Source organism: Giraffa tippelskirchi, chromosome 11 (assembly GCF_054371585.1).
Source record: "Giraffa tippelskirchi isolate mGirTip1 chromosome 11, T2T-mGirTip1v1.2.pri, whole genome shotgun sequence".
Taxonomy (NCBI): domain Eukaryota; kingdom Metazoa; phylum Chordata; class Mammalia; order Artiodactyla; family Giraffidae; genus Giraffa; species Giraffa tippelskirchi.
Window position 1 is genome coordinate 92,209,073 of NC_137285.1, and position 70,313 is coordinate 92,279,385.

The following is a 70,313-nucleotide window of genomic DNA, read 5'->3' on the forward strand; positions in this document are numbered from 1 at the left end:
CCATGTGTATGTCCTCTTTGGAGAAATGTCTATTCAGGTCTTCTGCCCATTTTGGAGTGGATTGTTTTGATGCTGTTAAGCATCATGGGCTGCTTGTGAATTTTAGAGACTAACCCCTTATCAGTCACTTCATTTGCAAATCCTTTCTCCCAGCCTGTGGGCTGTCTTTTCATTTTGCTTACTGTTTTCTTTGTTGTGCAAAAGTTTTTGAGTCTAAGTAGGTCCTATTTATTTTTATTTCCATTATTCCTGGAGATGGATCAAAAAAAGATGTTGCTGTGATTTATGTCAGAGTGCAGAACATATACTTTTTGAGCGCAGAGTCCTTGCCTTAGTTTCACTTACATCGCCAAGTCCTAGTACAGTATCTGCACAAAGCAGACCCCCAAGAAATGTTTGTAAAATGTTGTTGAAATCCATTTCCCTATAAAATAATTCAGATTAAGATTTGTAATTCTCATGATCTAACAAAGCATTAGTTTTTAGTGTATTTAGGGAAGATTCAGTAATTTTCAAAAACATTAAATTGAAGATCTCAGAAATACAATTCTTTACAAGTTACTTGAAATAGTTTTACAATAGGGTTCCCCATGACACTAATAAGGTACTAAATGTTCTTTATCCCTTCTATGTTCTCCTCTGACTCTTTCTCAGTGGAGTCAGTTGGTGATTATGGCTATTTAAAAAAAAAAAAATTTCTCTAAAAGTAGATACCGAGTACAGTTGAAGCATGCTGATTGGAAATTAAAAAAAAAAAAATAACCTGTCACAAATGTGATTTTTTCCAAGATGAGAAAGCAGCATTCACAAGAGTTCAAGAAGCTGTTGTAATCAATTAGGGGGCACTTCTCTATTTCTGCTGAAATGTTAGTTAATTGCTTAAGTTCCTGATTCTGTCAGTGATTTTAAACTTCATGGTTTCGCTCCCCATTTGCCAAAGGATGCTGCATTTCACATGGGAACAAAGGTTTCTCTGGAGGACAGTGGTGTTGGATGGCAGATTTTACACTGTCCCTTCATTCTCCGGACACATGTTCCTCCTTTATCCTACTTTGTCATCTCACCGAATCTTCCCTCTCCTATTTTTCTATCTTCTCACTTTCTCTTCAAGCACTTTGTACTCATTTACCCCAACGTCTTTCTTTTTTTCTCTTCCCTCCTCACACATATTCACCACCTGTTCTGCTTTATAATGCATTTCTTTTAACTCTTTCATTATTGAGTCCTCATTTCCTGTCACACCTGCTCCTACCCCCCACTGGCCATCATCATTTTTCAGTACTTAAATGAGCACATCAGTGTGCATCTATTGGAGAAGGGAAACTAAGGACTGTGCCTTGGACAGTCCGAGTTCCTCTTTTCCCCTTTTAATAATTTGAGCATCAGCAGTTAAGAAGAGAGACATACCTCTGCCCACCATCACATTCCTAGACTTTAGTCCACCTCTTTTATTTTTAATTTTCTGGCCATGATGCACAGCCTGTGGGATCTTAGGTTTCCTGACCAGGAATCAAAGCCAGCCCTTGGCAGTGAATGTGCAAAATCCTAACCACTGGATGGCCAGGGAACTCCCATTATTCCACCTCTTTTAAAAATGGTATTATTTAATTTAGTGCACAGAAGCTAGAGACAGTACAGAGGACATCTGAGCACTTAGCAAAATAAACTGGAATGAGAGAAAAGAGTATGCTACTTACACCCTTGGAGAGGGGTCACTGGGTTAAACTGAAGAAGCCTGGCAAGAAAGAGCAGAGGGCAAGCTGAATGAGACCTTGTGTGGTTCAGAAAAGGCAAAGTCATCACATTTCAGTTACCTTTTTAGAACCAGTGAGCTTACAGAAACGCCTTGACCAAGAAACACCCAATGTATCATTGTTGAATTCACTAGTGCCTGGGGAATATACATTATAAAAAGAGAGTCATTTTTCATCTCATTACTTTAATCACTTTGTCAAAATAATCTGAACTTGGGTACATAAATATTCAATTTGTTATTAGAATGTGCACCTTAAAAGTCCCTGAGAAACATTCAAAAATGACTAAAATATATTCAATGCAATTATTTACCATACTAATTGCCAAGGACTTGGCTCCCTTCTCTAATACTTAAGGCATGTGATGTATCATACATGTATATACACACAACATCAGAAAAACTAAGGTTATGGCATCCAGTCCCATCACTTCATGGCAAAGAGAAGGGGAAAAAGTGGAAGCAGTGACAGATTTTATTTTCTTGGGCTCCAGAATCACTGTGGATAGGGACTGCAGCCATGAAATTAAAAGACACTTGCTCCTTGGAAGGAAAGATATGAAAAACCTAGACAGCATATTAAAAAGCAGAGACATCACTTTACTGACAAAGGTCCATATAGTCAAAGCTATGGTTTCTCCAGCAGTCACATACAGATGTGAGAGCTGGACCATAAAGAAGGCTGAACACTGAAGAATCGATGCTTTTGAATTGTACTCCTGAAGAAGATTCTTGAGAGTCCCTTGGACTGCAAGGAGATCAAACGAGTCAATCCTAAAGGAAATCAACCCTGAATATTTTCATTGGGATGACTGGTGCTGAAGCTGAAGCTCCAATACTTTGGCCACCTGATGCGAAGAACTGACTTATTGGAAAAGACCCTGATGTTGAGAAAGACTGAAGGCAAAAGGAGAACGGGGCAGTGGAGGATCTATAGACATTGAATTTGACAAACTCCAGGAGATAGTGGGAGACAGGGGAGCTTGATGAGCTGCAGTCCAAGGGGTTGCAAAGAGTCAGACATGACTTAGCGACTGAACAACAACAATATATTCACATATATAATGCATAATATTTATAATTACATATTCTATATAAATATATTTATATTAATGCCACATCAGAGTCTCCCTCTCTGGTGCCTGTTTTTTTGGGGTTTTTTTGCCAGTTTACTGATGCTGTGTAGTAAGTCATTTCCAGACCGGAAGGCACTTAGGGAGGTAAATTAGTTCTTTAAGCCCTAGGGTGCCAGTTAGTAGAATAAGGGCAATGGAACTAGAAGGTCCCAAGAGATGATGTTGTCCAACCCCTTCATTTCTCAGTTCAAGTGACAAAGGCTCAAAGGGGTTGTGACTTGCACAAGCATGTCTGGTTCTGCCACTGTTACTGTGAAGTGAAACTGGAAGTGTTAGTAGCTCAGCTGTGTCCAACTCTTTGTGACACCATGGACTGTAGCCTGCCAGGCTCTTCTGTCCATAGAATTCTCTAGGCAACAATACTGGAGTGGGTTGCCATGTCCTCCTCCAGGGGATCTTCTCTACCCAGGGATCGAACTCGGGTCTCCTGCATTGCAGGCAGATTCTTTACCATGTGAGCCACCAGGGAAGCCCCAACTATTACTGTAATCTTAGACAAGTCCTTAACTACGTCTGGACTTCCACTCTCTCCTCTGTAAAATGGACAGGTGATCATCACAGCTAACATCTTTCAGGTGCTTCCTGTGTTTCTGACACTGTCCTGAGTACTTTAAGTGTCTTTTCTAATTCTCCCAACACCTTCATAAATTATATATAATTACCTTCAATTAGAGATGAGACTATCAAAACACAGAAAGCTTAAATAATTTGCCCCCAATAAGACATTTGAGAAATGTTGCAAATCTGGCTTAGTAATCTAGGAGTAACTACCTCCAAGAGTCTCAGGTTCCAATTCTTAAATCTCTTCTAAGAAAACTCCATCAGGAAGCCTCTCAGATTCCTCATAGCTCTGAAAGTCTAGAGTAGAGTTAATAAACTATGGCACCGCCTTTGTTTACAGATAGGCAGCGCTACCTTTGCACCACGGATGACAAGAGATTAGTAGCGGCAATAGAGATTGTATGGTCAGTAAAACCTGAAATATTGACTCTCTGGTTCTTCACAGAATGAAAGTGTGCTGACACCTGCTCTAGAGCTTTGAAAACTTAAGAGTACGCTGAAACTGTACAGCATTTTACAATGTACAAAGCACCTTGGCAAACGTCATCACATTTAATCCTTGTTTTGCAAGGGGCATTCACGCACTATAAAGGAGGAAGCTAATTTAAGTAACCTGCCTAATCAGGGTCACAGAGGCAGACAGTGGCAGAACCACAAACCCAGGTTTGGACTCCAAATTGCGAGCTCTTTCCATGAAGCTACCCTGTCTCCTCTAAATTACTGCTAAGGAAGGGTTTGGAAACTGGAAAAGACCTGTGAATACTGAAGGCGAGTCAGACTGTCTTCCTGTTGTCAATATCATTCCAGGCGCATTCGTAATTAAAATCATCACGCACCAAAAATAGTAAGTTAAATTTGTAATAAATTTGAAAGTTTAAGAAAGCCATTTTGAAATATGTGATGTATTTCTATGTATTTTTGTACTAATGTATATGAAATTTTAAACTACTCAACTTAGAATGACTTGAAAAATGAAATTACATACAATGAGCAATTGCCCATTTCTCTTGCTGTTTGACGAGATTAGCCTTAAAATACATTGTTTTTTTCCTTACCTAGAATTTGCCCATGAATAAAACTGCAATTATACCTTCCTCATGCTTAGCAATAAAAAAATACATGGTTAGTTTTAAACAGACTTAATACTAAAGACAGTATTAGTAAAATAATACTTAATATAACAACAAAAACTTAATATAACTTCACAAAAGAAATTAAAAAAAAAATTTTTTTCAAAGAAAGCATAGGTGTTTCTTCCTACCCTGCAAATTCAAGCTCAATCTAAATAGCAATGATGCATCTTGAATAGCTAGTATGGCTAGCTTTAGAGATTCATTTGAAATACATGATATAAGGTCACTTGCTTTTTATTTCAGATATATTCTGTAACATATCTTGAGATTTAATTTTATAATCCATATAAGTGGATATGGAGACACCCTGAAATCACTCCAAGAAGGGGAAAAAACTCTATTTTTCTGTCACCAATTGAATCACCACTATGTGTTAGGCACCTTTTTACTTTATTCTCTGAACAGCTCATAAGCTGCTGTGAAGCCATTTTGCTGCTCCATTTTACAGATGAGAAAACTGAGGCCCAGGGTTATTACTAATTTGCCTGAGGTCACATGGCTGGAATTCAAATCTAAGCCAGATTACCTTCAAAATCCAAACTATCCCCCAACTGTCCCATGTGGATTTCCAATAATCCCAAAATCAGTAGCCAATAAGTCATAAATAGTTAAACAGTAGAAGTTTTCCTTCTTTATTGAATGACTCTACTTGATATTGTAATTCTGCCTGTACTATAATATTTTAATGAGAAAATTTTATCTAGGGATTTCAATTTCTCTTTTTAAGGAAAAGGAAGAACTGAAGCACCTAGATTTTAGTGAGCTTTTCAAGTCTGCAACAAATGCTTACAGATAAAAGTTACTTTATGAATCAGCTCATTGTACTAATCAAATGCAAAATTACTGTTTACAGCAGAATTCTGTATAAACCGAATTAATGTTGGACCTCACCCACAATAATTAGTCCCTGAGGGTGCTTATTATAATAAATCAAGGAGGAAAAAAGATCCCATTATTTTAGGCTTTAAATCAACTGGCTTTCTAATAACTGATTTATGGTACTATTAAGAATGTCACTTTACTCCTAATTTATTCCTCTTCAAATTAGGAGTTTGGGATTAACAGATACACCCTACTATACGTAAAACAGATAAACAACAAGGAACTACTGTATATCACAGAGAACTATATTCAATATCTTGTAATAAGCTATAATGGAAAAGAATCTGAAAAAGAATATATATTATCTATAATATATGTTACAGAGAATGTAGGGCTTCCCAGGTGGCGTTAGTGGTAAAGAACTGGCCTGCCAATGCAGGAGACATAAGAGACTCGGGTTCAATCTGTGGATCAGAAAGATCCCCTGGAGAAGGGAATGTCTGCTGACTCCAGTATTCTTGTCTAGAGAAACCCATGGACAGAGGAGCCTGTAGGACTACAGTCCATAGGGTCACAAACAGTTGGACACGACTGAAGCTACTTAGCATGCATAGATAATATATATATTATATATATATATATAATTCAATCACTTTGGTGTACACCTGAAACTAACACAACATTGTAAATCAACAATATGTTAATTTTAAAAAAAGAATGTTACTTTAACAAATAAGTTCTGCCAATTGCTTTTTGACAAAGGTAGATTTCAGGAGCCTTAAAGATAGGGACCTTGCCTTACATATTTTTGTCTTTCTCACACTCAGGGTTTTACACAGTGCAGGCACATGGTGACACTTAACATGCTGTTCATTTGACAGTTTTTAGTCAATGCATATATTTCCAAAGTTAGTCCCACAGCACAGTCTCAAGGGCCATAGAAATGTTTTTATCTAGATGGTAAAGAATCTGCCTGCAATGCAGGAGACCTGGGTTTGAATCCTGGGTCAGAAAGATCCCCTGGAGAAGGGAATAGCAACCCACTCCAGTATTCTTGCCTGGAGAATCCCATGGACAGAAGAGCCTGGCAGGCTACAGTCCATAGGGTCACAAAGAGTCAGACAGGACGGAGCAACTAAGCACATACGCGAACACATGAACAGACCAGAAGGGGAACCTGGTGGCCCCAGGGAGAATTGCACATTTTTGTAACAAAAGATAAAGTTTTACTGCAGGCACTGATTCAGTTCTATTCCCTAGCAACCAAACATTTAACTTCAAACTGACAAGAGTCAAAAACTGCCATTAACAGCTGCCAGGAGACTTTTTTTCTTTTGCATGATTCCATAATACAGTGCAATTTCACTCGCTGTTCTGCAGAGAGGTAATGCCAGCACCCCTGGAGGACTGACTTTCCGGGTTTAAATTTCAGCTCCAGTAAAGACACAAAAATAAATAATTCTGTGGAAAGTGACACTATGGCTTCCTTTTCTATGTAAACACAGGCTGGATTTCTGGGATGAAGGGAGAAGAAGGTTGCTTCTGCTTTATTTTCACATCTGTAATTATGCTTTTTAAAAAACTCCAGCTTATAGAAAAACAGACACAGAAGAAATCAGGAGATGATTATTCACATTGTAAAGGGATTCTCCACAGGGTTCCATTAAACACTGCACTCTCTTATAACAGTGGATTTGATTAAAAAGCGGCCTTTCAGGAATACATTTGTATAAAGTGAGGTACACCAAATATTCACTCTCACTCTTCTCCAAGGACAATCCAGCATCTTGTTTGCATTCATAAAGCAGGGGAACAAACAACAGTAGTTGTTACTGGAGTCAATGGAGTCTTGGACGGCCCTCCTCACCCTTCTTAAGCGATGAGGCTTTGAGGAATCCAGGTACAAAAGAGTAAGACCCACTGGTGGCCACAGTCCCTTGCTATCCTGCAACAAGGCTCTTTCTAAAACCAGGGTTTTGCAGCATTTGGCCCAGGGACATGTGAGTGGAGGAGTTTGTGAAATCTGGACTCAGCACAGGTCACAAAGATAGCCTGTGGCAGATGAAGAAATTCAGAGCCACGGACCATGGTTTCTTGTAGGTAAGCTGTTTCCTCACCTTACAAGGAGAAGAAAAGGTCCCCTTCTTCACCCCTGAGCTCGGATGTCCTCGGACAACCGTGAGTTATGCAAAAACCATGAGCACCCAGGGTCCTTCCTTCCCAGTCTTTGTGTTGAATGATATTAACTGGTAAATCAACTTGTTCCCATAGATTAAAAACAGGTATTTGGGAAATGCAGTCCCACGACTCGGCGGTCAAGGAGAGGCACCGCAGAGCATCTAGACTTGGCCTCCAGGGTCAGACCCGGGGGACAGTGACCTCACTGTTGAAACCAGCCAGCCAAGTTGGGGACGCTCTTGTGTTGGTCCCCAGCCTTCTGCACAGCCTGGCAGGCCAGGCACCAGGGCTCGTCCCAGAAGGAGGTGACGTGCACGGCATGGCTCCGGCGCCATCTGAAGTAGCCACGATAGACAGCCGGGTTGCGGTCCAGGAACTGCAGGTGGGCGGCCAGGGAGGAGGCAGAAGGGAAGTCGTCCACGTGGATGAAGGCATTGGAGGGCACGAAGCGCTCGTAATTGGTACGGTTGGGGCCCAGCACAACCGGCACGGCCCCGGCCAGGAAGGCGTTGCGCCACAGCTTCTCGGTGATATAATCCAGGTGCTGCGAGTTCTCGAAGGCCAGGTAGAACTTGTAGCGGGCCACAGTCTGCACGAGCTCCGCGTTGGGCAGAGGCTGCCCGGGCCCGGCCTTGCCGAACACGTCCACGGTCACATACTGACTCAGCTGGCGGTAGTAGCGCACGCGCGCCTGGCGCTCGTCCCAGTTGCTCACCACCCAGGCCACCAGCCCCTGCTTCCGGGCCAGTGGGGGGACCAGACCCGGCGGCTGCTCGCTGGGATGGGTCCTGGGGTAGAGGTAGCCGTAAGGCACGAAGATGTCCGAGTCGGCCCTGTAGGACAGCGTCCAGTTGAAGATGTTACCGGCCAGACCCTGCAACCCCGGGGAGTGGGAGGGCGACTCGAAGTTCATCCACACCCAGCGCTGGCCCGGGGGCCGGGGGCCCAAGGCGGCCGGGGTTTCGGCTTCAGCCGCTTGCCCCTCGTCGTCCATCACCAGCCTTTTCTGCTCCTCCGCCGGGGGCATCTGGACGCCCCAGGGCGGGGGCCAGTCCGGAGGTCCCTTCACCAGGTCTCGGTGGTGGAAGAGCACCGCCTGGGCCTCTCCGTAGGCCGCGCGATCCGTGTGCAGGACACAGCCGCTGATGTTGAAGCGCCGCTGGCAGTCGGGGGGCGGCCGGCGGGGGTTGTGTCGGCCCCTGAAGGGCTCCCACCACAGCAGCACGTTCACCGGCCGCGGCGGACCAGGGGAGGCCCAGGGCAGAGGCGGCAGCTGCTTCCAGCAAACGTAGATGGCCAGGGCGGTGCACAGCAGGCTGGCGGCCAGCAGCGCCAAGTGGGCGCCGCGGAGCCCCAGGCCTCCGCGCCGGGTGCCCCGCCGGCCCCAGCGCGCGCGCATAGCGAGCGCGGGCAGAGCCGCCGCCGCCGCCCGCCTCGCGGCCGCGAACGTGGAGCGCCGGCGCCCGCTCTCATGCTGCCGCGGCGGCTCCAGCCTTCTTAGGCGCTCGCCCCCCGCCCTGGAGCGTGAAAGGGCGGTCCCGGGATCTGAGGACCCGCCGGTCCCGTTCTCCTCCCCGCCGCTCCCCTCCCGGCGAGGTTCCAGGGCGAGGGGGGCGGACCCGACGGTCCAACCTGGCGCCGCTGGGTCCCTCCCCTCCCCCGCGCCCCCGGCCCGGCCAGGCCCCGGGCGCCTCCTGCGGCTCCTCCGTCCACTCCTGTGTCCCTCCAGGGTTTCTGGATTCCCCGGCCGCGCCCCACCCGCGGCTCCGGATGCCTCTCTCCGCACACCCCAAGCCTCGGCCCGGAATATTCCCTCCCAGCTACGCCCCGGCCCTCAATCTCGGAGACCCAGACGCTTGCTTTCCAGGGTGAGGGCCGGGTTCACCCCCTGGCGCGGGCAGGCGGCGTGAGACCCTCCGGAAACCGCGGCGGCGGGGGCGGCGTGAGAGGAAGCGGGCACCGGAGAAAGGCCGCCCGGGGGTGGGGCCGGGGAACCGCTTCCTTCCTCTCGTGGCGTCCAGGGCCGGTGACGCCTGCGGGAGGGAGGGAGTCCGGGAGTCCGAGAGTGCGAGGTGCGGAGCGGACGGAGGCGCAGCCTTGACCTCATGACCTGCCGCCGACTCCGCCGGTCCTGCACTCGGCCTCCTCGGCGGGGCCCACAGAGGTGGTGCATTTTGTGAAACCAAGTTTTCCAGGAAAGCCTGCTGTCAAAAGGACCTTCGCTTTGCCTATCGCTCCAGCAGAGGAGAGAGAATTGTTTCTCAGCAATCGAATTGTTCTGTTTCTTCCCTCCGCCACTGAATGAACGCTTCTGCCTGCTGGCTCAAAGCTTTCTTTGTACCAGGGCTAGGAGAACTCATAAACCAAACGTAAAAATGTGGCCCTTGAGGCCATTGTCCTCAGAGAAATTCCTGCCCATTCAATGAGATGGATGAATGAACACCACCATTTTTTTTCTTCTAAGCAGTTAAGAAACGGCTTAGTATCTGCACTTAGGAATAGGAAGATCATGCAAAACACAGGACTATAAAATGATGACTAAGGTAAATATCTTAGCATCCAAGTTTAGGATATAAAGGATAAGTATCACAGTGGTACCTTCCGGTTGATCAACGAAGCAACCAAGGCATCTACCTTCACAGTGACTTAAGGAGTTTTTTCCCTATGGCTTGATTTTGAATTTCTGGATTTTGACCTTCATTTATGTAACCAAACTTTTCTCCAGCAAATTACTAAATAGGGCATGGGCGGGCTGGTGAGAGAGGTCTTTGTTTTGCATAGAAGGGTGGGGAGGACCTGGAGGGGAGTTTTAACTCCAGGCTGTTTTGAGCCATGTAACTTTCCTTCATGGGCTGCTGACCTGAGAAGAGCAGGCAGTTTTGAGAAAATTTTTAGAGCCCACCGGTGCATGGGTGGTATCCCAGCCCATTGCCAGGTAAGTTACAAGATGTAAGGGAAGAAATAGACTCGCTGGGAAGGGGCCAACCTGACAGGTGTTTTTGATGTTATGCCGTTTGGATTTATTGTGAAGAACTTTTTCATTGAAAACCAAGTACAGATTGTAAAAGCTTCCATAAAAATGGTTTCAGGTGGCACTTCCTGCCTGCCTACACTGACAGTTTGGAAGCTGAATGAACAGCTCTGGCTATACCCATCAACCTAGTGATACTTTCTCCTACACCAAAACTTTTGATAATGTTTTTCTTTCCATAGAATCACTTTTCAAGCTATTAATAGTTAAGCAAATAGGCTTTGAAATTGGTGATTCTCCAGTTTATTTTTAATTAGAAAGAAAAAACTATAAATGAATGAATAGCTTTCTTTCAATCAAAGGAAGGAAAGGACATGTTGAGTTTTCTTTTTATCGATTCAGAAATCTATACCTTTATGCCCATCCTCCCTCCCCCACTTTAGTAAAATGAGACATCATAGATAGAGCCTAACATTGTGTTTGGCATTTGGTAAATGTTAATCTGCTTGCTTATTTATTCAGTTTTCCCTTGTTGTTGTTCAGTCACTCAGTCATGTCTGACTCTTTGCAACCCCATGGACTTGCAGCACTCCAGGCTTCCCTGTCCTTCACTGTCTCCCTGAGTTTGCTCAAAACTCATGTCCATTGGGTTGGTGATGCCATCCAACCATCTCATCATCTGTCACCCCCTTTTCCCCCTGCCCTCAATCTTTCACAGCATTAGGGTCTTTTCTAATGAGTCGGCTCTTTGCGTCAAGTGGCCTAAGTATTGAAGCTTCAGCTTCAGCATCAGTCCTTTCAGTGAATATTCAGAGTTGATTTCCTTTAGACTGACTGGTTTGATCTTGCTGTCTAAGGGATTCTCAGGAGTCTCTCCAGCATCACAGGTCGAAAGCATCAGTTCTTCAGAGCTCAGCCTTCTCTATGGTCCGACTCTCACATCCCGACATGACTGCTGGAAAAACCATAGCTTTGACTAGACGAACCTTTTTAGGCAAAGTGATGTCTAGGTTTTTAAAATACTCTGTCTAGGTTTGTCATTGCTTTGCTTCCAAGGAGCAAGTATTTGACCCCTGGAGAAGGAAATGGCAACCCACTCCAGTATTCTTGCCTGGAAAATCCCTATGGACAGAGAAGCCTGCTGGACTACAGTCCATGGGGTCGCAGAGTTGGACATGATTTAGCAACTGAAAAACAACAACATAACCGATTAACAATGTTGTGATAGTTTCAGGTGAACAGCAAGGGACTCAACCATACATATACATGTGTCCATTCTCCCCCAAACTCCCTTCTCATTCAGGCTGCCACATAACATTGAGCAGAGTTCCATGTGCTATACAGAAGGACCTTGTTGGTTATCCATTTTAAATATAGCTGTGTGTACATGTCCGTCAAGATTAGTATTTTTAAAAGCTCACTTGTGAAAGGAGGTGAGTATACACAAGAGGACATGAGATGGGCTTCTGGTGTGCTGGCCATGTTTATTGATGTGGGCACTGGTTAATGGGTGTGTTTGGTTGAGGAAATTCATCAGACTGTGTGCTTACATATGTAATTTTATGTATGTATAGTATGTCAATAAAATGTTGTTAAGAAACAAATCTTTCTGTCATCCGTGAAGAATGAACTGGGTATTGTGCTTAGTTGCTCAGTCGTGTCTGACCGTTTGGACTATAGCCCCCCAGGCTCCTCTGTCCATGGCAATTCTCCAGACAAGAATACTGGAGTGGGTTGCCATGCCCTCCTCCAGGGGATCTTCCCAACCCAAGGATCAAACCCAGGTCTCCCGCATTGCAGGCAGATTCTTTCCATCTGAGTCACCAGGGAAGTTGGGTATTAGGGACCAGGATGAAAGTAGAAGTATCTAGTTCAGTTAGAAAGCTCTTGCTATAATTCAGATGTGAAACAGGAGAGCCTGAACTAAGATAGTAGCTGTGAGAATGAGATTAAATTAAAATGAGATTAATTAAATGAGATTAAATTAAATTTAATGAGATTAAAATTAAAGGAGAATCAGTTCAGAGATATGTAGCAGGCCAGTCTCTTTCTCCAGGAAACCCTCTTGGACATCCATATGCATACATCTGGGGTAGGTCACATTCCTCTCCTGTGTGTGCCCGTATATACATCTTTCAGAACATGATTGGGCACTGATCATGGCTGTTTCTGTCAAACTCTATCCCTAGTACAGACCCAGGCATCTAGTTGTATTCATCATCTCAATGAATACTTATTAAATGAATGAATGCTCTTACTGTATTATTAAAATGTTCTGTTAATATCATTGATGCCCAGCTAGAAAGTGGGCAAGTATCAGGAGAAGCTGGCTATTTGAATGACTTGCTGTGACTTTAAGAAGTTCCTTAGGCTTTCAGTGGTAAACGCTATACATATATTAGTCAGGACCCTGAGGACAGTCATCAGAAACTCCATCAAATTAGGCTGGGTCTCACTGGCACACCTGGACCAGGCGCTTAAGCTTGAAGAATCACTGTGGTCAGGGCACGCGGACTCCCTTCAGACCCTCTTCTGGGTCTAGGGGGTAGAATCAATCCCATATAAAGATTGTGGACTAACAATGGGGGAAAGGTAATTCCCCAAAGGAAAAAAGTGAAAAAGAAGGGACACTGGGCAGAGACCAAAATCATGCGTCTACCAGCCTGTGCAATACTAAATAATTTCTAAATCACTTTAGAACTTGAAACATTCTATGATTCCTTTAAACTTTGTAGCAATAAGCAAATGCTTCTTTTGTATGTATTTAAAGACCTCCTAGTTTCCACAAAATATTACACAAGAAGAACTGGATTTCGGTCGTAAGCATGATGACAATATCAGGTATCAATGAGGAGTTTGACTAAAGGTTTAGAGGAGAGCTCCGAAATTCAAGGCTCACTTAATGAAGATGATTGAGGGATCCATGCACAATGGGACCAAGGGTGGCGTATCCAGTTCCAAAATTTGATATAGGGACTGGATTCTCTGGGGGCAAGCACCAGGCCAACTGTGGTTCCTAAAAATTTAACTCATGCTTTGTTCTGCTCCATGGAAAGAGTTCATTTTAAGCCTCTCCTACTGCTCCTCAGGACTTCCCAAGTGGTTCAGTGGTAAAGAATCTGCCTGCCAAAGCAGGAGATGTAAGAAACATGAGTTGCATCCCTGGGTGTGGAAGATCCCCTGGAGTAGGAAATGGCAACACACTCCAGTATTCTTTTTTTTTTGAACTTTTTATTTTGTATTGGGGTATAGCTGGTTAACAATGTTGTGATCATTTCAGATGAACAGTGAAGGGACTCAGCCATAAATATATATTATCGATTCTTCCCCAACCCCCACTGCCATCAAGGCTGCCATATAACATTGAATAGAGTTCCATGTGCTGTACGTGGATCTTTGTTGGTTATTCATTTTAAATACACCAGTCACACTCCAGTATTCTTGCCTGGAAAATTCCATAGACAGAGGAGCTTGGCAGGCTACACTCACAAAGAGTCAGACATGACTAAGTGAGCACACACACGCTGCTCCTTCCCAGAGACAGATGCTATTTTCCAGAGATGCCTAACAATGTGTTGACTGCCCCAGGTCTGCCCACCAGCACCAACTTCACGGTCAGCCTGGGGTCCGTGAGAACCAGACTGTCCTCAAATGGGTTGCTATTTTTGATTAGATCTGAGGTTTCTGCAACTGAACATTGACCTGCTAAGTATACTTCAATTATTTTTTCCCATGAAGACAGAAAAGGGCAAAGTTCCTCCCAGGATGACATATTTACTAGGAAATGGGGAGCAACCAGTGAGCAGGTATAACTGGAAAAGCTGACTCGCACGCAGAAAGGTGATTATTTCTTTTGTCAGATATGATTTTTTTCCTGTGCATAATTGGGCTGATGATTATGGAATTACTTAGTTAATAACTTAAGGATTGTGTAAGTTCCATAATAATCCACAAGTTATTGTTCATTGCCCTATTAAATCCTTGATAGAAAAATAAAACTAGCACCAACTTTTAAGGTTGTTTGTCTTTATCTCAGTGCAAAATTTTACTGCCCCTGAAAGATTGTGATGAATAGTCAATATGAGAATGTATTACACTTACTTTAGGATTTTAACTCTTATGCACTCAAGTTCTTTCTGCATTCTTACTTGACTGAACAGGTAATGCAAGAATTTTGGATGTTCAGGAAAAGGGACATTGTGAAATTCTGGTTTACAGTCAGAAATATTTGTATCATATTTAAAATGTTTGTAGGGCTTACATCTGCATTCTCCTTGTTAAACTACTCTTTCTTAGAGTGTATCTGCAGTCACGTGTACAAGTTATGGAATACAAGACTTACACAAAAGAGAATTATTTTGGCCTTCTGAGGTGACCCACAATCTGTCTGCGGAATGTGTTTCTCTCTAAATAAACCCACTTCTTACCTCCCAAGAAAAGAAATAGAAAATTACCTTGACATTGCAATGAACATGTTAATATCACACAGTGCAGTGCCTGGCACATGCAAGGTGTATAATACATGTTTGTTAAGTAAGCGAATAGATGAGTGAATGAGTGAACACCACTTTTAATTTTTTTTTTTTTTTTGGCCACATCACTCAGTATGTGGGATCTTAGTTCTCTGACCAGGGATTGAACTCACACCCCCTGAGGTAGAAATGCAGAGTCTTAATCACTGAACCACCAGGGAAATCCCCACTTTTAATTTTACATTTCATGAAGCACTTATGAAGCAGTTCACTTTGTTCATTCATGAAGAGTATGGAAAAGACTTTGGACTGAAAAATAATGACTAAGATAAATAATACAGCACAAGTGTAGGGTAAAAACGTGGAGCATCATATTGGCCTCCCCAAGTCCTCTTCATGTTCACCAGCACTATCTTCATATCTCACCTGAAGTCTATTTGGGTCCTCCGTCAAATGAGTTAGCACAAATCCTGTACAGTCTCAGGAACGCAAACAGGTCTGATCTGGGTTTACTATGATACCGGCTCCACATCAGAACTTACGTGTGGCCATACTCAAGGCAATCAGATCCTAACTCAAGACAAGACCCGAACTCAGGGAGGCAGCCCAACTCTTTACGTTTGCAGGAAGGTATCGTGAATCCCCTCACCTTTCCCCTGTCCTGACCCCATTTCTCACACAGACCCAGGGCACACCTCACTATAGAAAACGGAGAGGAGATGCCTTTTCCACAGAAGTCAGGGAAGTCCGCCTTGACCAGCAAATTTCCCTCACGCAACCATTGAGAACACAAAAGTAGTCAGATCAGATTCCATCACGCTTGTTCCTGTGATTCTTCTTCTAAAAGAGTCTGAGGTACTTGAAATATTAAGAAATACTTGCTGGATTAGAGTCAGCAAAACTAGTAACATATGAATGATTTTGAAAACATACAGGAGTGGAAGGATAAATGCATGTTGCTCATGCATGGCAAGGGAAAATTATTGCCAAAGAAGTGGGGCAGCCACATTTTATAGTTCCATGACCAGCTTACTGTGGTCAAACAAACCAAAGCCCAGAAACCCTGCACAATTCATGCAGTGAAATCACAATAAAAATGCTGGTTATATTATTTTCAATCACTCCAAAAAGAACCTTTGAGTCTGAATTTACCCATAGCAATGTTTCTGTATGCTCAGTCATGTCTAGCTCTTTGTGACCCCATGGACTAGAGACTGCCAGGCTCCTTTGTCCGTGGAATTTTCTAGGCAAGAATACTGCAGCGGGTTGCCATTTCCTACTCCAGGGGATCTTCCGGACCCAGGGACCAAACCTGCATCTCTTGCGTCTCCTCCATTGGCAGGCGGATTCTTCACAACTGCACCATCTGGGAAGCCATAGCAATGTTTAACCGAATTCAACAAACATTTGCTCTCAGGAGAAAGAGAATCTACAGGTGAATAAACACTGCCCCAACTGTCTGATTGCATTGCCGGAACTACTTCTGGCCTCGCAGCACCACACAACTCTGCAAAAAAAAGGAAACTTCTTTTCACGAGTCACTCACTGTTCAAAGACAATTTCCAGGAGCATCTAAGACAGTAGGAGGAGAGCAGACCCTCTTAAAGTCAGAGAAGAGAAATTCGATGTGACTGAAGACTGGAGATGCTGTCTGATCACCGTTCACAGAGCCAGCTCTTCATCACTGCAAAGCTGCTTTCCTCTTCGGTTCCCTCCAAGCTCTCAAAGACCACAGTTTGAGAAAGAACTTTAGGAACTGTTGTTAGAAGATTTTGGTATGATGACCTCAGGATTGTCTGTGTTCCTTTAAAAGATAAAATGCTGTGATTTTTCTTTATTTTGATATATTTTGACATTATCAGCTTGCAGAGCTATTCCTAAAGTGTTTTCCAAGCCATATAGTGCTGAGAATCATTCTGTATTGATATTGGGTTGGTCAAAAACTGAACAAACTTTTTGGCCAACTCCATATTTGCAGGGCTACATTAGGATCAGAACTTGTTTGGGTTTAAAAATTTGCAAAAGCTATAACTTCATGTAGTAATACTTCTTGGATGTCAAGTGTATGCCAAGCACGTGAGGTATATCTGAACAAACAAACAAACGAGCATTTCTGCCCCCCGTGGAACATGCTAACTATCACATTCAACCCATACTGTGAATTGTAGCTTTAGAGATATTTCCGACTTGAAGAATCCAAAAGTAGACTTCAGAAGCTGTGATGTGGGGTGAAAAAACGTGCCCCTTTGCTGGCTAGCCCTAATTTGCATAGGGCAGGCTCATCGAGGAGGAGACAAAAACGTATAGAAAGAGGGAGCCAAGACCCATCGAGGCCTCTCCGTTGGCTCTGCCCGCCCTCACACCGGGAGGTTGTACGATTCTTTGTTTGCCAAATAAAACTCTTGAGCTGTAACCAAACTGTAAAAAAAAAAAAAAAAAGCTGTGATGCGTTAGGCCTTTAGTAACCCTGTGCATTTGCCTCTTGAAGCAGCATTTCCTTGATCACCTTGTCACTTTGTCCTTTGTCACTTTGAATTAATCAAGTGTCACCATCAGAGTGGAAAGTTCTTTTAGACACCCATCTCGGCAACTCTTTCATATCCAATTATAATTAGGTAAGCAAGATTTTTTCATACTGTCAAATTTTTCAGGTTAAAGGGAAGCTAGGGTTTGTGAGGGGCGGGGTGTAGACATGGGTCTCTCCACCCAAAGTTTCTACTCTCTCACCTTTAGTTATCAAGATGTGGAATTATAAACTGGAAGGAAGCTATTTAGCCCATAGGTGTGCTCCAAGGAAGCACTATAATTAAGACAGATAAAACCAAAGGCAGTTGTACTACTAAGGATTCTTTTGGGTGCAATTACAGTGACCTACCAGAGGCAGCTTTTGACAAAAAAGAAAAGGGTAGGGGACAAAATTTACTATTATGTAAGAAGTAGGTCTCATAGTGACCCTTTTTTTTTTTTACTTTTTAAAGAGTTGAAGAGTTTTATTAAAGATAGTAAGAAAGCTAGTGTAATTAAAGAGTCACTCAGCAGAAATTTCCTTAAATGATCAAAGATTTAACCCATCTGTGAGGCCAAAGGCCCCTCCACTGAGGGACAGTGTCCAGTGATGCTCTGCAAGTCGACTGGCTCCCAGATTCTCACCTGACACTCATTGATAGCTAAGGCCTTGGTGTCCTGCACCCAAAGCTAGTCTGTGACAGAGGGCTCGCTTGAACAAACGTTACTCTCCTGCGAGAGGGGTTTCAAAGTCCGAAAGGGGACTGTGGGGCAGAGAACGCTGTCAGAATTCTACATCTGCTTCTTTCCCTCCACCCCGCCACCCCCATCAGCTCTTTCTGTGTTTCTCCCATTCGCTGGGCAGAACATAATCCTCCATAGCTCCATGGTTCTCCAACAGCAGTGTCTGACAAGCAACTTTGATTTTCAATTTTAAGTCTTTGGCAGCAAGAATCTGACTGGACTATCTTGGGTGTGGTGTTCACCTAGTGAAATCAGCTGTGGTCTGGCATAGGGTCCAGAGGTGTGGTGGTCAGTGGGTGGGCTGGGGAAGGGAGTAGGGATGGTAGTTCTCAGAGAAATGAACACCTTTGTGAGCTGAACAGTTCTGAAGAGGTGTCTGACTCTTGTTTTTCTTTTTATTTTAAACAGATGACCAAGGAAGAAACTTTCTCAGTCTATTATTTCCATAAACAAATGCTTCCTTATGTCTACTATAAAACATCTTATTATGAAAAACTTTAAACATATACAAGCATAGGAAGAAAAGGGTGATGAGCTCCTCAGTTCCCTTCGTCAAGATTCAGCAATTATTGATTACCCACATATGCTCCACCTAACCACTTTCCCTTTATTTCAAGGAAATCCCATTTATCATATCATTTCACTCCTTGATGACTGTGCCACCTACAAAGTCTACTTACTCAAAAGGGATGACATGAATCTAATCAAGCCACAGGTAACTTAACACCAGGTGGCCCTCTGTGTCCCACTGTTGTACTTGTGTCATGTTAAGATTAATTACAGATTCTGCTGGTGCCCAGCCTTCCCTCCCAGTGAGGAATCTCCCGTCAACACTTGTCTAATGGTTTCATCCACGGATGAGCAGAGCCAGTCAATACTTTGTGGATTATAAAGTGGTGGTTTTACTGATCTGTCATTCTTTCCACATTTATTAACTGAAATTCTGTAAAGAGGATTTCTCTTAATCTACTCTTAGCTACCTAAATTACCAAATTGTTCAGAAAAGGTAAGATAATAGATGATTCTTTCTTTTCAGTTACTACCTTAGTAAATAAGAATTAATGCCTTTGCCATCTTGATTGGTATTTAGTGAAGCTGGGTTTTGTTTCTGTTGTTGCTGTTTGCCTTCATTCTCTCTCATTTTAAAAAATATCCATTTGAACTCATGGCTCTTTATATATTCAGTGAGTGGCATTTATTTTGTGCTCAAATTTTCCCATCTTTGGCCAGAGGACTGCTTTATGGTGACTCCTAAGTGCTCTGGATGTGACCTATTGATTTTGGAAACTTCCCTGTTTTCTGGTACAACAAGATGTTCTAAATTCATCCTGGAGATTTCCTGCCTTGGGTCTTGAATCAGACATTTTTCCAAGGAGCCCTAGTTTCGTTTTTAATATAAGTGTTTTTGAAAATCAACTTTATTGAGGTACTAGGAGTTAGGTTTTCAACATAAAATTTTTGTGGAGACACAATCCAACTTATATTCAAACCAGGGAGTTTTTTTAAAATGCTATGAACAATATAATTTAACTTATCAGGTTTTCCTTTCAATGTTGGCTACCAGGATCATACTTGATAAACTTTAAATTAGAATTTAAATGAAAGAATATAGTGAAGTAAAGATCAGGATCAGGAAGAAAAACACATAGCTTTTAATGATCCATGCACACTTACAGTAGGGAGACTAAAAATCTCATTGTACAAGAAACTGAAGTGATAAATTTTTTTTTTTGAAATTTGCCAGAGCATAAAGGCTACATTGGGAAGGAAGAAAGGAAGGCAGACAGACAGTCAGAGAGAAAAAAACAAAAGAAGGAAAGAAAGGTGATAAAGAAGAAAGGAAAAAGGGAGTATGACAGGGGTGGAAATGAGAGAAACAGAGAGAGACGGACTCTTTGGCCAAATTGGGAAGTGGGGTGAAGCCCTATGATTCAAGTGACCCAGCACCCACGGCAGCTGTCCTTGGCTTGAACCCAGGAAGCACGGGAATTCCAGACCCAGGAGCAGATAAGATGAAGGAGGAAAGTGGGACAGATCCAAGCATCTTTAGGAAAAAAGCAGTCTTCTTTTGTCCTCTCCTCGAAAAGAATGCTTCTGTCGCTTTTCGTCAAGAATAAAAAGAGTCATTGGTTTAAGATTGCTGTAGATTTTTATCATTTGAAAGAATGTCCCTGTAACCCTGGCTTTCAAGGAGGTTTCATTTAAAAGTGCTTTTTAAATTAAAAAAAAAATAACAAGAGGCATCCTATTATATAGTAATTTTAAAAATCATCCTCTACATTATTTGTTATTATAAATAATCCTGGCATGAAAAACCCTGTACATGAAACCAGTTTGGAAGATGTGCAGTGGGGCAGTGAAGAACAGAATTTAACCCCAAAATGACCAAGGCCCCAAAGGGGAAAAGGGAGAGGGGTCCTAGCAAGGACACAGTGCTGTGACATCAGTCCCGAGGGGGATGGCTGCCGTGTGCGCGAGCGCTTGGCCCGAAAGGGAGAGGCTGCTGGGGAGCCCCCGGCCCAGACCGCAAAGCTGAGGATGAACTGGGGGGAGCTTGTCTGAGGGCAGGAGCAGAGCAGACTTGGGGAAGGACATTTCTAAAGTCGCCCTGAAAGCCCAAGTGCAAAGAGGACATCATTTTTAATCAAAGGGGACATCATTTCTAAAAACAGGTGACTCAGTGGTAAAGAATCTGCCTGGCAACGCAGGAGACTTAGGAAATGTGGGTTTGATCTCTGGGTGGGGAAGATCCCCTGCAGGAGGAAATGGCAACCCACTCCAGTATTCTTGCCTGGAGAATCCCATGGACAGAGGAGTCTGACCGGCTACAGTCCATGGGGTTCCAACAGTCCATGGGGTTCCAAAGAGTTGGACATGACTGAGCGGCATGTGTGAATAAAAGTCAGTCACCTGCAGAGTCCCACTTGGGGTCTGTGAGCTAACAGCAAGGCTTGTATCTGCTCTACAGGTAGAACCAATGGAAACCGAGCTATCTTTCTTGTAGTGAAACACGATTTCGACTTCTGGCATTAAGAGCAGCCCTGCTGCTGCCTAGATGGAACTACCAGCCAGCTCCCTTTGGGACAGCATCATCCCAGGTCCCTTTTGGCCGTGGCCATGTGGAAAGGTAAATGAGCCCAGAAATCTTCGCTGAGTATTATTGTCTGCTGTTATATCTCTACTTGAGTACCTAATAATCATTTTTCTATTACCGTAGGAAAACAGTTTTCAAAGTTCTTTTCTAATCTTTCCTTATACAACATGTTTACTAATCAGAAATAAAAGAATGCTGCCTATTTTGTCATGAAAGCTCAAATCTATTCAGCCAATATTTACAGAGAATAGTCTAATCATCTGGCATTTATGTCATCTTGTGAATTAGGGCAAGTTTTGGGATTTGGGGCAAATTTCTTAAATACTCAGTCTTGGCTATCTTGTCATATGTATATGTGATTTGTAGCATGAGATCAGCAATGTATTTATTGTTAAATAGGATCTTACTATTCAAGAAAACAAGATTTGCCCCAATGCCTGGAGCCTAGTAAATAATGAATAAAAGGTAACTGACAAAATGATGATGCCAGTGATGATAAACAGGAATAAAGTCACATCTATCATTCATTTTCTGAATACTAACCATAGCAATCTATGTTTTATGCCTTGGAGCACATTAGTAAAAGTAGTATATATACATATATATATACACACACATGGAAATACACACACACATAGAAATGTTGAAAGGTTGCAGAAAGGTTGATGGTAAGAATTTTGATAAGATTAAGATTTTAGATTCGTAAGAATAATAAATGCTTTACCCCAACTCCAGGTAGTTTTTGGTGTTATATTTCTTGGCTCATTGAAGATATAATCTCTCCAATTTTAGCCACTGGCTCACAACACTGTTTTTAAGTATCCAGTGATGAGAGAGTTCCATAAACATGGTGGTGGCTAGAACTGGCTTACATGTAGGATCTCTTAATGTGTATTAACTAAGTGGAAATTTTTATATTAAATCTGGAAAAGTTTGGATTTTGACTCAAGAGATTGTTGATGGTTTCCTAGTGTAAATATTTTTAAGTAGGGAAGGGACATACCCAGTCAACAAATCTTTGTTGACCTGAGTTGATTTATTTCACTAAATCTGAGAAATGAACTTGAGAACTATAAACTGGAGAAAGTTTTAAGATGAGCTTGAGAGAGGAAGGTGAGTGACAGTTGTGTAATCACAATACATGAAAAAAGAACTTTTTTAAATCTGAGGGGAAGGCTATAAGTAAATTGGGCTTCCCTGGTGACCGCTCAGCAATAAAGAATCCACCTGCAATGCAGGAGATGCAGGAGAGGCTATCTGAAAAACACAAATATCCAAAAAGTAGAGTAATAAACACACACAAAAAATTAGTACAAACATATACAGATTTTTAATATATTCAGTTATATTTTAATAAATAGAAATGATATGTTAAAAAGGGATAACATATATGTCACACTGTGATTTCAAACATGTGAAATAAAATATGCAAAGGAAAAAAGAATAAAACTATATCAGCATGTTATCAGTGGTTATTTCTAAGAATGAAATACAGATGGGGTTTTTTCCTTTATTTTTTCCTTTATTTTCCAGTTTTTCTATAAGATATATATTACTTTTGACAATTGGGGGGTAAAGGAAGGTTAGGGTTTTTTTTTTCTTTTCTCCTTTTTAACCTCTTTTTAGCCCAGTAGTATTATAATGAGTATTTGTAAAACCTCTCACCCCCACTCCTGTTTTTAAGATCATTTCATAAATTTCCCGTTTCCTTACTTTTTAGTGGACAAATTCTAGAGAAGTGATGAGCTCTACCAGGGCTAGCATTAAACGGTTGTCTCTGAGTCAGAGGCTTTTCATCTCTGCCATTCATTCACTAACTTTTACCTACACCTGGATACTCTTTTTAATGGATGACCATAATTATGCTACAGTGAAAGGTTAACATTTATAATGTTTACCTTGATGACTCAATAAAATGCCTTTGTTTCTTAGCATATTTGGCATGTTTAATAAAATAAGCTGAATTAGATATCCAGTGTATTCCAACTGTGACAACTAAAAATAAATATAATATTTTCCTTCATTGTTTTCAGGTGCTTAGCAAACTTTACCAATAGTCTTTCATTGCTTTGGATTAATTTACAGATAGGAACTAATACCGATAACAGGAATTACAGGCTAATATATGCTTTTTGTACACATCTAAACTGTGAAACGAACTTGGGTTTCTTCTGTTTTTCAGACATCAGGAGAAAGAAATTTCTTCTCAATGGAAAAGTTGTTCATCTTTTCCTAGAGTAAAGAAATAAGTGGACAAATAAGCAAGTTTATCCTTTGGGGGAAATGTTCTTTAGTCCCAACCCCATTTTAATCTAAAATTGATATAATGTTGTCAACAGTGTTTCATTGGCCAGAGCAGCATGTAAAAGCACGAAAATCACCCAAGTGATTCAAGTGACTGGAGAAACCTCAGTCTTCTAGATCCTCCTTACTCAGAGCATAGCGTCTAGACTGGCATCAGCATCATCACCTGGGTGCTGGTTAGAAATGCAAAACCTCAAACCCTACCCTGCTACTGCTACTACTGCTAAGTCACCTCAGTCGTGTCCAACTCTGTGCGACCCCATAGATGGCAGCCCACCAGGCTCCGCTGTCCATGGGATTCTCCAGGCAAGAACACTGGAGTGGGGTGCCATTTCCTTCTCCAATTCATGAAAGTGAAAAGTGAAAGTGAAGTCGCTCAGTCGTGTCCGACTCTTAGCAACCCCATGGACTGCAGCCCACCAGGCTCCTCCATCCATGGGATTTTCCTGGCAAGAGTATTGGAGTGGGGTGCCATTGCCTTCTCCGAAACACTACCCTAGACTGACTATATCAGAAACTGCTTTTTAATAACATACCCATGTAATTGACAGGCACAGTAAAGCCTGAGAAGAGCTGGGCTAGATAACTTTATTATTATTGTTTTGTTGTTCAGTTACATGCCACAGAATACGAAGGAAATGATAAAAGTAAATAACTCAATCTTATTAGTATAATGAAAGCAGGAGATACTTCACAGTCCCTAACTAAAGTGGTTTTTTAAAATTTTTTAAATTATAAAAGTATGATAACACATTTACAGGAGATTCGGGAAATACAGAAGAAAATTACACGTAGTCCCACTATATATTACAGTTATTTTATTATTTTATTATTTTATTGGAGAATAATTGCTTTACAATATTGTGTTGGTTTCTGCCATACATCAACATGTATCAGTGCTTTTCAGGTCTACTATATCCTTCTACTTTTCTGTCTATTCATTCTATTAATTGTTGAGAGTTTGATACTGAAACTCCAACCAAAAACTTCAACTTAAAAAAATAAAGATTTTTAGCTGGAGTTTCAATATCAAACTCTCAAAAATTAATAGAATGGATAGACAGAAAAGTAGAAGGCAATAGTAAACCTGAAAAGCACTATGAACCAATTCAACATAACTAAGATTTATACAGTTTTCACACAACAGCAGGATACAAATTCTATTCACATTCCCATGGACTCTAAACTGTAAGACACTGGAACATATCCAGGGACATAAAACAAGGTGCAAAAATTTCATGATCTAAAGGTATTGAAATCATACAGAGTCTGTTCTCTTATCACTGAGGCATTATGTTAGAAATCAATATCAAAAGATATTTGAAAATAACCCACATATTTTCAAGTGCAATGTGACATTTTCCAAGAGAGACATTTGACTTAGTCATTGAAAGGCTCAATAAAGTTAAAAGACTGAAAAAATACAGATTGCAGAGAAGAAAGCACTTAAATGAGAAATTGATATCAAAGATATTTTTTAAATCCCATATATTTGGAAATTAAATGTCCACTTTTAAGTGATGGGTGTATTGAAGCCATAACAAGAAAAATTAGAAAATAATTGTAAGAGAATAAAAATGAAAGTAATTTATCAGAATTTGTTGTATGCAGCTGAAGTTGTTCAATGCAACTAAATACAATGTGGAATCTTGAACAGGTATGAAAACAAATAATGGAAACTAGCATAAAATTTTGTGAAATTTGAACAAATCTGTACTTTAGTTAATAATACTGTATCACATGTTAATTTCCTGTTTTTCTTTTCTTTTTTTTCTTTTACAGCTTAGTATTTCTTTGTATCCTTAGAATTGGATTAAAAGTTTCAAGCTTCAAAGTTTTTTTTAAAAAATTATTAAGATAATAAGCTGTCTAGACTTTTCACAGTAATACTAGATGCCAGAATAAATGGAACTATATCAAAGTTTTGAGTGAACATAAATTAGAAATCTAGCATTCTATTCATACTTAGTCAAAGAAGTGGGACCAAAATGTCATAAATTTTTTAGCTAAGCAAAAATTTGTAAGTTTCCTTAACTATAAATATTATGTCAGATCTGAAGGTGGCTGGCAGTGAGGGGCAGCAGGATCGCTCTTGAACTGGCTTTTCTGGTTCTGGCATCTGAGAGAGAGTTTCTGACAGAGTAAAGGTACTCCTTTCTGCTACCCTCTTGAGATCTCTTAGGGGCAGGTCCCGATACCTGGGAACTAGAGACACAGATTGGGGCAGGGAACTGCTCACAGACCAGCAGAGCCGGGTTCGGCCAAGCACTTAGGGGCGCGCCTTGCACAAATTCTGCGTCAAGTTGGTGCAGTAGGACGATCCTGGGCTCACCTCCTCCCACGGACACACCAAAACTACAACCTCGTAAAGAACAACCGTCTGTCAGGACTGACCTGAAAACTAGTGCAACAGACTTTCTACAACTAAGGGTATGAGGAAAAGGCCACGATGAGGAAGGCAGGAGGTGCAGAGCCCTGGCCTATGAGAACCAAACCTTGGTTCTCCTCCTGTGAGGCAACCCACAACCCCAAGAGACATCACAAGCACAGAGGGACCCTCTGAGGAGCCAGGGGGCCAAGTCCCACATCATGCTCTCTGGCACCGGGACCTGCGCTGGGAAGCTGAGTCCTCATAAGAACAGGTTCTGAAACCCAGCAGGGCTTACATCTGAGGGAGCGGGGGTGTGGGGACGAGGATGAGGGGTGCCCTGGGAAAGGGCGGAGACTTCACTCTTCAAAAACTCAGCACAGAAACTCACTCACTCCAAACCCCAGCGCAGAGGCAGCAGCTTGAAAAGCTCCTGGGCCTTACAAGACAGGAGTCCTTGACTCATTTCGGAACTTCCTCTGGGGGCAGAAGTGCCCGCAGATCATCATTTGTTGTCACTGTCTTCCCACGTAGCTGGCCTGGTGCTAGTGAGCCCTGTTTCTATCAGTCTCCATCGGCCTAACTAACACTTCCTGCTCTGGCCCTGCTTTCTCCTGAGAACCCAAGAAGCCAGGCCCACACACCAGCTACCCCTCCCCACAGCGGTCACAGCCAGGTCTGTGGACGTTTGGACCGGGGACCAATCCCACCTACTAGGCTGTCTGCCTGGGGATGAACCTCACCCGCCAGCACCCCCACAACAACTGTCCACCCATCACAGGAGGGCACACACAGCCTACACAGGAGATACCCTGGGGCACCTGGCTGTGTTGACCAGGGGAGACTGTACTGCTGGGCCCTATAGGACACTTCCTACATAAGACCACCCTTTCAAGACTGGGCGATGAAGCTGATATACGCAGAAACAGAGTTCAGGAGTCAGTTCAGTCATGTCTGACTCTTTGCGACCCCATGGACTGTAGCACATCAGGCTTCCCTGTCCATCACCAACTCCCGGAACTTGCTCAAACCCATGTACATCGAGTTGGTGATGCCATCCAACCATCTCATCCTCTGTTGTCCCCTTCTCCTCTCATCTTCAATCTCATCAGGGTCTTTTCCAATGAGTCAGTTCTTCGCATCAGGTGGCTGAAGTATTGGAGTTTCAGCTTTAACATCAGTCCTTCCAATGAATATTCAGAACTGATTTCCTTTAGGATGGACTGGTTGGATCTCCTTGCAGTCCAAGGGACTCTCAAGAATCTTCTCCAACACCACAGCTCAAAAGCATCAATTCTTCAGTGTCCAGTTTTCTTTTTAGTCCAATTCTCACATCCATTCATGACTACTGGAAAAACTATAGCTTTGACTAGATGGACCTTTGTTGGCAAAGTAATGTCTTTGCTTTTTAATATGCTGTCTAGGTTGGTCATAGCTTTTCTTCCAAGAAGCAAGTGTCTTTTAATTTCATGTCTGCATTCAGCATCTGCAGTGATTTTGGAGCCCTCCAAAATAAGTCTGTCACTGTTTCCATTGTTTCCCCATCTACGTGCCATGAAGTGATGGGACCGGATGTCATGATGTTCATTTTTTGAATGTTGAGTTTTAAGCCAGCTTTTTCACTCTCCTCTTTCACTTTCATCAAGAGGCTCTTTAGTTCTTCCTTCTGCCATAAGGGTGGTGTCATCTGCATATCTGAGGTTATTGATGTTTCTCCAGATAGTCTTGATTCCAGCTTGTGTTTCTTCCAGCCCAGCGTTTCTCATGATGTACTCTGCATATAAGTTAAATAAGCAGGGTGACAATATACAGCCTTGACGTACTCCTTTCCCAATTTGGAACCAGTCTGTTTTTCCATGTCCGGTTAGAAACAGAATTAGGCAAAATGAAAAAACTACAGAATATCTTTCAGAGGGAAGAGCAAGATAAAACATCAGGGGAAAAAAAAAAGAACTAAAGGAAGAGGAGATAAAGTTTATCAGGTAAAGAATTCAAAGTAACAATCATAAGATGCTTATCAGACTTGGTAGAAAACTGGATGAATTCAGGTAGAGAATCAACAAAAGGCTAAAAGAATTGTAAGCTTCTTTCACCAAAGGGCTAGAAGATATAAAAAAAGAAAGTGTTCACAATTTTGAATTCATTAACTGAAGTAAAAAATACACTAGTAGAAACCAGCAGATCAGAGAATGCAAAAATAAAAATTAAAAAACAGCAGTGATCTGGAAGACAAGGATAGTAGAAGTCACTCAATCAGAATAGCAAAAAGGAAAGAGAATAAAACAAAAGAAATAAGCAGAGGGCTCATGAGGGGTCCCAGCTACTCTGGCAGCAGGAGGAGCAGGAGTGGACAGGCAGCCCGGCTTCTGGATTTCTCTCAGCACCCCCAGCGTGCACCCTCCCCCCACCAGCATGCCCCAGAAGAAGGGCAGCTCTGCATAGAGAACAGCAAAGGAGGACCCCAAGAGGAGAGCCGGGAGGTTGTCATCTAAACCTGCTCCTGCAAAAGTGGAAACAAAGCCCCAAAAGGCAGCGGGAAAGGATAAATCTTCAGACAGAAAAGTGCAAATAGGCAGAAGTGACCAAACCTCTGGTTGGAGGTTTACCTGCATAAAATGGAGAAGGTGAAAACGAGAAGAGCCCAGACTCTGAGGAAACAGGAAAGAAAGAAGCTGTGTGTGGTTAATATCACACTCCGGGTCCTATCGGTGGTCCCTGTCTACCTTCTCGTTCAATCCAGATGAATATTTTTATTAATTAGTTTGTAAATGCAAGTTTTTTTTAGTAGTTTTAGTAGTATTTTTAATAAAGAGGGAATCCTACTTCATTCATTTTTAAAGTGTAAGTGCTTTTTTTTTTTACACTGGAGTATAGTTGATTTACACTGTTGTGTTAGTTTCACGTGTATAGCAAAGTGAATCAGTTATACATATACATATATCCACTCTTTTTTAGATTCTTTTCCTATATAGGCCATTACAGAGTATTGAGGAGAGTTCCCTGTACTATACAGTAGGTCCTTATCAGTCATCTATTTTATATATAGTATGTGTCTTTATCAACCCCAATATGTTCCTGCCCTCCCCCCGGTAACCGTAAGTTTGTTTTCTACATCTGTGACTCTATTTCTGTTTTGTAAATAAGTTTATTTGTACCATTTTTAAAGATTCCACATGGAAGTGATATCATATGATATTTGTCTTACTCTATCTGACATTACTCAGTATGACAGTCTCTAGGCCCATCCACATCGCTGTTGTAAACAACTTGCTGGTTGTTTTGCTTCTTTTTTTTTTTTTGGTACAATCAGAAATAGTGGGATATTGAATATGGGAAATTTTGACTGTGTTAGGTGTCAGCTTAATATTCCATAGATGGAATAGCTTTTATATCCTATGATACAAAGAATACCAAATGACAATTTGGGGTCCGTTGTGCATTTAATGTCTTGAACACTTTTTTTTTTGGCTAAGCCACATAGCATGCAGGACCTTAGATCCCCGAGCAGGGATCGAGCCCATGCCCCCTGCGTTGGGAGCGTAGAATCTTAACTCCTGGACCACCAGGGAAATCTCACTGAACACTTTACTTCTCTTCCCATGTTGATTTTGGATAGAATTGTTTCCTAAAACAAGCCACTCCTTGATCTTGGCTATCCTGGTCAGAATTTTGTGCACTCTGTACCATCTTTCTTTGGTCATGGTAGTCCAATTTTCCTAGAAGCTTTGTTAATGTGCTGTGAACTCATCGAAAACTTGAAAAACTTGAGTAAGTATTGTGTATAATATCAAATTGTGAATTAGTAGGACTTATGATATAACAGCACATCAACATTTGAAGATATTTAAATTTGCCTCCACATTTTCAGCTGGAAAGTCACTGGTATAAGTGTTCAGAAAAATATCACAACTACATGATTTTTTAGACTTTTTGCTATATATATTAAGAATTGTGTACAAATTGAAATGTCTGTGTCCTGATCCTCAAAACAACCAGTAAAATCTCAATTATGAAAGAAAAGAAGACAAAGTGAGGATAGGAAATGAACCACTGAGAGAACATCAAGGGGAGGAACATTCACATAAAAGAGGTCCCAGAACAAGAAAGAGAAACGGACAGAAAACCTACTTGAAGATGAAGAGATAATGGCTGAAAGCTTCTCTAATCTGGCAAAGGAACCAGACAACCACGTCCAGGAAAAACTGAGTCCAAAATAAGATGTACCAAAGAGATCTGCACCAAGACACATCATTAAAACCTCAAACTGTCCCACAGGCCTCATGGCCAAAAAAAAAAAACAGATTATAAACAACAGAAGAGGGTTTCCCAGTGGCTCAGTGGTGAAGAATCCACCTGCCAATGCAGGAAACATGGGTTTGATCCCTGGTCCAGGAAGGGATCCCTGATCCCTTAGTTGCCGCGAAGCAACTAAGCCTATGGGCCGCAACTACTGAGCCTGAGAGCCACAACCACTGAGCCGGAGAGCTGCAACCACTGAGCCTGAGAGCCACAACTACTGAAGCCTGTGAGCCACAACTACTGAGCCCGAGAGCTGCAACCACTGAGCCCGAGAGCTGCAACCACTGAGCCTGAGAGCTGCAACTACTGAGCCTGAGAGCCGCAACTACTGAAGCCTGTGAGCCGCAACTACTGAGCCTGAGAGCCGCAACCACTGAGCCCGAGAGCTGCAACCACTGAGCCTGAGAGCCACAACTACTGAGCCTGAGAGCTGCAACCACTGAGCCCGAGAGCCGCAACTACTGAGCCCGAGAGCTGCAACCACTGAGCCCGAGAGCCGCAACCACTGAGCCCAAGAGCCGCAACTACTGAAGCCTATGAGCCACAACTACTGAGCCCGAAAGCTGGAACCACTGAGCCTGACAGCCGCAACCACTGAAGCCTGTCAGGCACAACCACTGAGCCAGAGAGCCGCAACCACTGAGCCTGAGAGCCGCAACCACTGAGCCTGAGAGCCGCAACTACTGAAGCCTGTGAGCCGCAACCACTGAGCCTGAGAGCCGCAACTACTGAAGCCTGTGAGCCGCAACTACTGAGCCTGAGAGCCGCAACTACTGAAGCCGTGAGCCCTGGAAACCATGCTCTGCAACAGGGGGGCCACTGCAATGAGAGGCCCGAGCATTGCAACAGGAGAGTGGCTCCTACTCTCTGCAGCTAGAGAAAGCCCACACTCAATGAAGACCCAGCACAGCCAAAAACAAAAGATAGAGGGTTACCCTTTTTGCTTTTGGAATGCTGATACGATTCTGATTCCTGTTCTAAGTGCTGGTTACTCAGATGTGCTCAGTTTGTGAAAACTGAGCTGTACACCTACAATATGTGAACTTATTTGTATGTATATTATGCTTCAGTTTTTAGGTCTCTCCTCTAGTGTCTTTCCCCTCCCTAGAGACAACTTCTGTAACCAGTTTCTTATGTCCTTCTTGAGTTATTTTAAGCATATAAAAGTTTATATCTTTTAAAAAATGTATATTATATTATACATTTTATTTATATATATGTGTGTGTGTAAGTTGCTCAGTTGTGTCCAACTCTTTGAGACCCCATGGACTGTAGCTCACCAGGCTCCTCTGTCCATGGGATTCTCCAAGGAAGGATACTGAAGTGGGTTGCCATGCCCTCCTCCAGGGGGTCTTCCCAACCCAGGGATCAAACCCAGGTCTTCCACATTACAGACAGATTCCTTACTGTTTGAGCTACCCGGGAAGTTACATTTATATAAATATGTATACAAAAGCTTTTCGACTACATTTGATAAAGGCTTGAGAAAGAACAACACCAAAAAAAGAGACAGATTGGAAAACATAAACTAAATGAAAGCACTGAATATGAAATATAAAGAGTAAAACAAACTAGATAAAAGTAAAAGATCATAGAGTCCAGTTGTTTTAAAACATGGCTGCTCATTAGAATCATATCTGCAGTTTTGGAGAAAAAACCAATACCTGGGCATTTGTATTTTTCAAAAAATTCCAAGATAATTCTAATGTGCTTTTGGATTTTAAAAAGTGATTATAGGTTTTTTAATTAAATGGTAGTTTTAGTGATATAGAGTTCTATTATTTTCTGTTGACCAATCATGATACAATGGTATTAAAATGAATAGTAGTTACATAATCACAGTAGTAAAAGATGTTTATCAGTTTTCACAATCAATCAATAGCCAGACAAAAAAATAAAAGATAATTACAATTGCAAGCCATAATGGAAACATGATTAACCTAACAATTTAACATAATTATGTACCATCTGGGGAGTTAAGTAGAGTGATGTTGTAGGTGGAAGCGCATACATGCACACATTTTCATCCACTGAGCCAGTCTATGACTTTTGGTTGGTGCATCTAATCCATTTACGTTTAAGGTAATTTTCGATATGTATGATCCTATTGCTATAAATTGCTTTTGGTTTATTTCTTTTAGGTCTTCTTCTCTTGTGTTTCCTGCCTAGAAAAGTTCCTTTAGCATTTGTTGTAAAGCTGGTTTGGTGGTGCTGAATTCTCTTAACTTTTGCTTGTCTGGAGAGCTTTTGATTTCTCCATCAAATCTGAACAGGAGTCTTTCTGGGTTGAGTATTCTTGTCTAACCTAAGTGTTTTAGAAGTACAATTGATTGTAGAACTAAAAAGGATTCTAATTTTAAATGGCAGATAGTAGTATTTTAGATGGCAAAATGCAGCTGGTAACTTACAGAGTTGAAGTTAAACATTCAACAATAACAGTTACTGTAACATGGTCTCTGGAAGAGCTTGACAGTGGGCTGGAGACAGATGGCTGAGGGCCGCTAGGAAGGTAGTGTGGATGAGTATCAATGAGTGGGAGCTGTGAACAAGTTTCTCCTAAACTGTATGGGTGAAAGTATTGTAATTATAGTCAAAATCAGACATATGTTTTTTATTATATGCCCTTAATTGATAAGTCAGGGAATCTGCTGTACTTCTGTGTCTTAAGCTGAAGGTAACTTGTTCTTCAAACCAGTCTTATAATATGACCTTTAGAAAATCACCTTTAAAATAAATGGCTTTGTGAGTTTTATTGGAATGTTGGACTTACCCTCTAGAGTTGGGACCTGACTGACTGGGTGGAAAGTTGAAATAAACAGTCTGCACTGGGCAAGTGTCCCAGACTTGGGTTGAACAACCATTACTTTACAACACTCACATCTTTGTGGATTTTGCATTCAGTTGCCTCCCAGGTTCCTAACCCTGCATTCCTATGGCCCTGGCATTTGAGCCTGTTTAACCACGACTATTCTGCCCTTGTTGTCCGATGTGTAAATTTCTCTGCCATGGTTTCACAGAGGCTGAAGCCTAGTGTTGAAAGTTAGATAGACACGGGCTTGTAGTTCTGGCCTCACTGCCCTTTAGACATAGGAAGTTGGGTGATGCAAAAGTCTCCAAGCCTCAGTTTTCTCACCTGGAATATGGAGACTAAAACCCTCATCTTGTGTGACTCTGCAGATTACATAACTATAAAACACCCACTGCCATGCCTGCTGCTGCTGCTGCTAAGTCGCTTCAGTCGTCTCCGACTCTGTGCAACCCCATAGATGACAGCCCACCAGGCTCCCCCGTCCCTGGGATTCTCCAGGCAAGAACACTGGAGTGGGTTGCCATTTCCTTCTCCAATGCATGAAAGTGAAAAGTGAAAGTGAAGTCGTTCAGTCATGTTCGACTCGAAGCGACCCCATGGACTGCAGCCCACCAGGCTCCTTCGTCCATGGGATTTTCCTGGCAAGAGTACTGGAGTGGAGTGCCATTGCCTTCTCCGACTGCCATGCCTGGCACACGGTAAATGGTGGTTACGATTATGTTATTATTATTAAACCCAGGTCTCCATTACTGGTTCCTTTTTGCTACATGAATCCCTTAGGTAACAAGTTTTTGTTTATTCTTTCACCTTATGTGTCAGTCTTTAGTGGCTGTATTTTCCTCCTACTGAATCCATATTCCAGAGGCCACCTCCCTGGGAGCCCTTTCTTTTGTGGCACTTGGGCTGAGCCCTCACCTGCCTCCAGGCTCACCGGACAGCCCAGCTCCTATGCACTGCTGGCTCACATAGCCGGTGGCGTCTAGACACTTCTCGCTAGCTGACTGACTTGGGTAAATTATTTAAAGCTTTCTAGGCCTCAGTTTCCTCATCTGTGAAATTAACTGTACCTGCTTCATGTGATTGTTGTGAAGATTTAATAGATAATTACATAAAACGGGTCTAGAATACAAAGCGCTCCATAGCACTTGCCAGTATGATTCATATTTAGGTAAAGAGTACCCAAGCTTGGCACTTACCCACTTCTCTCTTCTCGGCCCAGGGTTCCCTCTCAACGTAGAGCTGTTTTCAGGACCTAACTGCATGTCCCTCCACTATCTGGACACTGCTTATGCCCCCATCTGAGAATCCCTGCCTTCTCTACATCCTGCCACAAATATTGCTGGCAGACGCTGGCAGGGAGAGTAAGGAATGAGTAATACTTTCTTCCCCAAACATACTGTCTGTGAGGAACAGTGTACTGGGGCCAGCCTGTTGGCCTCCTACCTAAAATAGGGTGAAACTCATGGAACTGAGCAAAGCAGTTTCCTTATTCTTCCTGAATTTCCTCATCTCTCTTTCCTCATTGCCACTAGTAAACACAGATCATCCATCTACAAGGAAAGAACAGTGCAAGATTCCTACCCACTGAGGCTGTGGGCTGCAAAGTGTGCCATGGATAAAAAGAGTCAGGGGTGTAACTCAAGAGTGTGAACTTCTATTGCATCCATGGGGTAAATTGGTTACCTGAACTATAACTGTTCAAGTTCCACAATGAGGCAATGAATTGAGCTGCTAAACTACAAGTAACCTGAGAGAAGCAAATCAAAAGAAGATTGGATTTTGATGGAGAACTATAAATAAAGTACATCACTGGTTTATAAACTGTTCAGCACTAGTGGTAAAGAACCTGCCTGCCAATACAGGAGTCGTCAGATGCAGGTTTGATCCCTAGGTCGGGAAAACCCCCTGGAGGAGGGAATGGCAATCCACTCCAGTATTCTTGCCTGGAGAACCCTTTGGACAGAGGAGCCTGGTGGACTACAGTCCATGGGGTCGCAAAGAGTTGGATGTAACTGAAGTGACTTAGCACAGCATAGCAATAGCACCCTCCACACTGGGCTTGGAAATCAGGTGTGAAAGAAAGAAGTGTTAGTCGCTCAGTCCTGTCCAACTCTTTGTGATCCCATGGACTGTAGCCTGCCAGGCTTCTCTGTCCATGGAATTCTCCAGGCAAGAATACTGGAGTGGGTTGCCATGCCCTCCTCCAGGGGATCTTCCCAACCCAGGGATCGAACACAGATCTCCCGCACTGCAGACAGATTCTTTACCATCTGAGCCACCAGGGAGCAGGGGGAGATGAAGAGTATCTTCATGAAATGAAGGGATCTTACTTCTCAGGCCTCCATGCCTCGAATAGTACTTGGCTTGTGGCAGTAAACTGTTCCTGCTCGGCAGTCCTGGCTTCAAGCCTCCCACAGGGAGGTTCCTTTTAATGCTCCAAATCCCTTCCAGGACCACTGTCAATATTTTCAAAAATAAGATAATGGTTATTAGTTTCTACTGTTTTTAGCAGTTTAGTTTAGTGTTTTTAAACTATTTACTTGGTGATTATTTTTCTCAGATTTAGGCGGAGGCTTATTTGACTTAGTTACACTACCCCAAAACTTTAGCATTTGTTTAAGCTGTAATTCCAGTTCACTTGTTCAATTATTTCCTATGCAGTTAAACATTTACAGTGGTATTAATTTAACTTCCCCTAAAGAAAGAGATGAAAAGTCAATAAAGAAACAAACAGCAAAACAGAGAGAAATTAGGAATACATAATAGGTAATATGTGGACTTCATTGGTTAGTCTTACCTGATTCTGATTTACTTCTAGAAGCACAAATATTTCCAAAGATAACATAACCCAAAGTTACCAGATTAACTTCTCCAATAGATCCTACAAGCTTTTAAACTAGATGCTGGTTAATTTCCCCCTTGAAAGAAACAGTAAACTCACTGGAAAACATCACTGCAAAATATTTGTAACGTGATGTCTACTCACTGCACAAGGCAAATTATAGTCTTAAATCCTGATAAGCCAATAAGTGTTGGTTTAGTAATCATTTGTACTGGGCTTTTCTCTGTATCTTAAAATCACATGTTCAGGTTTGGGGAGTCAGTTAACAAGCATTTAGTGAGAATTTACTGTGTAGAAAACTGTGACCCAAGTTAAATAAAGAAGTGAATTCAGGTAAGTGCCATAAGTTGGTTTTCCTATTTCTGAAGCTACAAATGTTAATACTCAGTATTCTCCATAGATGTAATATTGCCCATGGTGAACACACTGACATGACCCCCCCTGAAAGGAGTTTATACCATGTAATGACTAGGGGCAAGCCTTTGGTTTCCGAGGAGATCTGGGTTTCAGTTCCTTCTCTACCACCTACCAGTTTTATGACTTTGGGCAAGTGATTTAATCCACTGTGTGTCAATTCCCTCATGGGATGACAATAATATCTACCTTGAAGGATTGTTATAGTATTTGGATGAAATGGACATAAGTGCTTTGTACCCAATAAATAGTAGCTTTTTTTTTTTTTTAACAGAGACAATGATTTTCCTGTCCAAGCATGGACTGAGACTGTTTCCAGAGGCACAGTCACTGAACTGACTCACCCGGCTGCATGTCAGCCCTTGCTTCTCCTTCTCTGCTCCTGAATGGAGTGGCTGAAGCTATCTGTCAAGGTTAGTCTCTCCTTTCTAAAGACCTTCAAGGAAGCCGCCACAAACTCCTTCTGCCAAGACCTTACAAAATTCAAGCTGTTTCTTACATCTAACCCAAATCTTCTCTTACGGATCAAGCTGGTTTCCTTTTCTGCCCCGTCTAGACATAGAAAAGGATAATAAACTCTCAGATGCAGGAGTCCACAAACATGTATTCATACTCTCTGTGACCCCCTATGCGAGACCAGGGAAATAGGTTTAGGTTTATTCCATATTGTGGGAAGGTCTGGTAAAGAGAAAACAGTTAAAAATCCAGAGGCAGGGACTTCCCTGGTGGTTGCGTGGCTAAGACTCTGTGCTCCCAATGCAGTTGGCCGAGTTTGATCTCCGGTCAGGGAACTAGATCCCGCATGCCACAACTAAGAGTTCATATGCAGCAACGAAGACCCAGTGCAGCCAAATAAATAAATATGAAAAAAAAAAAAAGATCCTGGGACAAAACTCTGTAGAAAATTCATCTCAGATTATATAGAAGGACTGTACCAATCTAATTTAGCTGGCTCTTTCACATGCAACACAGCTGAATAGAGAGAATTTTGTTGCTGTCGTTGTTATTTACTCCCTAAGTCACGTCCAGCTTTTTGTGACCCATGGACTTTAGCCCGCCAGGCTCCTCTGTCCTTGGGATTTCCCAGGCAAGAATACTGGAGTGGGTTGCCATTTTCTTCTCCAAGAGATCTTCCTGACCCAGGGATCAAACTCGAGTCTCCTGCATTGGCAGGAGGATGCTTTACTGCTGAGCCAACAGGGAAGCCCTAACAGAGAAAATACCTGAAACACGAATGCATATGCCCAAAATGCCTGGGTGAAAAAAAGCTCTTAAAGCAAAATATTGTTAGGCACAAGCACTTATTGTACTTGGGGACAGAAGCTGCTGGAATAAATAGCATGATTTTGAGCAGATAGGATATTTTTGGATGAAAATGTTATGGAAAGTGATATATTCTACTGGAGGAAAAGAGGACCAGCAAGAAGTATGAATACCCTTTGAAGCAGCAGCATCTTTAAAGGGGACTTCAGCCTCTCAGCTCTGGGCAAGTGCTTTCCAGGCGGAGAAAGGAAGACAAGGGGGGGAGGTGGGGAGCGGCCGGAGAGACCTCAGTGTTGGCAGCTGAACCTGAAAAGAGAAGCAGGCACAAGACAGAAGCCAAGAGAAAAGAAGTAAGTCCTTTCTGGAAGGTAGGAATATTATAGAGATTCTTTTCTTTCTCCTCTTTTCTTGCCTCCAACCCTCTTCTACTCAGGAATCTTTTTAGGTGTGTTTTTGTCCTGAATTTTAAAGTTACAGAACAAACTCTTTATGCTGAAAATTTTGGCCGATGGGATCTGACCTGGTCTGACAGAGAAGGCTGCCCTTTAAAAATATTTTTGTTTCCTTCAGCTGTCTCCAGACTGTGAATAATGAACATCAGAGCTTGAAAAGCCAGCTTAGAAACATATTGTCTATGCTTCCTTTGTGTAAACGTGGTCAGAGGAAGAAAATCTTAAGTTATTTAAACTTATATTGGTGACTTCTAAGCTCTGTAATTATCCTTTTTTTTTGGAAATTATTTTAACATGCTTTTGGTGTCTAGTAAGTTCCTTGTATATTGTAGGTACAAAAACATTTTTGTTGAATGAGTTAACAAATAGCAAAAATATCCGCAATTGCTGGGTAACATTTTACATTTCTTAAATTTATACTAAACATAATAAACCAGACTCAAAGTTAAGTTTGCATGCATTCAGGCACATATAGAAACAAATGAATGTGTCTGGTAGCACACTCCCAAAATTAATTGGGAAATAAAATGCTGTGTAAGAGAAAGTTAGTAAGCTTCACTAATCAAATTTTTCATGACCACCAGAAAACCACCAGTTTTAGCCAGAAAAATACATAAAACCCTAGCAATTTAAAAACTTTAAATTAGTACATTAATTTACTTCTTTGTGGTCCTCTTACAGAATTTTTTGAAATGTAGATGTAGTTTTAAAATAAATGGCAAAATGAATGCAATAGTCCCATAATGCATGCCTCATAAACCTACCTCTTCTTTTAAAAAAAAAATTGGAAGGAGGGGAAAAACTTCAGGGAACCACTAAAAATACAGGAATTATGATGTTAGCTAAATTCTTACTTATCCAGAAAGTTACATGGTGGTGGTCAGCGGTTTAGTTGCTAAGCCAAATAATATAAGTAAGTAGAGCAGGCTAGAGGTAAGAAATAATTGGCTCTCCCAGTTTTTTCTTATTCTACTTTTATTGGAGGCATGGATACCACAGAAATGCTTTTTTCTTATTTCTACCACTTGCTCCATGGAAGAAAAGCTATGACAAACCTAGACAGCATATTAAAATACAGAGACATCACTTTGCTGACAAAGGTCTGTATAGTCAAAGCTATGGTTTTTCCAGTAGTCATGTACAGATCTGAGACTTGGACCATATAAGGAAGGCTGAGTGCTGAAGAATTGATGCTTTTGAACTGTAGTGCTGGAGAAGACTCTTGAGGGTCCCTCGGACAGCAAGGAGATCAAACCAGTCCATCCTAAAGGAAATCAACCCCGAATATTCATTGGAAGGACTGATGCTTAAGCTGAAGCTCCAATTCTTTGGCCACCTGATGTGAAGAACTGACTCATTGGAAAAGACTTTGATGCTGGGAAAGATTGAAGGCAGGAGGAGAAGTGGATGACAGAGGATGAGATGGTTGGATGGCATCACTGACTCGATGGACCTGAGTTTGAGCAAACTTTGGAAGATAGTGAAGGACAGGGAAGCCTGGCTTGTGTCAGTCCATGGGGTCACAAAGAGTCAGACACAACTTAGTGACTGAACAACACCAGTAACCACTAGAAGAGAAAGTGTGCAGTAGATGTGTAAACATAACTTGTGATTTGCTGCACTTGATTGGGGAAGTTGATGTACAGTGATTAACAGTGGAGTGGGCAATCCCGGGAGGGGGCAGCGTAACCCACCTCTAGCCACTGCTGCCAGGTGTGAACATTGACACTGTTGTCACATCTTTCTTTCTCCTCCCTCCTTCTTCACCCAAGATAATATAGACATCTAGATTTGTATGTAAATGTTCCTGATTCTTAAAAAGTTGACAGTTGGTTCATATATTTAAAAAATACAATGCTGAGTGATCTGTCTGTATGTTTGCAAGCTGAACCTGGCATGTGGGTCAGCAATTTGGTATCCTGGGCCAGACTAAGATACCCCTGACATCCTAATTAGATGTGGGACACAGTGATCTGGAGTGGGTATGGAGGATAGTTCTCTGGAGTTGGACTTGGATGTTAGACCATGAGATTCACTGGGATGGGTGATATATGGGAAGAAGCCAGTGGGGACGAGGTGAGAGTTTTGTTTTAGACAGGTTGATCCTGAGTACTTAATGGGACATCCAGCAGGCAAATTGGCCTGGAGACACAGATTTCAGAGGCATAATAGTGAGATAGTAGTAGAAACAATAGGACTGGCTGAAATGATCTAGGGAGGGCTAATAGAACAAGATTAGAAGGCTATGGGTAATACCTTCATAAATATCAATATTTGAAGATGGACTGAGTTACCAAAAGGTCTTAAAGGAGGATGAGCTGGAATATCCAGAGAAGAGGAGAATGATGATATTTTGATATCAAGGAATGTGAAGAAGGAACAAGGTTTAAGAGAGAGCCATCAGCTACGTCAAATGCTGCAGAAGTCTCAAGTCAGCCAAAAACAGAGTAGTACCCACTGAATTTAGCCATAACACGTAACCAGAGATACTGTAGTAAGTAGAAAGTCAGTGGGGTTTGCAATCAGTCCTGAATTTAGAATCCAGTTTTGCCGCTTACTTAGTGCATAATCTTGGAGAATTAAAAATGTCTCAAAATGTGTTTGCTCATCCATAAAACAGGGATCATAATGTCTATAGTGTTAAGTGTTAGTCACTCAGTTGTGCCTGACTCTTTGTGACCCCATGGACTGTAGCCTTCCAGGCTCCTCTGTCCACAGAATTCTGCAGGCAAGAATACTGAAGTGGGTAGCCATTCCCTTTTGCAGAGGATTTTCCTGACTCACGGATTGAATCTGGGTCTCATGCATTGCAGGCGGGATCTTTACCGTCTGAGCCACCTGGGAAGCCCTCGTAATACTGATATCATTTGGCTTTTATGAGGATTTATGGGAAGCAAATCAAACTCCTGTCCTCAGGCAGCTTATGTTCCAGTGAGAGACACAGTAAATAAGCAAGTATCCAAGTAAATGTATACTTGCAAGTAGTGATAGAAAAAAAGAACAAAGTATTAGGAGGAAGTAGAAAGTTGAGGGGTAGTTTCTATTTTGACCTGGTGGAGAGGTCACCTCTGAGAAGGTGAAACTTCATTCAGAGAGGGAGGAAGACATTTGATGGGCTGGGTAAAGTGTAAGTTAAGAATAGGTTTGGCATATTCCAGAACTTCAGGAAAGCCTGTGTGCCTAAAGTGGAGTGAGAAGGTACGGGAGACAAGTTCAGAGAGGTGAGTGGGCCACGGGACAAACTTGAAATTTAGCCTAAGAAAAATAAGAAGCCATTGGAGAGCTTTAAGCATGTCAGTCAGTTCAGTTCAGTCGCTCAGTCGTGTCCGACTCTTTGCGACCCCATGAATTGCAGCACACCAGGCCTCCCTGTCCATCACCAACTCCCGGAGTCCACCCAAACCCATGTCCATCGAGTCAGTGATGCCACCCAACCATCTCATCCTCTGTCGTCCCCTTCTCCTCCCGCCCCCAATCCTACCCAGCATTAGGGTCTTTTCCAATGAGTCAATCCTTCGCATGAGGTGGCCAAAGTATTGGAGTTTTAGCTTCAACATCAGACCTTCCAATGAACACCCAGGACTGATCTCCTTTAGGATGGATTGATTGGATCTCCTTGCAGTCAAAGGGACTCTCAAGAGTCTTCTCCAACACCACAGCTCAAAAGCATCAATTCTTCGGCGCTCAGCTTTCTTCACCGTCCAACTCTCACATCCATACACGACTACTGGAAAAACCATAGCCTTGACTAGACGGACTTTTGTTGGCAAAGTAATGTCTCTGCTTTTAAATATGCTATCTAGGTTGGCCATAACCTTCCTTCCAAGGAGTAAGAGTCTTTTAATTTCATGGCTGCAATCACCATCAGCAGTGATTCTGGAGCCCCAAAAAATAAAGTCTGACACTGTTTCCACTGTTTCCCCATCTATTTCCCATGGAGTGATGGGACCAGATGCCATGATCTTAGTTTTCTGAACGTTGAGCTTTAAGCCAACTTTTCTTTTTTTTTTTTTTTAAGCATGTAGGTGATGGGCAAAGATTTATGTTGGTCAGAGATGCCTCTGGTTTCTAAGAAGAGAATAGTCTGCAGGGGAAAGAGTAGGAACTGTCATTGGGGGCTACTGCTGAGCCTGCAAGAGGTGACTGGGGTTTGGGCAGGGTGGCTGTTGTTGTTCAGTCGCTCAGTCGTGTCCAACTCTTTGTGACCCCATGGACTGCAGCACACCAGGCTTCCCTGTCCATCACCATCTCCTGAAGCTTGTTCAAACTCATGTCCATTGAGTCGGTGATGCCATCCAACCATCTCATCCTCTGTCGTCCCCTTCTCTTCCTGCCCTCAATCTTTCCCAGCATCAGGGTCTTTGCCAATGAGTCAGTTCTTCACATCAGGTGGCCAAAGTACTGGGGTTTCAGCTTCAGCATCAGTCCTTCCAATGAATATTCAGGACCGATTTCCTTTAGGATTGATTGCTTTGATTTCCTTGCACTCCAAGTGACTCTCAAGATTCTTCTCTAGCACTACAGTTCAAAAGCATCAGTTCTTCAGCACTCGGCCTTCTTTATGGTCCAACTCTCACATACATACATGACTACTGGAAAACCATACCTTTGAATAGACTGACCTTTGTTGGCAATATGCTGTCTTGGTTGGTCATAGCTTTTCTTCCAAGGAGCAAGTGTCTTTGAATTTCATGGCTGCAGCCACCATCTGCAGTGGTTTTGGAGCCCATGAAAATAAGTCTCTCACTGTTTCCACTGTTTCCCTATCTATCTGCCATGAAGTGATGGGACCATGTGCCATGATCTCTGTTTTTTGAATGTTGAGTTTTAAGCCAACTTTTTCACTCTCCTCTTTCACTTTTATCATGAGGCTCTTTAGTTTCTCTTCACTTTCTGCCATAAGGGTGATGCCATCTGCATATCTGAGGTTATTGATATTTCTCCCGGCAATCTTGATTCCAGCTTGTGTTTCTTCCAGCCCAGCATTTCTCATGATGTACTCTGCATATAAGTTAAATAAGCAGGGTGACAATATACAGCCTTGACATTCTCCTTTTCCAATTTGGAACCAGTCCATTGTTCCATGTCCGGTTCTACCTGTTGTTTCTTGACCTGTATACAGATGTCTTAGGAGGCAGGTTAGGTGGTCTGGTATTCCCATCTCTTTAAGAATTTTCCACAGTTTGCTGTGATCCACACAGTCAAAGGCTTTAGCTTAGTCAATGAGGCAGAAGTAGATGTTTTGGGAAAGGTGGGGAAATTTCAAATATCTTTCAAATGTAGATTTCACAGGATTCACTGATGGACTAACCATGGAGAGAGGATTTGCCTTCTAGGCCTAATCAACTGAGTGAATGGTGGTACCATTTCTTGAGATAGGGAAGACCCACTGAAGAATGGGATTTTAAAAGCTGGGACTTAGGGACGTCCCTGGTGGTCCAGTGGTTAAGATTTCACCCTCTAATGCAGAGGGCGCAGGTTTGATCCTTGGTCAGGGAACTTAGGCTTCCCTCATCACTAATAGCTAAGTCGGTAAAGAATCTGCCTGCAATACAGGAGACCTGGGTTCAATCCCTGGGTTGGGAAGATCCCCTGGAGAAGGGAATGGCAACCCACTCCAGTATTCTTGCCTGGAGAATCCCATGGACAGAGGCGCCTGGCAGGCTACAGTCCATGGGGTTGCAAAAGTCGGACACGACTTAGTGACAAAACCACTACCACAAGGGAACAAAGATCCTGCACGCCTCGTGGCCAAAAACCCAAAACATAGAACAAAAACACTGTTATGAAAGATTCAACAAAGACTTAAAATGGCCCATATTAAAAAATCTTTAAAGATTTTCATTCTGTTCTGTTCTGGTCATGCCAAGTGTGAGAGGCCTTTAGATATCCAAGCCAAGTACGCTTCTGGGAATTAGGAAGGGAAAGTCAGAGGCTAGAGACATAAATTCTGGACTTGTCAGCACAAGGGGGCCAAGCGTGATCTGCAGGGAGGGAGTATGGATACAGAAAACGTCTGTGACTGGGCTTTCACATTTTAGAGCATAGAGGAAGCAGAGTCAGCAAGGAGGATAGAGAAAGGGTGGTACAACTGAGACCAGGAGCCTGGAGCATGGTGACCTGGAGGCTGAGCTGAGACAGTGTTTTCAGGGGAAGGAGTAAATGGTTATGTCATATGCTATGAAGTTGAGTTTGTGGATTGGACTTGACCTTGAAGATCACTACATTTGACCTTAACGACAAAGGTCACTCACAATCTGGAAAAGAACAAGTTCCTTGCACGCGTGGAAGCAAAGGCCTAATTGGGATGGGCGACAGCAAATGATAAGTGAAAAAGTAGAAACAGTGGGTCAAGTGTACTTACTTCTAACATCTAGGAATGGCTGCTCATAAGTCATACGTGTGCGTACTCAGTTGCTATTGCGTCTGACTCTTTTGCAACCCCATGGACTGTAGCCCTCCAGGCTCCTCTTTCCATGAGATTTCCCAGGCAAGAACCCTGGAGTGGGTTGCCATGCCTTCCTCTAGGGGATCTTCTCAACCCATGATGGAACCCCTGACTCCTGCGTTTCCTGCACTCACAGGCAGATTCACTACTGCACTACCTGGGAAGACTACACTCAGCCCCTACAAGTCCCGAAGAGTTTTATGCAGAGTTCTGGGTGTGTGTGGCAAGGTGTGTCCTCCAGCAAGAGAGGCCGTATCTTCCTTCTGATATTTAAAAGAGTTTGTCACTGTAAACCTTCTTCCAGTTCACAGTAGCTAATGCAAGCCGCCAGCCTTAGCTCTCGGGGCTCAGCTGGAAGAGTGTGGAACTCTCCCTATGTCCTAGTTTCCTGTTCTGGTCAACACAAGGCTTCTGGCCGTGAAAAGGAGAAGAAACGAAAAAGAAAAATATAGTAGGCTTCCGTTTTTCATCATTAGAGCCCTTTAAAACTGAACCTTACAGAAGCAACTCTCAGCTTTGAAAGATTTTTTTCTAGGCTAAACTAGCACCTCTGTGCGACCTCTGGTGGATGCTATAAAAAATGCAGCACCTCCTGCTGTCTTCATTTTATATGAAAAATATTTGAGAGGTCTTCCCTGATAGCTCAGTTGGTAAAGAATCCACCTGCAAGGCAGGAGACCCCAGTTGGATTCCTGGGTCGGGAAGATCCTCTGGAGAAGGGATAAGCTACCCATTCCAGCATTCTTGAGCTTCCTTTGTGGCTCAGCTGATGAAGAGTCTCCCTGCAATGTGGGAGACCTGGGGTCAATACCTAGATTGGGAAGATCCCCTGGAGAAAGAAAAGGCTACCCACTCTGGTATTCTGGCCTGGAGAATTCCATGGACTGTATAGTCCATGTGGTCGCAAAGAGTTGGACACGACTGAGCCACTTTCACTTTCAATATTTGAGAAGATTGCCTAGAAAAATGAATTTTTATAAACCGAATGATTTTTCCTAATTATTCAGACTGACATAAATAAATTTATCCATTAAGAATCAACACACCACCCAAATAGTGTATAAATTAGCTTTTATGTAACCTCTGGAAACAATGAAGGGGACCCAAATACAATAGCATAGACTTAAATATTTTTTTTTTAATCACCAGGGAAACAGTATATGTAGATTGAGTTTCAGAGAAACAATTTAGTTGGTCATTCTGCATCCATCCGTAGAGTTCAATCTCTAAGACTTTAAACTTTCCTTCAAGACACTGTATGAACAAAATCAGCCATTCCTTTGGCCTCCCTTTCCATAAGAATGGGTGATACAAGAAGACCTTAAAAGGTGTTTCTGTGCTGGTTTTAAAACGTAAAGTGGGGGGAAAAATTCTTAAAGGAAAAAGAAGACACTATTTAAAGCTGTAGTATCAATGTGGCATTGGTATTAAGATCAATAAATAGATCAATGGGATAGAATAAGGAGTGAAGAAATAGGAAAAAACCCCATAAAGTATGAAACTATGTCACAGAATCTGAAAAGATGTACCTCTGGGCCTGCAGCCTCTGCTCTAATTTGGGTCCCACTGGCCTGGGCTTCCCAGGTGGCACTAGTGGTAAAGAACCCGCCTGCCAGTGCAGGAGATCTGAGACATATGTTCGATTCCTGGGTTGGGAAGATCCCCTGGAGGAGGAAGTGGCTACCCACTCCAGTATTCTTGCCTGGAGAATTCCATGGACAGAGGAGCCTGGTGGGCTGCAGTCCATAGGGTTGCAAAGAGTTGGACATGACTGAAGCAACTTAGCATAGCACAGCCTGTTGTTCAACAATTCTCCTCAGAAAATGTCAAGTTCTCTAAGTACACAATTCATGTCTTACATTTCTTTTATATCTTCAAGCAACTGCTAGTATCCAAGAGGGTTTCAATAAAAACATGAAATATGCACCTAATAATTACTGAGAAGGAACTATAAAAAATAAGGAGCTCCAGCAGTTTCAAAATAATATCTATAAGGGATTCTTTAGAGCATGCGTGTATGTGTGCTCAGTTGCTTTAGTCATATCCAATTCTGTGCGACCCTAGCCGGCCAGGCTCCTCTGTCCATGGGATTCTCTGTTGTGGTCCTTTAATGGACTGGAACTTGGGGGTACAGAGTCGACTGATAAGAAAGTGAAAGAAGGAAGAAAAGAGGCTGAGCAGCCTGAAGGGGACAGAGAAAGAGAGAGAGAAAGAGAGAGGGAGAGAGAGACACGGGGACCAGTGCTCTGATGGAACAAAGGTGTTTATTTAACATATTGTGGGCATATATATACTCTCTTACAAGATAGCCCTTTTTAGCAGAGACAGGGATCAAAAATCTAACAAGTCATCCAGAAAGCCAGAGGCTAGAATCATTCTCAGTAGAGGGGGTTGTAAAAGTTACTTTACATAACAGAAGGGAAGAGAGTTGTAAATGGCTGCTGTTCACCTTATGGAATTTCCATACGAATGAGATACATGAATTTCTATTATCCCTGAAAGCTGGCTTGCCAGCTCTCTGGCACCTGTATTCAGGTGCTGTTAAGGAACATAGAATTCATGCAAGACTGAAAACAGCACACAGGAAGCCTCCTGTTAAATGTATCCTGACAAGCCTCCAGGTTAAGAATACTGTAGTGGGTTGCTATGCCCTCCTCCAGGGAATCTTCCTGACCCAGGGATCGAACCCGCATCTCCTGCATGGGTAGGCAGATTCTTTATTGCTGAGCTCCCAGGGACGGCCTCTTTAGAGCATATCTTTTTTCAAATGAACCATCAGTGTGAGCTATCAATGCCCAGACCATGTAACCCATATACTATGTGTATGTGAGATAAAATCCTGGGATGAATTGACCTATTTAAATGACTTAGATTTTTCTGGGTCAGTGATTTGCAAACTGGAGTCCCTGGACCAGCATCATCAACTGGTGACTTGGTAGAAATGCAAATTCTTGGGCCCCCACCCCAGACTTTCTGAACCAGTTACTCTAGAGATGGGGCTCAGCTATTTGCTTTTAACAGGCAATTCCTAGATAATTCTGATGCAGTCTAAACTTTGAGAACTGCTGTTATTGGTACTACTTATGTTGATAAAGATTGACGATGTTACTGTGCTTTTCAGACACTTGGAAAAAATTCTACTTATCATTAAGTAGAAATAAATCCACCAAAAATATGGGACAGCAATGTAGATACTGATACCTAGGCTCAGTTTTTTTTCTAAACACAACAGTTCATTTGGACAAAGGCAAAATAATTATAAAATTAGCCAAGAACTTCCCAGGGGCCTGTTTTTCTTTTAATAGTCATGGTCTTGCAGTAAATAAAATAATCACTGCCATCAAACTGGGAATTTTATATCCATTTTGCAAATATACTTTATCACTGAGATTACCTGTAGGTGGATGTTTAATGTGGCATTCATCTCTTTTAATATAAAGTTCTTCTTCAAGTACTTCCTTAATTCTCTTATGTGGTTCACAATATAAAAACTTCTTCCCTGTAAAGACATTAACAAAATTGGTTACTTATCATAAATTCTGCCCAACCTTCTAGCCATTATTTACATAAATAACTATTTTTTAAAGAGACAAATATTTCCATACAAATAGCAGCAGCAGCAGCAGCATCCTGCAGACTCTATTTTGGAAAGATCCCTTCCAGTGTAACTTTTAGCTTTGTGGGGGGCGGGGAGGGGGAGAACTTTACATTTTGTGGTTAAGTTTCAGATAACTTCTTTTAAGTATTATGAAGTAATATATGAAGTTTTCTTCATTAGCTTGAAGAAAACTTTCATTTATTCAATAAATTCTTATTAAAGACATACTCTGTGCCAGGCATTTGGGGCATAGGACACAGCAGTGAGTAACAAAGATTTATGGTGGCTCAGCTGGTAAAGAATCCACCTGCAATGCGGGAGACCTGGGTTCTATCCCTGGGTTGGGAAGATCCCCTGGAGAAGGGAAAGGCAACCCACTCCAGTATTCTGGCCTGGAGAATTCCACAGACTGTATAGTCCATGGGGTGGCAAAGAGTCAGACACGACTGAGCAACTTTCACTTTCATGCATAGAGCCTACAATCCAGACACATGATATAGAACAGTCTAGCGGTATTTCATCACCTTTTTTAAAGAATAAACCTGAATTGTAGTGGAGTGTCACTAATGGACATATGACCTTTTCCTGTCCTCCAAACCTGGCCCCACAAGACTTCACTGCTATAGTTGAGGATGGACTATTTTTTCTAAGCCCTTTAGCTACGTTTCTTCTGCTCAGCCCAGGGAGTCATCTGAGCCCATCTGTCTCTCCAGACTCTCCTGTCAGCCCTTCTCTCTCTTGCTCTCTGAGCTCTGGTCACATGGCCTTTCTGTCCATCCTCACACATTGTCTCTTTTGTACATTCTATTTTCTCTGCCCCAACTGCCTTTCTCATAATTATTTTTGCCTGGGTAACTTCTACCTGAACGTCAGGTCTAGGCTGAGATGTCAGTTCTTTAAGGAAATTTTCCTTGGCTCCACAATGTCCCTGGTTACTTTTTCTCATAGTATTCTCCTCTTTTCTTTCATTTAATTTATTGCAATGTGTATGCAGCCTCATTTACTTTATATACAATTTTATTTGCGTAGCAGCCTCATTTACTTTATATACAATTTGATTTGCGTAACTATTAGTACCGTATGTCTCCCTTGCCAGGCTATATACCATGAGAGCAGAGGTGTTGTCTGTTCAGCTCACCAGAGTCCTAGAACAGAGTGTGACATAATAATAGATGCTCAACAGGATTTCCCTGCTGGTCCAGTGTTTAAGAACCCACCTGCCAATGCGGAGGACATGGGGTTCGATCCCTGGTCAGGGAACTAGATCTCACATACCTCCGGGCAGCTAAGCCTGTGCACTGTGACTGCTGAGCCTAGAGCCTGGGAACCACATCGACTGAAGCCTGTGCTCCCCAGAGCCTGGGCTCCTCCACAAGGGAAGCCACGGCAGTGAGAAGCCAGCATACTAGAGAGTAGCCCCCGCTTGCCACAACTGGAGAGTGCCCGCGTGAAGCTACGAAGACCCAGCATAGCCAAAAATAAATAAATACAAATTTAAAAAAACAACAGATGCTCAACACGTGTGTGTTCAAGTGGAACTAAAGCATTGTTCAGTTAGGTGGAGTGCAGATTTCTCCACATGTGTGTCTGCCCACACAGCCCTGTGAGCGTCAGGCAGCCAGTAGGTCTAGTCCTAGTGCTTGAAAGCTCAATCCAAAGAGCCATGGAGAATCTCAACGACCAATGCAAAGATATGGCAGGTGTCGTCTTTTCCAGACTAACTGATAAAGAACACAAGCAAACAAATTTGACTTATGTGCAGACTGGCCCAAATGGGGCAAGAGACCCACTGCTTCTCGTGGGTCTGGGTCATTCTTGGTTGTGAGACCCAAACACACCCTCAGACATAAACAAGGTCGAGTGAGAATCTCTCTGGGTCTGGTCTTGTTTCCCCCCAAATTCAGTCATATGAATGAGAGATGAATGTGGTGAAACTCTGGTTTTTAATATTCAGTTAAATCATGATCTGCAGGCAGAAAAGGATTTAAGAAATTTGGCTAAGAGGAAAAGCCTATAATCACTCAGTGGAAAGGAAGAGATCACATGCTGTAATTTCAAGTCTCTTGACAAATTTCAGGCCTTCTCTCATAAGAATTCACAGAAGAAATCATCAAAGGTTTTGAGGAACTATGAAAACCAACAGACTTGTGAAGAGCTGTGTGTGTGTGTGTGCACGCGCGTGCGCTCACACGCGTGCCCACTAAGTCATGTCCAACTATTTGGGACCCCATGCGCTGTAGCCTGCCAGGCTCCTCTGTCCATGGGATTTTCCAGGTAAGAATACTGGAGTGGGTTGCCATTTCCTACCACAGGATCTTCCTGGACTAGGGATTGAACCTGTGTTTCCTGCATTGGCAGGTGGATTCTTTACCACTGTGCCACCTGGGAAACCCATAAAGAGCTAGTATGGGCAAATGTTCCTTGCTCTAAGAAAGACAAAAAGAAAGACAAAGAAAGGAAGGAAGCAAACAAGCTGGCTAATAACAATTGCTACGATTTAGTGAATGCTACCATGCCCTAGGCATCTTATGTATATTATCTTTCTTCTTGACAATCAGCCTATGGGAAGGTAAAATTATTCCTACTTTATGGGAGAGGGGCTTCCCTTATGGCTCAGCTGGTAAAGAATCTGCCTGCAATGCAGACGACCTGGTTCAATCCCTGGATTGGGAAAGGCTACCCACTCCAGTATCCTGGCCTAGAGAATTCCATGGACTATAGTCCATGCAGTCGCAAAGGTTTGGGTACGACTGAGTGACTTTCACTTATGGATGAGAAGGTAAGTTTCAAAAGTCTTAAAACTAGTCATAAAAATTAAAAGAAATTGATCCTTTCAAACCTTGGTGCGGGAGAAAACTTTTGAGAGTCTTTTGGACAGCAAGGAGATCAAACCAGTCAATCCTAAAGGAAATAAACCCTGAATGTTCATTGAAAGGACTGATGCTAAAGCTGAAGCTCCAATACTTCGACCACCTGATGTGACCAGCTGATTCTTTGGAAAAGACCTTGGTGCTGGGAAAGATTGAAGGCAGGAGGAGAAGGGGACAACAGAGAATGAGATGGTTGGATGGCATCACTGACTCAATGGACTTGAGTTTGAGCAAACTCCAAGAGATAGTGAAGGACAGGGAAGCCTGGAATGCTAGCGGTCCATGGGATCACAAAGAGTCAGACATGATTTAGCGACTGAACAACATAGCTGACCCTCTCGAACCAAGTTACTCAACTGGCTAGATTAGGGAGGTGTTATAGCCATAGTATAGCATTTGCATTTCAGCAAGACATTTGATAAAGTGCATTCATATAGGAGGCAGAGTGCCCAGCCAAAGATGCTACTTGACAGATCAGGGGCTTCCAGAGACTCTACTTGGACTGTGGGGTTCACCATTCAATTAGTTAATCTGAGTATAGGAACTTTCAGCAAACTCACCAAATGTGAGAATGACACAGACTTGGTGAATGGTTGATGTGCTGAATGGCAAACTCAGGACTCAAAGGGCCTTCCATACTTGGAATGAAGTGTTCATATCCATAGGATGGTATTGATGTGGATAATATAACGACCTGCATTTAGAACCAAACAGAGGAACTGCATAAGTATAGGACAGAAAAGGCCTGGGTCAAATGTTTTCAATGGGACAGACGGGAAAAGAGAAACTAAGGATGTCATAGATTGCATTTGTTATGTGCTAGTAATCCAATGTGTCTGCCCAAACAGCTATGGTAAATTTATATAGATTCACTTGATAGAAGTATAATGTTCAGATTAAGGGAGGTTATGGTCCCACCACACTACCCTAATCTGATGGTACCTAGAATACTGGATTCAGTGATTTAATAAAACGGAGAATACTGGGATAGTTCAGCCAGCACGGTGAGAGCACTACAAACTATTTTAAAGGTAACACTAAAATGAATAAATAAAGGAGGTAACACTGAGGTGATGAAAGATTTGGTGGGACTCAAATAGCCACTTTTACATAATTCAAAGATGTTTCAGTGGGAAAGGACCACATTTTATCTGTGTATATTGGGGACAGATGTGTGGTTAGGGAGCAGAAGCTGTACAGACACTGAGGACCTTTCCAAAAAATAGAGACCGAAGACTTCAAAAAAAATATTTGAAAATTAAATGGGTACTTATGCAGGTATGAACAATCTTGAGGATTAAGATTCAGCTGAGGCCCTAGATGATGAGCTCAGGAAGAGCGAGGCAGGTACTCTTCATATGTTCCCACCCTGACTCTGTGAGCCCCTGAGTGTTTGGACACCAGCCTTAATTCATTACTCATTTCCCAGCAACTGCCCAATGGCAGGCATCCAATAAGGACTCAATATTTGTTCAGTTGACAAGCAAATGGCTAATTCCACCTTTTACTCCTACAGCCAAAAGGAATAAAGCATCTTTACATTCTAGTATCGTTCATGAGAAAATTTCCAGGTAGAATTGTAAGTCAGAGTAAGGAATTCCTTAAATATACTGAATATTTTACATATACACTGAACTTAGTTGCTCTAAATAAGGTCTCTACATGCTGTTGACAAGAACAAGAATGAGGCATCATAATCAGGTATATTGTGACTGATGCTGAGGAAAGAGGCAGGCAACAGCAGTTCTGAGGCTCTTCGGGAGGTCCCGGGCTCCCAAGACGGTGTGTGCAGTCCCTGAGCGAGCGAAAGTTGAGCCACTTCAGCCCAACCCTCGCTGCTCGCTCCTCGTCTGGAGCTAGGCGGCTCTCTAGAGGGGCAATCAGCGAGGCTCTGCAGAAGGGCTGGGAATCTCTCACCTTCTTCATTCTATTATTTTCATCATCATTCCTTAGCACCTACTGAAGACATGTGGGGCACACGGGGCTAGGAAATATCTGTAAATTTATGGAACAAGATGAATGAGTGCTTCGACCTGGCGCGGACTCAACCTTCTATGATGTTGGTTGCGACTGTGAACCAGAACTGCTTTTTACTTCTTGGAAGGTTGTTTGTATGTTTGGCAGGGCAGGAGGAAACAGCAGCAGTGTGTTAGCATGTGGCCCATAATTGTGAGACTCTAAAAAGGTCAGGTAATCATAATTTACGAACGGAGAATCCAAGAGATGAGTTTAAGTGTTTGAAGGATTTCTCCTTCACTGAGTGATGGTGAGCAAGGTACGTCCTTTCTGCTAGTCTATACTTCAGTTTCCCGGTTTGTAAAATGAAGGAATTGACCAAAATGATACGCGTATTTCCATGCATGTGTATATAATTTACGTATTTTAAAATGAATTTCATATTTTATATGTAAAACAAATTTATATATTTTACACATTTTATAATTAAAATATATTTTGTAATTTAATATTTTGAATAATATATGTATGTGTATTCACACACACACGCACAATTTTTTTCAATACCGTCGAGACCAATGCTACTACCCATTGAGTTGGAGGTTACCTGGGCTCAGATAACCTTTTATGAAGAAAGGCTTGGGGAAATGGACCAGATGCCTTCGGCCCCTACCTTTGCCAAAACAGCAGCTCCACCTCCTCCCTCCAAAACCTTTGCGGCTTCAGCTAGTCCCACGGAGGTTTCCCCCGTTCGCCTTTCACGGCTTCCCCTCGCCCACGTCCCTCCCACGGTGTCCACGGCTGGAATGGAACTCACACTGCTTGCGGGACTCCTGGGGGCCGCCGCCGCCCGGCTCTCCGCTCGCCGTGCACCCCAGGCCTGCGGGCGGCCGGGGCTGCTCGCCATCGCGGCCCGCCTCGGGCACCGTCACGGCTGCCGCCGCCTCCTCCCCCCTCATGCCGCCGCGGTCTTCGTGGCCAACGGCCGTCTGGACTTCTCCGCTCTGCCGCGGGCGGCCGGGGAAACCGAGGCGTCTCCGGTTGCCATGGTGACCGGATCCTCCCCGCGCCTAGCAGCTCTATGCTGGCGTCTCCTGTGTTCCGCGCGTCCAGGATGACAGACGCCGGAGTTGGGGAGCTGTGATTACTTACCCACCAAAGCAAGGACTTCCTGTTAATTGCTCGTGTGTTTGTCACAGCAGTTTCGCAAGAGAGGCTATACTATTGCCTGGTAGGGAAGCTGAGATTCTAAAAGCTAAGAATATTGTCTGAAGTTAGGCAACTAAAAGTGGCACAAGCCGGAATCTTGAGGGTAGGACCACTACACCGAAATGGAAATTTTTACATTCTACTTGTTGAGCCTTAGTTCTTTCCTCCCCTCACTTCCTAGGGTGCTGGCACCAGACTGATACTCTCCAGCAGGGAGACAAGATGCGTCACTCTATGAAGAATCAGAGAAGTTCAAGAGATAAGACCTTAACAGTGACATGCAGGCTTCCCCCAAACAGATCACCCATCAGTGAAACACCCAGTCGACAAGTCCACCTGTATGCAGAGAGTCATACTCTTCTACTAGTCCACCTGTATGCAGAGAGTCATACTCTTCTACTAGATGGGGCAAGATGGTCAAGGGTCACCTGAAGCTACAAAGATAGAGGACAAAACAAACCAGAACACTTAACTTGGGGGGATGCAGCAGTTATACAAGGAAAAAGTAGCACTGGAATGACATCACTAATATCCTTAGAGAGAGAAGATATTCCATCCATGATATAAGGGCAAGGTGTTACACACATGCACAAAAGAGTTCCGAGAAATTTTTGGGTTGGCCAAAAAGTTTGTTCAGTTTTTTCAGTAAGATGGCTCTAGTAGTACTGAGTTGTCTTTAACTTCATCCAAAACAATTTTGTTAGACTATTGTGACAGCTGTCATATTAGCTTGCATTTTTTTAAAAAGCTTATCAAAAGTGGTGAATTTTTGTATAGCCATTTTAATATTGTAAATGGAAGAAACAAGCAACATTTTCAATGTATTATACTTTATTATGTCAATAAAGGTGAAACACAACTGAAACACAAAATAAAGATTTGTGCAGTGTTTGGAGAAAGTGCTCTGATTTATCAAATGTGTCCAAGTGGTTGGCAAAGATTTGTGCTGGAGATTTCTTGCTGGACAATGCTTCACATTCGAGTAGACCTGTTGAAACTGATAGCAATCAAATGGAGACATTAATTGAGAACAATCTCCGTTACACCACGAGGGAGATAGCCGGCACACTCAAAATATGCAAATCAAGTGTTGAAAATCATTTGCACCAGCTTGGTTACATTAATCGCTTGATGTTTGGGTTCCACATAAGTTAAGTGAAAAAACCTCCTTGACCGTATTTTTGCATGTAATTTTCTACTGAAATGTAACAAAAATGTTTCATTTTTAAAACAAATTGTGATGGGCAATGAATACTGTGGATACTGTACAATAATGTGGAACAGAAGAGATCATGGGGCAAGTAAAATGAATCACCACCAACCACACCAAAGACTGCTCTTCATCCAAAGAAGGTGATGTTGCGTACATGGTAGGGTTAGAAGGGAACTCCTTCCGGAAAACTAAGTGATTAATCCCAACAAGTACTGCTCCCAATTAGACCAACTGAAAACACCACTCAATAAAAAGCATCCAGAATTAGTGAACGTAAAATGCATAATCTTCCATCAGGATAATGGAAGACTACACGTTTCTTTGATGACCAGGCAAAAACTGTTACAGTTTGAGAAGTTCTGATTCATCCTCCATACTCACCAGACATTACATCTTCAAATGTCCATTTATTTTGGTCTTTACAAAATTCTCCTAATGAAAAAATTTTATTTCCCTGGAAGACTGTAAAGGGCACCTGGCAGGCGGTTTCTTTACCACTATCACCATCTGGGAAGTTTGTCTTTTTGTGATTGACTTATTTTATTTAGCGTAATGACCTCCAAGTTAATTCCTGTTGTAGCCTGTGTCAGGATTTCCTTCTTTTTTAAGGCTTAATAATATCGTATTTTACGTATACACTGCATTTCTGTATTCATTATCTATTTATTAATCATGGGCATTTGGATTGTGTCCATATCTTAGCTATTGTGAATAAAGCTATAATGAATGTGGGTAAGCAAATATCTCTGCAAGATCCTTCTTTGAATTCTTTTGTGTGTGTGTGTATATATATATATATATGTATAAAAAGTAGAATTAATTGCTCAATCATATGGTAATTCTATTTTTAGTTTTTGAGGAACTGTGTCAACATGGTTATACACATAGAAAATGCAAATGAATGTACACATAAACTATTAATACTAGAATTAATACAGTTATTAAGATCATTGGACACATAGCCAATAAAGACAAATAAATTTCACTTTTATATATAGAAACAAAAATATAGAAAAATGGAACTATTTAAAATAGCATAAAAAGTGAACAAATACATGGGTGAATCTTTTTTTATAAAAGGAAAGAATACCAGAACACTCTAAAACATTATCAAGAATAAATAATGAATATCTAAATACATGAAGGGATATATTACATTCAAGAATTGTGACACTTCATTGTAATGTTGTTAATTCCTCAAATTGATCTATAGTGTAACCTCAGTCTAAGTCTTAGCAGGGTTGTTTTAAAATTGAAATTGACAAAGGGACTCTAAAATTGAAAAGAAAATGCAAATGTCCAAGAATGGCAGAAAGAGCATTGAAGAATAAAAACAAAGTTGGAACATTTATATGATCACATATCAAGATTTCCTACAGGGGAATTCCCTGATGATCCAGTAGTTAGGACTAGGCGCTTTTACTGCTGGGGCCCTGGTTTAATCCCTGGTTAGGGAATTAAGATCTCACAAGCCACTTAGCATGGCTGAAAAAGAGAAGACTTACTATAAAGTTATAATATTAAACCTGCAGTATTGAGGGAAAGATAGGTCAATTTGAACAAAACAGAGACTCTAGAAATAGGCCCAATCACATACGATCACCAAATACATGACATAGTTGTCATTGGAATGCAGTGTGTGGCATTTGTGTCTATGCGGGGTTTTTTTTTTAAATACATAGTATTGAACATATAGGATATTTATATAGGTAAAAAAGTGAATTCACTCCTACCGCATCAAACAAAAATGAACAGTCAAAATGGATTATAGCACTAAAATTGAAACAATAAATTTCCTAGAAGACAACTGTGAAAAATATGTTGATGATCTTGATGCAGGCAAAACTTCTTAAACATGAAATAAGAAACACTAACCATAAAGAAAAATAGTGAATAAATTAGAGGTCATTGAAATTAAGATCTCTTCATTAAAATTGCCATTAAGAGAATGAAAAGTCAAGCCACAGACTGGGAGAACATTTTTTGTAATACATATGTTCTATGAATGACTAGTATCTAATATATAAAGAACTTCTACAAACTGATAAGAACAGGGCACACAACCCAACAAGAAAATGGAGAAAGATTTCACAAAAGAGAAGATCCAGATGTAAATTCAGCATATAACAAATTTTTCCACATCATTAATCATCAGAATAATGCAAATAAAACTTCAGTAAGACATTATTACATACGCACTAGAATCAGTTCAGTTCAGTCACACAGTCATATCAGACTCTTTGTGACCCCATGAACTGCATCTCCTCAGGCTTCCCTATCCATCAACATCTCTCAGAGCTTGGTCAAACTCATGCCCATTGAGTTGGTGATGCCATCCAACCATCTCATCCTCTGTCATCCCCTTCTCCTCCCACCTTCAATCTTTCCCAGCATCAGGGTCTTTTCCAATGAGTCAGTTCTTTGCATCAGGTGGCCAAAGTATTGGAGTTTCAGCTTCAGCATCAGTCCTTCCAATGAATATTCAGGACTGATTTCCTTTAGGATGGACTGGTTTGTTCTCCTTGCAGTCCAAGTGACTCTCAAGTCTTCTCCAACACCACAGATCAAAAGCATCAATTCTTCTGTGCTCAGCTTTCTTTATAGTCCAACTCCCACATCCATACATGACGACTGGAAAAACCATAGCTTTGACTAGATGGATCTTTTGTTGGCAAAGTAATGTCTCTGGTTTTTAATATGGTTTTGATCATAACTTCTCTTCCAAGAAGCAAGCATTTTTAAATTTCATGGCCGCAGTCATCATCTGCAGTGATTTTGGAGCCCCCCAAAATAAAATCTGTCACTGTTGTCATTGTTTCCCCATCTATTTGCCATGAACTGATGGGACCGGATGCCATGATCTTAGTTTTATGAATATTGAGTTTTAAGCCAAATGTTTCACTCTCCTTTTTCACTTTCATCAAGAGGCTCTTTAGTTTTTCACTTTTTGCCATAATGGTTGTGTCATCTGCATATCTGAGGTTATTGATATTTCTCCCGAAAATCTTGATTCCAGCTTGTGATTCATCCAGCTCGGGATTTTGCATGATGTACTCTGCATGTAAGTTAAATAAGCAGGGTGACAATATACAGCCTTGATGTACTCCTTTCCAGATTTAGAACCAGTCTGTTGTTCCATGTCCAGTTCTAACTCTTGCTTCTTGACCTGCATACAGATTTCTCAGGAGGCAGATAAGGTGGTCTGGTATTACCATCTCTTGAAGAACTTCCCACAGTTTGTTGTGATCAACACAATCCAAGGCTTTGGAGTAGTCAATGAAGTAGAAGTAGATGTTTTTCTGGAACTCTTTTCTTTTTCAATGATCCAATGGATGTTGGCAATTTGGTCTCTGGTTCCTCTACTTTTTATAAACCCAGCTTGAATATCTGGAATTTCATGGTTCATGCACTGCTGAAGCCTGCCTTGGAGAATTTTGAGCATTAGTTTGCTAGTGTGTGAGATGACTGCAATTGTGCAGTAGTTTGAACATTCTTTGGCATTGCATTTCTTTGGGATTGGAATGAAAACTGACCTTTTCCAGTCCTGTGGCCACAACTGTGTTTTCCAAATTTGCTGGCATATTGAGTGCAGCACTTTCACAGCATCATCTTTAGGATTTGAAATAGCTCAGCTGGAATTCCATCACCTCCACTAGCTTTGTTTATAGTGATACTTCCTAAGGCCCACTTGACTTCACATTCTAGGATGTCTGGCTCTAGGTGAGTGATCACACCATTGTGGTTATCTGGGCCATGAAGAACTTTTTTATATAGTTCTGTGTATTCTTGCCACCTCTTCTTAATATCTTCTGCTTCTATTAAGTCCATACCATTTCTGTCATTTACTGTGCTCATCTTTGCATGAAATGTTCCCTTGGCATCTCTAATTTTCTTGAAGAGATCTCTAGTCTTTCCCATTCTATTGGTTTCCTCTATTTCTTTGCACTGATCACTGAGGAAGGCTTTCTTATCTCTCCGTGCTGTTCTTTGGTACTCTGCATTCAGATGAGTATGTCTTTCCTTTTCTCCTTTGCCTTTCACTTCTCTTCTTTTCTCAGCTATTTGTAAGGCCTCCTCAGACAACCATTTTGCCTTTTTGCATTTCTTTTTCTTAGGAATGGTCTTAACCATTGTCTCCTGTACATTGTCACAACCCTCCAACCATAGTTCTTCAGACACTCTATCAGATCTAATCCCTTGAATCTATTTGTCACTTTCACTGTATAATCATAAGGGATTTGATTTAGGTCATACCTGGATGGTCTAGTGATATTCCCTACTTTCTTCAATTTAAGTCTGAATTTGGCAATACGGAGTTCATGATCTGAGCCACAGTCAGGTCCCAGTCTTGTTTTTGCTGACTGTGTAGAGCTTCTCCATCTTTGGCTGTAAAGAATATAATCAATCTGATTTCCATATTCACCATCTGGCGCAGGGACTCTGGGTGCAGCAGACCTGGGTGTGACATTAGCCGTCTTGGAGGAGGTCACCATTAACCCCACCATAGAGCCAACAGAACTTACACAGGACTGGGAAACAGACTCTTGGAGGGCGCAAACAAAACCTGTGCACACCAGCACCCAGAAGAAAGGAGCAGTGACCCCACAAGAGACTGAACCAGACTTGCCTGTGAGTGTCCAAGAGTCTCCGGCAGAGGCGTGGGTCAGCAGTGGCCTGCTGCAGGGTTGAGGGCACTTAGTATGACAGTGCATGCATAGGACCTTCTGAAGGAGGTCACCATTGTCTTCATTACCTCCACCATAGTTTGGTCTCAGGTCAAACAACAGGGAGGGAACACAGCCCCGCCCATCAACAGAAAATTGGATTAAAGATTTACTGAGCATGGCTCTGCCCATCAAAACAAGACCCAGTTTCCCCCTCAGGCAGTCTCCCATCAGTAAGCTTCCATAAGCCTCTTATCCTTATACCTCAGAGGGTAGACAGAGTGAAAACCAGAATGACAGAAAACTAATCAAACTGAACACATGGACCACAGCCTTGTCTAACTCAATGAAACTATGAGCCATGCCGCGTATGGCCACCCAAGGCAGATGGGTCATGGTGGAGAGTTCTGACAAAATGTGGTCCAGTAGAGAAGGGAATGGCAAACCACTTCAGTATTCTTGCCTTGAGAACCCCATGAACAGTATGAAAAGGCAAAAAGATAGGCACTGAAAGATGTACTTCCCAGGTTGGTAGGTGTCCAACACGCTACCGGAGAAGTGTGGAGAAATAACTCCAGAAAGAACGAAGAGATGGAGCCAAAGCAAAAAAAAAACACCCAGTTGTGGATGTGACTGGTGATAGAAGTAAAGTCCGATGCTGTAAAGAGTAATATTGCATAGGAACCCGGAACGTTAGGTCTATGAATCAAGGTAAATTGGAAGTGGTCAAACAGGAGATGGTAAGAGTGAACATCGACATTTTAGGAATCAGTGAACTCAAATGGACTGGAATGGGTGAATTTAACTCAGATGACCATTATATCTACTATTGGTAGGCAAGAATCCCTTAGAAGAAATGGAGTAGCCCTTATAGTCAACAAAGAGGTCCAAAATGCAGTACTTGGATGCAATCTCAAAAACAACAGAAAGATCTCTGTTCATTTCCAAGGCAAACCATTCAATATCACAGTTATCCAAGTCTCTGCCCCAACCAGTAATGCTGAAGAAGCTGAAGTTGAGCGGTTCTATGAAGACCTACAAGACCTTCTAGAACTAACACCCCCAAAAGATATCCTTTTCATCATAGGGGACTAGAATGCAAAAGTAGAAAGTCAAGAGATATATGGAGTAGTAGGCACATTTGGCCTTAGAGTACAGAATGAAGCAGGGCACAGGCTAACAGAGTTTTGCCAAGAGAACACACTGGTCATAGGAAACACCCTCTTCCAACAACACAAGAGAAGACTCTACACATGGACATCACATACTAGAATAGCTATTTAAAGAAACAGACATGGCAGTAAGAAGGGTGAGGAGGATATGGTGCAATTGGAGATCTCATTCCCTGATGTTAAAATTATAAATTTTCATAACCACTTTGAAGATCTGTTTTGGCAGTTTTTACTAAAGCTGAGTGTATAAGTATACTCTGCACCCCAGCAGCCCTAACATATATGTACATCAAAATCTTGTACTAGAATGTCATGCCAGTACTATTTACAAAGATACCAAACTGGGAACAATTCAAAGGCGCTTCAAAAACTAGCATTAAAATGTATATATTGTATATTCCCATAACAGAATAAAACAATGAAAAGGAACAAATTCCTGCTACATGTAGAAATATGGATGAATCTCACAGATGTGATGTGTAGTGAAAGAAGCAAACAAAAACATACGTAATAAATGATTCTATTTAAGTAGGCAAAACAAATGATGGTGATAGAAGCTAGAATAGTGATTATCTTTGAGGGAGCATGGAAAGAGGGAGCACCAGGTTGACTTTGGGGCACCGGCTTTGTTCTGTTTTGGGGGGAGGGGTGGCTGCACCTCACAGCTTGTGGGGTCTTAGTTCCCCAGCTAGGTATTGAACTTGGGCCACACAGTGAAAGCACCAAATTGTAACAACTGGATCACCATGGAATTCCTGCTTGCTGTGTTCTGTCTTGATGTAGGTAGTAGTTAAATGGACTTGTTCACTCTATAGAATTCATCAATTTCTGAACTTTACTGCATTTGCCATACCTCTACAAAATTATACAATATTAGCATACTTTAGTTAGAAAAACGGAGAAGGCAATGGCACCCCACTCCGGTACTCTTGCCTGGAAAATCCCATGGACGGAGGAGCCTGGTAGGCTACAGTCCATGGGGTCGCTAAGAGTCGGACACGACTGAGCGGCTTCACTTTCACTTTTCCCTTTCATGCACTGGAGGAGGAAACGGCAACCTACTCCAGTATTCTTGCCTGAAAAATTCCATGGACGGGGGAGCCTGGTGGGCTGCCGTCTACGGGGTTGCACAGAGTCGGACACGACTGAGGCGACTTAGCAGCAGTAGCAGCAGTTAGAAAAAATTAGTCTGAAAATGTTTTTACTCTTAAGAAAATGTGGTTTATTTTGATCAAATGGTGAAGATTTATGCAATTACTGTTTTTGTTTGCAGTACCAAAATACTTGGAGATTATTTAGTCATCAATTATAGTAACTATATTAACTTAGGTGGTTTATTTCCTTCTTTCTCCTAAATGGCTTTTGGTTTTCTGTTCCCAATTATTACATGCATGCCACTATATACCACCTGAGATCTTTTGGGGAATAAATATTGATAAAAATAAGTACTTTTTTATCCATGAACTGTGGTTACCATTTTTTCTTTCCTTTTTTTAATTTCAAAAAACTAAAAATGAACAGCAAAAGCTTATCATCCTTTTTCATTTTAGTTAAATGAAAAAGACCAAAATATCCACTAGATGGAGGTAAAACACAAGGCTAAGTTTTTCCGGTTACAAGTAAAAAATTGTATTTAATGTAAACACAGAAATTCTTTATCAAAGAAAGAAAATAATATGCTGCCAAATTTAATATATTACTTTGTGTTACTTAATGGTATATTAGTAAAAAATCTGAGTGGATTAAGTTTTACATTCTATATTCTATAGATTTCAAACACATCTCCAGAAGTCATCTTAGTCTTTCTTCTGCTTAATAATAAGACAATTGAATAAGCAATGGGATGTTTAATGTTATTTTTTTGGTAACAATTTTAGGATTTATTTATTTTTTTATATAATTTTTTATTTTATTTTGGAGTAAACCCAATTAAGAATGTTGGACTAAAATATTTTTGTTTTTTCTTCAGAGAAGTAGATGTTACAATCACTTTGGTATGCTACTCTCGATTCTGGCAGCCTTGATTTAAATTATTTTAAAAGCCAACAAAATCCTTCTTAAGGTAACTAAACCATCTTTTAAAAATTTGCTGAATGCTGTCAAGTGACTATTTTAGAGCAAATACTTTGTTTCCTACTCTATCATTTAATTAAGAAACTGCTCCTTGCAATTACAAAGGGCTTTTGGATTTGGATTTTAAAATTCCAGTGAGTTGGTGAAATGTATTTTTTTTTTCATAACTCACAACACTCTGCAAGCCCCCAGGAAGATATACCCCTAGAATTTGGGGGGGAGGTTCTCATGTATTCCTCCTTGCTAGTGAAAATAACAAAAGGGTGAAATTAGTCATCTCTGGATGACAGTTTTTAAAAATCAAACTTATTGAAGTATAACTTATGCATTAAAAACTTCATCCCACCTAAAATATAGAATTCAACGACTTTTGTACAATATGCACCTGCACAGAACATTTCCACCACCTCCAAGAGATTTTTCCTGACCCTGTGCAATCAAATTTATATCTCTGTCACCAAGCAACCACTGCTCTGCTGTTTATAAATTAATTTTTCCCCAAATTACTATTCAGTTGTTCTGGATTCTTTAAGAGAATTTCCCCTTCCCCAACAAAGAGAACTTCTCACTACATTCCTCAGCATTCTCGTCAAAAATGAAGTCTCTTGTTCCCCCTGCTCCCTCTTGTAGTCACGTTTTGCCCTGCCATGCGGAAGGTGACTTGCAGCCTCTGCTTTGCCTTGCTCTCGGAGCAGCCACCGCCCCAATCAGGTGATCAGCTGGGTTCTATGAACCTGTACAGTACCTGTGATAACACAGTACCACCAATGGAAAAGGGCTTCCCTGGTGGCTCGGCAGTAAAGAATCTGCCTGCCAATGCTGCAGAGGCGGGTTCCATCCCTGGTTCAGGAAGATGTCCTCGAGAAGGAAAGGGCAACCCACTTCAGTATTCTTGCCTGGGAAATTCCATGGACAAAGAAGAGCCTGGCAGATTACAGTCCATGGGGCAAAGAAAAATTTGAAGTCAAAAAGAGTGATCAAATTGCACAGCTCATGTGTGAATGGATATTTTACCCAGAAATAGAGGAAGTTCACGTTCACGTTAGATGACACCGAAAATGATTTAGGAGATTTCAAAGGTTCCACTGGAAATAATTAAAATTTAAGCCAAAACAGAAAATGAGAAAATGTACTTTTTTCTTGAAAATAAAGATTTTGCTTAAAGGGACAAGAAAATGAAGTGACTAGTGGATATCTGGATCTATTTTTAGACTGTGTTCTATTGGTTTACATTTTCATCCCCCAGTACCATAATTTTTTTAAACAGTAAGTCCTTGTTATGTGTTTTAACCACAGCAATGTGTACATGTCAGTCCCAACATACTGCCTTGATACTGCTTTTTCATAATTATCAAATCAGGTTGTATAAATCCACCAACTTAAAAAAAAATACTATGGCTCTCATGATTTCCAACTAATGGATTCGTTATTGATGTTTTTGTGCTACAAATTGCAACTTTCTCCTAATAATAAGTGAAACTCGCTTGTCGTGTTGGACCCTTTGCCACCCCACGGGGATTTCACGGGCTGAGAGCAGAGCTTTTGCCAGCAGAACCAAATGGCAGGTTCACGCCCATCATACCTCCCTGCTGTGTTCCAGCCCTGAAAATACACACTTGGCACTAACTGAAGCTTTCCATGATGGTCGGGGTTGAACTGATTTCTCTCTATGTGGTAGGTGGCATAAAGGTAAATGCATTAAGAACGTTGGTGTTCTATGACGTGAGCTTTTAGTGTGGCGATCCGAGCTCATTGTTTCCTTTAGTAGTGTCACTTCCTTGCACTTATGGACTGTAATGAAGTCACTTACCCAAGGAAAGCAAGCACCCAATCTGTTTTCCTAGGTGGGTTTGAAAGTGAAACACTCTTAGCTTGCAAAGGGTGAGAAAATGGAGTTTACCCGCTGAACGTAAATGGCCGAGGCACACCCCGCATAATCCGCGGCTGCCTGGCAGCACTAGAAATGAACAGTTGGTACAAACCAAAACTGTGCGTTTAGAAGTTATGTGAACTCGTCTCTATGTGGTGAGTGGCAAACCCATAGGACACAGTAGGAACCTTAGGTGTTCTATAAACAGAGCTGGTAGTAAGGAGAGTCAGGCAGATTTTACTTTAGAAAAGTTACTTGCTTGCACTAAACATGGATGGTCGTGAACTGAGAATCAAAGTGTTTTTGTAAGAGGCTTCAGACTGAAACGTTCTCAGATTTATAGGGTGAGCACACTGTTGATGCCAGCAGTCCACAAATGGCAAGGTCACAGCAAGTGTATTTCCTGGCAGTGTCCCAAACTTGAATCTACTCACTGGGAACACACTGGACCTTTCCACAAAGGAAGTGGTGTGCCCTGGTTGATCACTGTGCCGTGAGTGGCTTCACCCTACAACGTGTTATGAAGCTAGGTGTTCTGTGGGCACACCTCCTAGTAAGGAGATGCAAGTACAGCGTTTCTTCAGAAAAGTCACGGCCAGGTGACCAGTACTGACAGTAGAGAGGAGAGAATCCAAAGTGTTTTCTCAAACACCTGAACTGTTTTCTCAAATACCCAAAGTGTTTCCCTAGGTGGATTTCAGAATGACACATATTTGCTTTCACAGAATGAGAGCAGACTTCCTCCTAGCAGAGCCCAATTTCCAGTTTCACACCCAGCATATTCCCTTTCGGTGTCTCAGCACTGAAAATACACACCTGAGTCAAACAACTTTTAAACAAGGGAAGTGGAATGAACTGATTGCTCTCTGTGGGTTGAGTTGCAAAACCATATAAGAAATTATGAACCGAGGCATTCTAGAAGATGAACTCTTAGAAAGGAAATCCAAGGACCATGTTTCGGCCAGAAAACTCACGTGCTAGCATCAGGAATTGTTTGTAGTGAAGAAAGAATCAGCATGCAAAGAATTTTCCCAGGTGGGGTTGAGAGTGAAACAGCCTAGATTTCAGGGGCTGAGAGCAGTCCTTTTGCCAGCAGAACTCAAATGGCGGATTCACACCTATCATACCTCCCTGCCCTGTCCCAGCCCTGAAAATACATGCTTGGCACTAACTGAAGTTTCCATAATGGCAGTGGTCGAGCTGATTTCTCTCTGTGTGGTGCGTGGCATAAACATAAACCATAGGAACTTTGGTGTTACATGACATGAACTCCTAGTATGGTATTAAAGCACATTGTTTCCTATAGGAGTGTCACTTCCTTGCACTTATGGACTGTATTGAAGTCAATTACCCAAGAAAAACATGCACCCAAGCTGTTTTCCTAGGTGGGTTTGAGAGTGAAACACTCTAGCTTTCAAAGGGTGAGAAAACGGTTTTTGCCCACAGAGTGTAAATGGCTGAGTCATACCCAGAATATTTCTCTTATGTCTCACAGCACTAGAAATGCACAGTTGGTACAAAACGAACCTTTGCATTTAGAAAGTTATGTGAACTGTTCTCTGTTTGGCTAGTGGGAAACCCATACGACACAGTATGAACGTAGGTGTTCTACAAGCAGAGCTGGTAATAAGGAGAGTTGGGCAGATTTTAGAATAGTTACTTGCTTGCACTAACAATTGACAGTAATGACGTGAGAATCAGTGTTATTGTCAGGGGCTTCAGAGTGAAACATTCTCAGATTTACAGGGTGAGCGCACTGTTTATTCTAGCAGTCCACAACTGGAGTTCATACCCAGCATATTTCCTGGCAGTGTACCAAATTTTAAACTACTCACTCGGTACACACTGAACCTTTCCACAAAGGAAGTGGTGCTAACTGGCTGATCTCTGTGTTGTAAGTGGCCTAGCCCTAGAATGTGTTATGAACCTAGGTGTTCCATGGGAACAGGACCTAGTATGGATATCCAGTACAGTGTTTCTTCAGAAATGTCATGAACTAGTGACCAAAACTGATGATAATGAAAGTGTTTTCTCAAACACCCAAAGTGTTTTCCTAGGTGGGTTTGAGAATGACACATTCTTGCTTTCACAGGGTGGGGTACGGTTTAGGCTAGCAGAGCCCAGTTGCCAGGATCACATCCAGCATGTTTTCTTGCAGTGTCTCAGCACCGAGAGTACTCACTTGAGTCAAATAACCTTTCGACGACACAAGTGGGGTGAGCTGGTTTTTCTCCCTGTGTTAAGTTGTATAATCAAACAAGGCATTATGAACCTAGATGTTCTATGAGATGAGCTTCTAGTAAGGTGATCCAAGCATGGTGTCTCTTTAGAATAGTCACTTGTTAGTGACAAAAATAGAACGGAGTGAAGGGAGAATCAGCACCCAAAGTGTATTCCTCAGTGGTTTTTGAGAATGTCACATACAAGCTTTCACAGTATTCAAGCAGTGTTTTTTTGCTAGCAGACCCCAATTGGCACATTCACACTAAGAACAATTCCCTGTAATGTTCCAGCACTGAATATATACACTTGAGTCACAAACCTATCCATGAAGGAAGTGGTGTGAACTTGTTTACTGTGTGTTTAGTGCCATAACTGTACAAGGCATTATGAACCTAGATGTTCTAGGAGATGAGTCTTAAGATGGAGATCCAAGCACAGTGCTTCATTCATAAAATTAACTTGCTTGCACCAAGAACTGACCATAGTGAAGAGAGAATCAGCTCCAGAAAAGTCTTCCCAGGTGGGTTTTTGAATGAAATAGTCATGCTTTCACTGTTTGAGCACATTGCTTTTGCCAGCCATCCCCAGTTGTCAGGATTATACTCAACAGATTTCCTTTCAGGGTCCTAGAATTGAGAATACACACTTGGAACAAATAGAAGCTTTCCATGAAGGAAGTGGTGTGAACTGAATGTTCTCTGGGTGATGATTGCCGTATCCATACAACACATTCTGAAACTAGCGTATTCTAGGAGATGAGATGCCAGTAAGGAGATCCAAGCACAGTGTTTCTTCAGAAAAGCCACTTTCTTGCAATAAAAATTGTCTGTAGTGAAGATAGGATCAGCACCTAAAGTGATTTTATAAGTGTCTTCAGAGAGAAATACTCTAGGATTTATAGGGTGAACACACTATTTTGCCAGCAGTCCACAACTGACAAGTTCACACACAGTATATTTCCTGGCAGTGTCCCAGAATTGGAATTACTCACTTGGAACAGACCAAACATTTCCACAAAGCAACTGGTGTGAACTGGTTGGTCTCTGTCTCGTGAGTGGTGTAAGCCTACAACGCATTGTGAAGCAAGGTGTTCTATGGACAGAGCTCCTAGTAAGGAGATCCAAGCACAGTGTTTCTTCAGAAAATTCACGAGCTGGTGACCAAAATTGACAGTAGTGAAGAAGATTCAGCACCGAAAATGCTTTTCTCAAACACCCAAAGTGTTTTCCTAGGTGGGTTTGAGAATGACACATTCTTGTTCTCAAAGGATGAGAGCACAGTTTTTCCAGTTCAATTCAGTTCGGTTCAGTCGCTCAGTCGTGTCTGATTCTTTGTAACCCCATGAACTGCAGCATGCCAGGCCTCCGTGTCCATCACCAACTCCCAGAGTCCACCCAAACTCATGTCCATCGAGTCGGTGATGCCATCCAGCCATCTCATCCTGTCGTCCCCTTCTCCTCCTGCCCCCAATCCTTCCCAGCATCAGGATCTTTTCCAATGAGTCAACTCTTTGCATGAGATGGACAAAGTATTGGAGTTTCAGCTTCAATATCAGTCCTTCCAATGAACACCCAGGATTGATTTCCTTTAGGATGGACTGGTTGGATCACCTTGCAGTCCAAGTGCCTCTCAAGAGTCTTCTCCAACACCACAGTTCAAAAGCATCAATTCTTCGGCGCTCAGCTTTCTTCACCGTCCAACTCTCACATCCATACATGACCACTGGAAAAACCATAGCCTTGACCAAACAGACCCAATTGCCAGGTTCACACCCAGCAATTTTCCTTGCAGTGTCTCAGCACTGAGAATATACACTTGAGTCAAACATCCATTCGATGACAGAAGTGGGGTGAACTGGTTTTTCTCTGTGTGTTGAGTTGTGTGACTGTACAAGGCATTATGAACCTAGGTGTTCTATGAGATGATCTCTAGTAAGGTGATCCAAGCACAGTGCTTCATTCAGAAAATTCAATTGTTTTTGCCAAGAATTGACACAATTCTTGATGAGAGAATCAGAATCCAAAGAGTCCTAGCAGGTGGGTTTGAAAGGGAAACATTCTTGCTCTCACAGGGTGACCGCAGTCTTTTTGCCGGCCGGCCGCAATTGGCAAATTCACACTCAATGTATTTCCTTGCAGGGTTCCAGAATTGAGATTATGCACTTGGAACCAACAGAACTTTTCCATGAAGGAAGTAATGTGAACTGTTTTTTCTCTTTGTGGTGACTTCCAAAACTGTACAATGCTTTTTGACCCTAGATTGTTTTAGGAGATGAGATCCCTGTAAGGAGATCCAAGCACAGTGTTTCTTCAGAAAAACCATTTGCTCGCCATAAATGTTTACTGTAGTGAGTGAAGATAGAATCAGCACCAGAGTGTTTTCAAAGGTGGGTTTGACTGTGAAACAATCTGCTTTCACAGGGCGAGAGTCGTGTTTTGCCAGCATAACTCACATGGCAGGTTCACACTCATCATACATCCCTGCAAGGTCCCAGCCTTGAAAATACACACTTGGGACAAACTGAATCTTTCCATGAAGGAAGTGGTTGAACTGGGCGTTCTCTGTGTCATGCGTGGCATAAAAGTAAACACATTATGAACGTTGGTGTTCTACGAGATGAGCTCCTAGTATGAAGACTCAAGTGCATCGTTTCCTTTAGTAGTGTCGCTTCCTTGCACCAATTGACCGGAGTGAAGAGAACAGCAACATCCAAGCTGTTTTCCTAGGTGGCTATGAGAGTGAGACAGTCTAGCTTTCAAAGGGTGAGAAAACTGTTTTTGCTGGCTGAACTTAAATAGCCGATTCACTACCACCATATTTCTCTGCTGTGTCACAGCACTAGAAATGCACAGTTGGGACAAACAGAACCTTTCCATGCGGAAAGATGTGTGAACTGT

At 42.1% G+C, this 70,313-nt stretch overlaps 2 protein-coding genes and 1 long non-coding RNA gene across 5 annotated transcripts; 1 reads left to right on the plus strand and 2 right to left on the minus strand.

The window, feature by feature from the left end:
- Positions 1 to 6,925: 6,925 nt before the first annotated feature.
- On the minus strand, positions 6,926 to 9,559 carry FUT4 (fucosyltransferase 4). Its single transcript, XM_081543214.1, has one exon. The coding sequence runs from the start codon at positions 8,980 to 8,982 to the stop codon at positions 7,786 to 7,788; it is 1,197 nt and encodes a 398-aa protein (XP_081399340.1). The 5' UTR covers positions 8,983 to 9,559; the 3' UTR covers positions 6,926 to 7,785.
- Positions 9,560 to 22,696: 13,137 nt separating this feature from the next.
- C11H11orf97 (chromosome 11 C11orf97 homolog) lies at positions 22,697 to 53,983 on the minus strand. Of its 3 annotated transcripts, XM_081543215.1 has the most exons (4): positions 53,810 to 53,983; positions 47,963 to 48,067; positions 35,480 to 35,605; positions 22,697 to 23,601 (listed from the first exon to the last, which is right to left on the minus strand). In XM_081543215.1, the coding sequence occupies exons 1-4, from the start codon at positions 53,949 to 53,951 to the stop codon at positions 23,576 to 23,578; spliced, it is 399 nt and encodes a 132-aa protein (XP_081399341.1). In that variant the 5' UTR covers positions 53,952 to 53,983; the 3' UTR covers positions 22,697 to 23,575. The 3 variants fall into 3 exon arrangements, 1 of the variants encoding a protein (XP_081399341.1); XR_014069174.1 differs by lacking the exons at positions 22,697 to 23,601; positions 35,480 to 35,605 and adding an exon at positions 45,699 to 46,296 and having other exon boundaries at positions 46,762 to 48,067; XR_014069173.1 differs by lacking the exons at positions 22,697 to 23,601; positions 35,480 to 35,605 and adding an exon at positions 45,699 to 46,296 and having other exon boundaries at positions 46,685 to 48,067.
- Positions 53,984 to 54,058: 75 nt separating this feature from the next.
- LOC145526783 (uncharacterized) lies at positions 54,059 to 56,155 on the plus strand. The gene is made up of 2 exons (XR_014069175.1): positions 54,059 to 54,223; positions 54,383 to 56,155. It is a non-coding gene; the product is annotated as an uncharacterized LOC145526783 (long non-coding RNA).
- The last annotated feature ends 14,158 nt before the right edge of the window (positions 56,156 to 70,313 follow it).

Bases quoted from the DNA above. Each gene is read 5' to 3' on its own strand.
- FUT4 (XM_081543214.1), bottom strand. From the start codon at position 8,982: ATGCGCGCGCGCTGGGGCCGGCGGGGCACCCGGCGCGGAGGCCTGGGG.
- C11H11orf97 (XM_081543215.1), bottom strand. From the start codon at position 53,951: ATGAGGGGGGAGGAGGCGGCGGCAGCCGTGACGGTGCCCGAGGCGGGC. The intron at 48,068-53,809 runs GTGAGTTCCATT...ATGTCTTTACAG, and splicing joins CCAGGAGTCCCGCAAGCAGT to GGAAGAAGTTTTTATATTGT. The intron at 23,602-35,479 runs GTAAGATCCCTT...TCTTTACTCTAG, and splicing joins GAGGCATGGAGGCCTGAGAA to GAAAAGATGAACAACTTTTC.